The sequence below is a fragment of the Eurosta solidaginis genome, chromosome 5 (assembly GCF_040869045.1).
Source record: "Eurosta solidaginis isolate ZX-2024a chromosome 5, ASM4086904v1, whole genome shotgun sequence".
Taxonomy (NCBI): Eukaryota; Metazoa; Arthropoda; class Insecta; order Diptera; family Tephritidae; genus Eurosta; species Eurosta solidaginis.
In genome coordinates this window covers 15,312,702-15,384,790 of record NC_090323.1, presented here as the reverse complement: position 1 = coordinate 15,384,790, position 72,089 = coordinate 15,312,702, and the positions used below count along the sequence as shown (strand labels likewise).

Sequence of the window (72,089 nt, the reverse complement as noted above, 5' to 3'; positions counted from 1 at the left end):
TGTAGAATAAATTTCATGTGGCCAAAAATTGTGTACGCATTCGAAGTTGTTAGCACTACTTTCAAATATTTTTATTGGAATATAACACAAGATGTATTTAGTTTGATACCCTCTGCACCCCTATCTCTTTCTTTTTCTTTTTACATCTTACTCTTTCACTCGCACACTCACTTCCACTACCACCCTTGCTCTCTCGCCCAATTCGACGCCCGTTCCCACTCCCATTTTTGCGTCCAGTTCAAGTCTCACTCCCATGCTCACTCCCACTCCCACTCTCACTGCCACTTTCACTCCCACTCCAACTTTCACTCCCGTTAACTTTACTTCGTCGACACCATTAAACAACATATTAGATCACTGTTTCTTATAATTGACCATGACATATCGTAAAACAGCTAGGTATGTATTGATCGATTTTACCCGAACCTTGACTTTCTTACTTATTTTATGTAGTCTTATAAGTTTTTTTTTGCAAAGTGTCAGTTTCATTTGAAAAGTTGTCCAATTATTGTTGCAGTCGTTATGCCAAACTTCCCCATCTTCTCTCTTTACTTTTTATAAAAAAATTTTCAAGTATGTTCCACCAACATTCGTGCGCCCCTCTCTCGTTCTCAATATAGCGCACGCATACTCTCTAAACTTTCCAACACAACTGAGTATATTTTCTGCTGTTGTTCATTTTGCGTATACAATTTTTGAATTTCTTTTATTTTATCAATACTTTTCTTGTATACAAAACCGGTCACGTTCCCTCTATTTTGTCGCATGTGCGTCACCTGAGCTTTTTTTTTTGGCATATGTGGATCGTCAATGCAAACGGGAACAAATGTAGCAACGATATTAACTTCCGATGACATTCCGGTGCATAAAATTGAAGTGTGCAGATGGGAAGCGGAGCACAAGCATTTTAAAGGTACGACAGCAGCTAGAAAGGCGGGCTTTGCAGAGTTGGTAGAAAAAGAAACAAAAAAATTAGCATATTGTTTATAAACAGTCTAACGGTGTAACGAGCATTGAGTGAGTGTCACATTTGTGCAGTTCAAATTTACGTATTACGCATACATATACGCAAATATTTACACATACATTTATGTACACATATGTTCGTTTGCAATAGAATTAGGGTGGGTTCAAAATTAAGCTATTCCGAATGTTTTTTTTTCTGTTATGTACGTACTATCGTCAGTTGCTACAAAACTGTAAGAATAGGTAACCTTAAAAGGTATTGCATCAAAAAAAGTCAGTTCGTTGCTTAGGCCACAAGAAGTCTTATTGGTGTTATCTCGTGCTGACCAGCCACCAAGGCTGATATTTATTAAGTCAAGCGAAGCTAACAGCAGGATACCGAATAGCGGCTATGTAGGCGCTGCGTTTAGGAGAGTAATCCAGTTGAACTTCTAAACCTACAGTTGGACTGGTTCTGATGGGTGCGTTACCGTATGTACCGGCTGTTCTAAGTCAATTGATAGACTATCTGATCATTGTAGTGTCTTCGGCAAAAAAATCTTGCCTTTTAGCAAAAGCCAAACGGCAATCAAATCCTTTGATTCTTACTCATTTAACTCTGAACATACACTAAACTGTCAACGATCGCTTCAGTAGATGGCTGAACAAAACTGTGTACACCAGTTAATATCCCTGTATCCCGGTTCATATATTAGGAAATTGTATTGCAGGCGAATTTGCTAGGTAGGGCTTGACAAAACAGATTGTTCTTGACACAGAACACTCAGGTGTACCCTTTTCCAAGCAAATGGTAAAAGATTACATCCACTCCTAAGTCAACGATAGATGGCTATAAAGCACAGGGTATCGACATCTAAGCAAACCTGACCATACTTAATTCGTGTCAAGTTAACACCCTAATTAAATATATAATTTCCATATTTGTAGTGATACTAACTGTGAACTACCTCATTGGTAAACTAACAAAAAGGTTAGGACGGTATGTCCTATCGTCGATGCTGTAGGAGTTGTTAAGATGACGGAGAGGAGGAAACGGTGGTTCACCTCATTTGCAACTGATCGGCATTAAGTGGCGCCAGAGAGCCCCATGTAGGAGACGCCTTTCTGGACAATCGACGACATATCGCGGGGTGCTACATCATGGACATGGTAGCCTTTATCAGGTCGTCAAAATGATTCGAACAGGAGTGGAATAATGTCCTTTTGTGATACTGGCCAATGTGTGCATACGCGGCATCCACTTCAACCTAACCCAACTTATTAAGCTGTACACCTCTTTGGCGAAATATAGAAAAGCATAAGACGAAGCTGAAAAGTTAAGTAGGGCAATCAACTTTTACAAAGGTTATACTTGAAAGCATCAACACAAAAACGAGCACAAAATAACGTATTTTTTTTTTAGTCCAACCTAGTTCCTTGTACTTCTTCTGCTGTTTCCACATTTCTTTTTATACTCAGCTGAGCAGAGCTCACAGAGTATATTAACTTTGTTCGTATAACGGTAATACGTAACGGCATAAACTAATCGAGATAAATATAGACTTCTATATATCAAAATGATCTGGGTGAAAAAAGAAATTCAATTAGCCATGTCCGACCGTCCGTCCGTCCGTCCGTCTGTAAACACGATAACTTGAGTAAATTTTGAGGTATCTTGATGAAATTTGGTATGTGGGTTCCTGGGCGCTCGTCTCAGATCGCTATTTAAAATGAACGAAATTGGACTACAACCACGCCCATTTTTTTTGATATCGAAAATTTCGAAAAACTGATAAAGTGGGATAATTCATTACCAAAGAGGGATAAAGCGATGAAACTTGGTACGTGCGTTGACCATATGACGCAAAATAGAAAATTAGAAAATTTTTGGACAATGGGCGTGGCACCGCCCACTTTTAAAAGAAGGTAATTTAAAAGTTTTGCAGGCTGTAATTTGGCAGTCGTTTGAAGTTATCATGATAAAATGTGGCAGGAACGTTACTCCTATTACTATATGTGTGCTAAATAAAAATTAGCGAAATCGGATGACGAACACGCCCACTTTTAAAAAAAAATTTGCTTTAAAGTCAAATTTTAACAAAAAATTTAATATATTTACAGTATAAAAGTAAATTATGTCAACATTCGACTCCAGTAATGATATGGTGCAACAAAATACAAAGATAAAAGAAAATTTCAAAATGGGCGCCTTTTTCATTTAATTCGTCTAGAATACTTTTAATGCCATAAGTCGAACCAAAATTTACCAATCCTTGTGAAATTTAGAAGGTCATAGATTCTATGACGATAACTGTTTTCTGTGAAAATGGGCGAAATCGGTTGAATTCACGCCCAGTTTTTATACACAGTCTACCGTTTGTCCTTCCGCTCGGCCGTTAACACGATAACTTGAGCCAAAATCGATACATCTTTACTAAACTCAATTCACGTTCTTATCCGAACTCACTTTGAATTGGTATAAAAAATGGCCGAAATCCGACTATGACCACGCCCACTTTTTCGATATCGAAAATTACGAAAAATGAAAAAAATGCCATAATTCTGTACCAAGTATGAAAAAAGAGATGAAACATGGTAATTGGATTGGTTTATTGACGCAAAACATAACTTTAGAAAAAACTTTGTAAAATGGGTGTGACACCTACCATATTAAGTAGAAGAAAATGAAAAAGTTCTGCAGGGCGAAATCAAAAGCCCTTGGAATCTTGGCAGGAATACTGTTCGTGGTATGGCATATATAATAAATTAGCGGTACACGACAGAAGATGTTATGGGTCACCCTGGTCCATATTTTGGTCGATATTTTGAAAACGCCTTCACATATACAACTAAGGGCTACTCCCTTTTAAAAACTTCATTAATACTTTTAATTTGATACCCATATCGTACAAACACATTCTAGAGTCACCCCTGGTCCACCCTTATTGCGATATCTCGAAAAGGCGTCCACCTATAGAACTAAGGCCCACTAAGTTTTAAATAATCATTAACACCTTTCCCACATGTCATACAAACACATTCCAGGGTTACCCTAGGTTCATTTTGCTAAATGGTGATTTTCCCTTATTATGTCTCCAAAGCTCTCAGCTGAGTAAGTAATGTTCGGTTACACCCGAACTTAGCCTTCCTTACTTGTTTTTTTTTTTTTAAGTGCGTTCACATTTGTAGGTAGTGTTGTAGGTATGTTTTATTTTTGGAAAGTGCAAATTTATATTTGATATGACAGCTGGGTGATGTTTGCAAATATTTGCAAAAATAAAGCGCACATATTACCAAACAAAAATAAAGCTAATGCAGAAAGGAAGAAAGTTAAGAAAATAAAAAAAAAATATCCATATGGGAAGGCAACAAATTGTTTTGCGTCATTCGATTTTGACACTTCATACATATTAAAAATGTATCAAAAACCAATTTGTTGAAAATGGTGAACACCCCAACCAATGATTGTTATTTTTATAAAATAATAACGTGGAAATGTACAACGAAATACCAATTGTCAGCGTTTAAATGAAAACATACCTGTTTAAAATAAATGAAAAATATTTTGTGCAATTATGGTATGCGATGTACAGGCATTTACTTCAGTGATAAATGCTTTAATTCACGTGAAACCTTACTGATCTGAATAGTGACAATGAAACACGCGTGTGTTCGATTCTCTCAAATGATAGGTCATTCAAGCTCCTCCTCGAATGAGTAACAGGGGGTTGGCAATGCCCCGCCTTCTAAAAAACAGGATTTGCCACTTGTAGGTGAGGTTGACAAGTGTCTTGGATTTTCTATAAATTGCGCTGAGAACCCCTTGAATCCCCATAAAGTCGAGTGTTCCTATACGATAAAAACCATTTCTGTGAGCGTTCACTTGGGCAAGCACATTAATTTCTACGTAATTCCACCTTGTTGAAACTGCACGATTCTTAGGACTTTCGTTAGGACTTCATGACAAACCATGAATGGACTTTTCGATTGCGCACGTTAGAGTATTGCTATAAAAATGATAAGTATAGCATTAATGAACTATGGCCAGCTCGAAACAACAACTGGTACTGGTGTATGCATGCTATAAACGTGGAACATGTAATACATCTGTATACGGATGATTCCAAATTAATGGAAGTGGTTGGGTCTGCTGTTTACTGTGTCGACCCAGAAATAAGTAAATCCTACGGGCTGCCGGACTACTACTGCGTTTTTCAAGCGGAAATTATAGCAGTGAAGGAAGCAGCAAAAATTCTGGAGGAAGCGTGCTTAAGCTGCAATCGCTTCAGGCTGCGATTAAGGCAATAATATCACACAGTACTTCATCAAGAAGTATTATGGAATGCAAAGAAGCATTGGAAAAACTTCGCCCAGGTCGGACTATACATCTTTAGTGGGTTCTCGGTCATAAAGGGATAGAAGGTAAGGAAAAAACCCATGAGTTTGGCAAAGCATTAGACGTCCCAATCCGTTTGCGAGAAATCAAAAAGAGACAGGAGTTGCATATGATCAATCAAACAGGAAAGGCGTGGACAAAAGTGAGGGGCTGCAAAATTTCTAAGATCATGTGCAAAGCTTACGATATTAGACTCACAAAATTGCTCATATCTCTGAAGGGGGAAGACCTAAGGCTCACGATGGGCATACTGACTGGCGTCACATGCTTATAAGTTAGGCCTCGTCAGTAACAGCAAGTGTAGGAAGTGTGAGCTGCAGGAAGAAACGGTTGAGCACGTTCTGTATTCATGTCCTGCGCTCGCTAGGTCAAGGCTCCAGCTATTAGGGGCGGCAGAGTTGCCAGATCTTGAGGCAGCAATTAGGTTGGGTCCTAGAAAACTGCTAGTATTTGGCAAAAGGACGCAGTTATTCTATAACAAATGTCCTGGCACCTGATTGGGGTTCTGCCGTTTGGTCGTCAAACAAATTCTGGTAGCACTATGGACACATTCGGCCAGTTCAACATAACCTAACCTAACCTAACTGGCGTATGCGAGGCCAATTCGCGATGATACCAATTGTTATGATGACACAAAGGCGGCAGACAAAACATCCAACTAGAAGGGGAAAGTTTAGCATAAACTAATTTAAATTGGAACGATATTCCGTCATCCCTTGTCAAATTTGGTTGGGAGAGAAATCGGTTTCAGCGTTGTGCCATCATCAGTGTCGATTTTCGTTCTCGAACGCAACGCCGAAACCGATTTGCCTCCAAACCAAAATTCTTCCAATATACATTAATCATCAACCCTGTCGTAAAATCAACACAACACAAATAAAGCACAAACAGTTAGTTCGAGGAGCTCGGAGAAGGCTTCACGACCTAATACCTCATGTTCCTTTCAACTATACCAAGTAAGCAAAGCCTCTGAAAACAGCATCCTTGTTGAAACTACCAGGTTCCTTGGACTCCCATTAGAGGACTTTGATAACAATTTGTGAGTGCTGGCGCCTATGACTTGAACGAAGCACTTTTCACTGAATAACATTAACCTAGGTGAATAGCTGCAGGAACAATATAAACCTCCAGCATGTAACGGGCTACCTAGGCTCATCCAAGGCGGCCTTTTAGCTTAATTAAATCTCAGCTCTTCTCCAACACCTTTTCTAGCAACAACGCCCAACAGCAAGAATTATTATCACGTCTCAAATTTCATACACAGTCACATACCAAAAATCACTTTTGTGGTTGCCGCATTATATTAACTATTTTATTCTTATAGCAGTTGTTTTTGTGGCTTTTCACATTATAATTCTTTAAACATTTTTGGTTTTTTTTTTTTTCAAATTTCATTTTTTGTTGTATCTTATTTAATGTAAGCTTTTACTCTATGTGCACTACATTTTTGCGGTTGCATATGAACACGTTCACGTATCCCCCACCAATCACACAAGTCTGTCAAGCTCGAGTGAACTACATATATTTATATTTGCATATTATGTTAGTGAGGAGTGTTTGTATGTTTGTAACATTTTGTTGGTTGTTAGCACACCCGTTTTTTTTTACAATTTTAGTGTGTTAATTGACACCACAAAACGCGCATGAAAATTTCATTAAAACTTAATGCACGCAATTAAGCACAGAATTGTCACATTCACATTCATTCTCATTTTTAAGCACATTATTTTTTATAAAAGTAAAAACAAACACATACTTTTAGTAAAATACTTTGCAGTTGTCATGCTTCATAATTAAACTGTTTTTAATTTGCAAAAAAAAAAAAAAAAAAAAAAAACAATAAGCATCTGTTATTTACAGCAAAAATAACTATACAAATTAGTGACGGAAGGTTTGAAAAAACAAATTTTATCATAGTTTTAAGGTTTGAACAAAATACATTTAAAGAGGGCTCCAGAGGGCTAAATAGTTCTAGAGCATTATTGACTGGAAAGTTTAAAAAAGTCCCAGCTTACGCCAGCGCTAAAGCTCCATCGGCAAAAATATCTAAAACAGTATCAGGTGCACATATAAGTATACAACTTACCTTATAGACACAAGGAATAACAGCCTAACTTCTATAATTTTACATAGGACGTAAATAGTTAAGGGTCCATTACTGATACTTAGCATAGACTTGACTTGATTTGGCGTAAACTTGGCAACTTAGCCACGATTATACTCCACTTAGCGCATACAATCTGGTATCATAGTCAACTGTTTTCTAGCTGTCTTTTTATTGTGAAATATTTGCTACAAAAAGTGGAGAATTTAAACAAAGTTAATTTTGAGTACTAAAATTAATTTGTGAGTGTAAAAATGTTTAAAACAATCGGTAAATGTCAATTTGTATGACAAAATGTCAAAATGAAATGGAAACAAACAAATGGCATCTCAAAATGTAAACGTCACTTAGAACTTACATAGAAAATCAAAATTCAACAGAGTTTTAAGTCAAGTTAAGTGTTGCTAAGTTTTGAGTAATCAGTAACATGCAATGTTCATTTAACAGAACTGTAAGTGACAGTTCTCAAGCCTATGCTAAGTATGAGTAACGGGCGCTTTATTCCTTTGACCATATGATACTAAATGTTGCATACTTTTCGGCGGACTAGATACTATTTTAGTTATTTTTGGCAATGGAGTTTAAGCGTTATTGAAAGTTGGAATTCAGGGTCTCATATCCATAAAAAAAACAACGCAAATGGCGCTAAAAGTTGTTTTAAAAAGTTACTCCCTAAAATATGCAATAAAGATGTTCAACATAAAAAGAACATGAGAGGGATTCAAAATCACATAAAATAGCGCTGAACCGCTAACAGAGAGGTCGGGCGACATGTATATACAAATCCTTCTTCTATGCTTAAATAATAGAGATATACTGTACATCAAAATCCCCTGTATTGCCATCAGAGCCTCAATTGAATTCAAATTAACGATAAGCTTCATCGACTTTTATGCTTATTCCGCGTCGAAAAATATTGCTTCAAGCCACCTGTGGTAAGACTTTTAAATAATGTGCTTAAAGCCCTACAGAAAAAAGATGAGATGCGCCTTAAGATATGCAATACTTTTTTATGAATACTTTTATTGAAATTTCATAAGTGAAGCTTGAAGAGGATTGTTAACATAGGTAGAGAAGTATATATAAGAGTATTCAATTGCAGCACTGCGGAGGGGAAATCACATACAATTAAAGTAGCAGAAGTCGCTTAAAAAAATTGCTCCCGGAAATATGCAATACTTCTCCAATTCTTTTACTCTAAGGTGCTAAAATATATCAGAGTATGAGGATACAAAAAATTTTGTAAAGGTCTTTTGAGTCCAGATATTTATATAAGGAACATTAAAGACAACTGACAAAAATAATGAAAAATGCGCTTAGAGATATGCAAAAATATGTATGGTTTCTTATATTAGCGTTTTCTAATTGAATTTGTTAGCTATGCGAGAGTTAACTGTACTATGGGTTGTTGTAACGAAATTCACACTTCCCTAAAGTGATAGTCTTTTGCCGAACATAGATGCGGTACTTTTCGGTTACCAGCACTTTAAGGTACTAGACCGATCATCTCGAGATTGATTTGATATGACCACGTCACCTCACCCCAACTCTATATTTTTCTCTTCTAAATCTACTTATTTATATAAGGAACATATCAAAAATTGTTTTAAAGAATATACACGCCTTTAAGTATGCAACAGCTTTCCAAACTCATTTTATGTTAGCGTTTGCTGAAATAATGAAAGGGTTCTCTAAAATATTAAGAAAGAATTTCAGTGGTTTTTCATGCCTTTTCATTCGGCAAAATTCATGTTGCTCTTGCATTCCATCAGTGTGTTCCGAATGCTTGAATTTTATCTGGAGTATTTTATTATCACCTGCCCTGAGCTTTGAGTTTTATCTCAATACCATCTATACCACTCGGAAAGCAATTTCGATATCAGCTTCAGATAAGGATGCAATCAACTTCTCTTACCTCTGACAGACTATCAAAAGATCGTAGCCCCAGAAATGTTTGCCCGCAGTCCTGGAATGATTGCTTTCCCGGAGAAACGAATCACACTGTCAAAAAGGTAGCACAGTGTTGAGTTAAAACACTCGTTAATCTATGTAGTCAGTCCTTAGCGGAATACGAGGTCCGGTACGTTCCAATAGAAGCATTTTCTGATACTAGCACAACTTGAGCGGGTACACTTTTTTCTTCCCTTTATTTCAGAATTCCGAATTTCATTTATACTTTCGGGAAAATATTTTAACTTTGTTGAACAAATTTGTGTCTCAGCATCTCTGAATTATGTTTGAGTTTTCTTAAAAAATATATTGAAATTTTCGAGCTTTTTATGTTTACTAAAAACGTTGCATATTTCAAGGTGCAAATTTCCTTTTTTTTTGTTCCCGCCCTTGAAAGTTCTGCTACCAGTTTCTGAATTTAATTTCAGATTTTCTACAATAGAGCTTTTTATGAAAAAGCTTTAGAACTTCCTTGGTATATTCGAGAATACTTTTTTCACTTGTTGGACAAATTTTGACTTTTCTAAATGTCATTTCTCTGAAGTGTGCTTTAGCTATCTGGAATTTATTCGAATATTTTTGAACAATATTTTGAAGTTTTTGAATTTTATTTAATTATCTAAAATGCAGGAAGCTTTATCTGAATTTTTTTCGCAATTTTCTAGAACACATGACTGTTTGAAATATATGTTTGAGTACGTTTCATATTTTTTGAATATATTTGAAGTATGCTTTTATGCTATTACTTAGATTTCATACATAAATTTTTATTTTGTTTTGAATAATTTAATATTGTTTGACACACATCAAGCTTTTGAAACATATAAGAGCTTTTGACAAAAAATGCTTCCGAGTTTCTAAATTTATTGTTTTTTCTAAACGTCACTTCATTTCACCTAAAAAAAAGTTAAGCTTTCGGAAATCCATGCGAGCTTTCTGAAATTAGAGCTTTTGACAAAAAAAGCTTCTGAATTTATAAATGTATTGTTTTTTCGAGACGTCACTTTATTTCATCTAAAAAAAGATTTGAGCTTTCGGAAATTCATGCCAGCTTTGGTCTATTTTTTAAATACATATTTCTTAGTTTATCTGAAATACAAATCATTTTGAACTTAACAATCATAATTGTAATTTTTTAATAAAGTATCCAAAAGAAAATCGAGATCCCAACTTTAATTATTCAAAATCCCGACACATAGCATTTATATATGAACAAACATAACCTCACAAAATAAGCACTCTCTTAAAATCTAATAATTTTCGAATTAATGTCATTTAAATGTAAAGTGTGGAATGTGCGCTGCAATTGAAATGTGATTGAATCCATTAATTGTTGTTATCAAATGAGTAAGCAAAAAAATTTTTGTAAAGGTTTGCGGTTAGTTTATTTAAATCAAATTTTTATTACATTTTCTTTTGAAGAGGCGACGGAATGACCTGATTAAGCTTACACACTAAGGTTGTTGTTATACCGGCGAAAATACTAACCAAAGTTGTGGAGAGCGCCACTGGAGATTCTCTCTTGTTGTGGTACAAACGTGTGACTGGTTTTCACTCATAAATTGCAACTCCCAGCAGGATTATAAAATGGGTAAGCTATGGTATTTCCCTCGAGAAGTAAGAGGCTGTGAGTTTGGAAGCTTAAGGTAAACTCCATTCCAAAGAATACTTCGTGCCAAAGAGAGAGGAGTTAAAATAATTTTTTTAAGCTACATCTCCTTGCCATACAACGCAGAAATCTCGGATTTCATTAAACGTCGATCAGGTTTAAAGATTTGTCATAAATGTCCAATGTTTATCAGCGAACAGTTTGAAGTCAGAAGCAATTGTCACGTGTCCAAATTAGGCGTTTTAGGTGATATGAACTGGTAGCTATAATGCAATAGCTAGCTGCTGTCTGCCCCTCGATGATCTTTCAAAGGTTCAGAGACTAGCTAGAGCTACTTTAACATGATCGGCATGACCAAGCCGCATACTTGGTATTGGTAGTGGCTTTTCACGTCAGTTTCATTGAAAGGGGAACCACGCAAACTGATACCTGACGGAAGTTAGTCAACGCGAGAGCTGTCGATTAAGAAGCTCCGCCCACTATCTTAAGAAGGACATAGGAACTAGAGATGGCATATCGACTTTGTGACTGCGCGCGTCATAGCGAAACTGCGTCGATTAATGGCAACCAAATTAATTTATAAGAAAATGAATCGCTCGACCACTGATCTTATACCTATAAATACTGCAGACATCTGCGTGGCTGAAAAAAAGGTTCCAAAAATACAGTACCTCCACTAGCTTAGTCCGATGCCAACAGGTACGCAGTAATTAGATTCAACATGAGCAACAGCTATGAACCAGCAGTGCCACAAAAATATAGACCAGGGATTTAATTCGAAATCTCGAGCTGTGTACGATTATGATATGGCCACCAGGGACATCGACTTCGACTTGACCCAACTCGTAACTGACCACGTTTACTGCAGTAAATATCTCCATTGAATGTGCAAAGCTAAAATCCTCTGGTGCTGAGACAGAGACAAAGTTAGCCACATATATATTTTCCCAAAGCGGTCGCGTCACTGACACTGCGATTTTTACGGGCGAGAACTTATTTTTCACAAAAGGGGTAAACAGCTCCCTGGCTTTTTTATTTGAAAGTAGCCATAGCCACGTAGCGCATCCGTACCTGAACTAATGCTACACGCTCTCTAAGTTGCAGAAAAACTACGCTGGCTGTGGGTGGCTCTGAAAAAGAGACAAGCAACCTACTCTAGAAGTATCTCGGCATAGGACCGCTCACAGACGCTTAACAACTCAGTTGTTCACAGGGCATTTCCTACGAAACCAAAAAAGTAAATAAAAAAGCCTAATTCATGAGCATTTTTGTTGCTGATGTCTTTATTATTGCAACGGCAAACACCATTTCCCAAAGCTAATGGCAGGGTTTGAATATGAGCAGTCCTTTGTCGGATACCCACTGCTAACAACTTTTGATACAAGCCCGACTTCCGCTAGACCAAAATTTTTATTGACAAGTGGAGCCTTCCGATCTTTGAATTTTATTCGCATTCTCGACAGTCAAGCCTTGCCGTTGGAATATTCACGGCCTTTTAACCTTCTGGCTCCCGGAAAGCTTTGTAATAGCTTCTCTGATAAAACCAGGGTAGATGGACGCTGTGGTCTTCAAACAAACTCAACTTCCCATGAGACAAAGTCATCGGAAAGATCTTTCTATCACTTGCGGTTCAGTTAAACTCTTGTTAAGTTTTTGCCAGCAGTCTGTTGGATATGGGGTTCCTCGTTAATTGCTGAAAAATTGGACTTTGGTTTTCTTTGAGCACCTTGTCTTCGGGGAGATTTCCGACAAGTCCCAAAAGCACCCAAATATTTTATCCAATTCTAATAAATATAGCTTTCTTCGCAGTAGGGCTCCGGTAGAGCATCAGATGGCAGCATCGAAACCGATTTCTCCAAAAGTGGAAGCTTCTTTTCTTAAGATCTCAAAAAACAATTTTGCTCGAAATATCTCTATTTTTGTCATAAACTGTAGGGGTTTGAGAACTACTGACACGTCCCTGTCACTCTTAAAAAAAAAAATTTCAGTAGGTTTTTTTAGCGATGCTATACTTACTTCGCTGAACTTTTGCCACACTTGCGCCCATTAGAAGCTTTTAGCCCTTTTAATAAGAACAAAATCTTGCTTCGGTCTCAACAGCAACAACAAACAAATAATAAGCACTGCTATGAGATGGGATAACCGTCCAGCAATGCAAATTTTCTTGTTTATTTAGTACGAAATTTTGTTGTGCTCAAAAAATACCTGCCAACGCATTCAATCGGCTTTTATTTATCCTTCAGCTTACTTGACGCTATGCAACTTTTCTTTATGCGGTAGATCCAGTCAGTCTTAGCATCGACGGTGTGTGTTAGCCTCTGAGCACAGTCAGCAGTGGGAAGCTCAACTCCGTAACAGGAATTAATTTTCAATTTTTGCGCGAAATACCGTTGCTACTTCCGCAGCAGTCACGCGGGAAATAAAAGTCAAGCTCTTCGGCCTCGCCCTTTCGACGCTTCCTTAAATTGTTGTTGATGTTGGTGGTTTTTATTATTTCAGCTTTAGTCAGTTGGAGCAACGACGGGGATGATGTTGGAATGACGCACACTGTTTACAACGCTTGTAAATGTCTGTAGAGCAAATTGGCATCTCAGACCATGGAGTTTGGTCGCTAAATGGAATGACGATGCTGATGAGGACGATGATGATGCGGATGATGCTGGTGGTAGTTTGCTGTCGGTTGTTGTTTTTTGTTGTTGTTGTTGTTGTCAGCCTATTGGCTGAGGTGCTTGCTTGCTGTTTGTATGGAAGAGCTCTTGAAATTGATTGCAATTTCGCGAGTACTGTTTGAAGTATTTGGTGAGGTGTGCGGGCATGTGTGCGCATTTGATTGTGTGAATATTCGTAAAATTGAGGTTAAGTGCTCCATGATGCCACATAACACTGTGCTGCCGTGCATCACTGAATGGCGCGTAATGATGTTGTTTTCTATGTTACTGCACATACGCACAAGCACCACACTGCAAATTATGCAGGTTTTTCCTCAACGTTATACAAACATTCCATCCAATGACCCTTGGATGAGCGCAAGTCAACAGATATTAAAAGTAAAGTTAACTTGCCGAACGGATATGGGATGTTGCGTATGGAGGGTCCATACCAGCAGTTTTTGTGGAGAGGAATAGGAAACTTAAAGCGACCAAGTTACAAGTCAACTTTTATGAGATGGTAGTATTGGTCTGGTGAAACGCACTGAATACGGCGAGGCATACCGAAATGTTAGTGTCAGAACAACGGACCGCGCTTTTCGCAATGCACCAACTTTGGGCAAGGCGGCTGCAGCCCGAGAGCTGATCAGGCTTCGTGACATGGGCTAGTGTCTTTCTTTTCTCGGGCATTCTAATATTCTTGCCAGCTTTAAGTTCATCCTAGACAACACAATTTCGCCTCAGTCTTTCCCTCTAGAGAGGAACAGGGACTTATCTGGAACCATGGACTTCTTAACTGGTTCAATGTAGACAACAAGTTTTAATTCTCCGATCACTGAAGCTCCTTTCCAGTGGAAGTTTCTGCGATTAAGAATCCGATGGATGCCGGATAATATCCAATGCTACGGTTGTAGCTTTCAACATCTACTTGGATATGCAGGCGGCTAATTAAGCCTTAAGATCAACTGTGATCCGATCGATGATGGGCTGGGAGTTTCTGAACTGTTATTGTTATTGTTGTAACCGCAAAATACATTCCACGAATGTTTTGGTTTATTCACGAAGGGCTGGTGCCTGACCTCGCTTGCTATTGCCTCAGGTCATAACGGTATCCAATTACAACTAAACTGTACACTGCAGTCTTCTTCTGTATAGATGAGCGTCGAGTCAATAATCAAACGCCACGCGTACTCTACCTTTTGCGAGACTTTTCTGACCGGAAGTGGATAGCAGGAGGTCTGTCGAAACAATTGGGTTCACCAAGGATTATTTATCGATTATGCTTGGGGTTTGAATCGTCGCTCTCCAATGGGGGCTCATGGCGTGAGTCTGATCATAGTGGAACCCCCTTCCTGCAGGAGCTTCATGAACTCATTGAGCTACTACATGCTTGACTTTTCCAGCTTTTGGCAGGGTCGAAATTGGTGGTGAACACATCCTGACTTCATATTGTGCAGAGGACTCAGATATTAATAGGGGTGTAAAAGAAAGAAGAAAGCCCAAAAGGGCTCTAAAAACTCTTTCTGTTAACTGTCGAAAGCAGGGGAGAGAAATGTCACTTAAGGCAGTCAACGCTGTAAGTAACTAACGATAAGATAGACTCATATAGCTACTGGTAGGAGACAAGGTTATGGAAGTGAAAGTCAAAGCTGATAACGAGTTTAAAGTGGGCGTTGTGATTATTGTTCCTGTCGCTTAAATTTATTATTCAGCGTGACGGGTGCTTAAGCACGAGAAATTCATTCCTGGTATCATCCCCGAGAGAAGCAATCCACGGTGGTGCAAAGAACTTGTTGCCTTCTGTTCCCACCTCAATCTAATTGGCGAAGGAAAATTTTGCGTAATAGAGCTGCATGGCTACCGTCTACAAACATACAAAGCTCAGAGCGGAGACTTTAGTTCTGTTATAAGGAGCATAAGAGCAATATACTGCATACTTACCGTACGGTAGGGACATCCCCCCTCCGTTGCTGGTCCGACGACTGTGACATTTGTGTAGATATATGGAATAGATTTGCTTATTGGCTGCGTACTCACAGTCTGTTCATTTCTGGACAGTTAAGCTGGTCAGTTTAAGAAATGCACGTTGGAAACTGCTCCGATGCAAAGATTCTTCTAACTGGCGAGAGAATAAAGATTTCCCAGATTCAGGCCAATGCTTGCACATATGTAGCTAAAGGGTGCATTGACGGGTTCTTATCAGTCTGATCACTTGCATTCCTTGCTAGGTCGCCGGAAACTCGATTCTCATTGTGAAACGCAATCCAGCAGTCACTCTTACCTACAATGACAATAACAATTTCGCCGCAGTATAAAAAATCGCTTCGTATTCACAAATCACGGTATTCCATAAAAGTTGCGATGTTTGGCAACCCAACGCAGTTCGCCTAAAGTTGATTTTAGTCGAAATACGAAACTACATCCCACCGTAATCCAATCCATATTTATTAGCATTAAATTAAATTTGAATACTCCCCAACTAAAATAATAAATTGCTCTTAGTCAGGCAATGTAAAATTCTAACAATTCCAACAACTTGAAAACTTTCATGCAAACTTCAAAAGCTCTCCAAGAATAATCGAAATTCATAAATTAAAAAGCAGCCAAATCGTTTGAGTATGAGTTTGAGTATGAGTAGAAAATCAACAAGTCGATTTGTGCAGTAGTGTCGTGAAATGCAATGCAATAGTTACAACAACAACAACAAATCTAGACGTTGGTAATTGCCAAATTTGAAAGAAACAATAGAAATCTGGCGGGATGTATGAATGTATGTATATTATTATGATTTAATATAAAGGCCATAAAAAGCCAACAACAAAGTATTACATTGAGATAGGCGCGAGTTTGGTGGCTTAAGACCGATCGCACTTTCCCCTACTTTCAACCGCTGGGATCCAATTGTGTTAAGTTATGATGGGCGCGTCATAGCAGTGTAGTAAAGGAGGAGCTATGTACGGCTCTCACGGATCTTGAGCAAAGTTTGACTGGATACTGGTTGCCACCGGTGTCGGCGCTCAGCTTTAACTGTTAGCTCACTTAAGAAGAGTCGATTCTCCACAACACTGAACACTGCCAGCCGTGACTTCAGCATTAGTTGTCTTAAGTGGTGTCGTGGGTGGGTCTGGAGTAAATATTGTCTCCCATTTGTGTCGCTCTCTACGTAAAGTTTTGAGATATGATCTGCAGATCACTAGCACAACCCATTATAATAACGGCCGACTGAGTGAAATATCACCCAATCTCGGCTGCCATTCGTTTATGCCCTCTCTCAGAATTTGTTTCAAATACTTACGTACTATGTTGTTATGTTCAAATCGCGAAGACACTCCACGAAGGCTTAGAGAGTGTTATGAATATGGGTAGTCCCTTGCCAAATTAAATCCGGCACGCTCCGGTACTGGTGCCTTCTGCTACTAGTTCAACTGCCTCGAACCATTGGACTGAGAACCCCTTCTTGGACGTCGACAACACTCGACGGGGTTTCGGGAAAAGATAAACAAAGTAAAATGGATAAAGCAAGATATCTCATTTGCACTTGGAGCCAAAATCTTAAATTCCTTCATCAATTAAGCGGGTCGACATAGAGTTTTTCAGATCTTGTCTGCAAGGGTTTCGCAACATAGATGGAAACGGGATGACTCAGGAGTACGTACTGCAGGAATAACTATTGATCCCTCAGGAACAAAGGAGGTATTTGCACTTCTAGAACTCTCCAAAGGAAGCTTCTCCCAACAATTATTAGAAGACTGTACTGACGAAGTATAATGAAGTTCCTCGGTATCCTCTTTTTCGATAGCCTCCTAAAGTTCAAATAGGCCTAGAGAGCTTGTCAAATTTTTAAACGTGACTCCCACCGGGACTTTTAAGCATTCGTTCATCTTCTAACCATTTCTTTCATAGGTTGACTTACAAGCATTGGTATCCAAACGGCGCATTAGCGCTTATTAGAGTCACATCAACCAAGCTACCATCCATTCGGAAGCTTTGCATATTATCAAGGGTATATGGTGTCCATCCAGCAACTTTTAAAGGCCTTACTGACATCGGCTATCGGAAATAGTTCAACATTCAACATTGCATGCCTTGGATATCGATATCTCGTGCACATCTCTATCGTAGAATAAAAATGACAATATTTTGTTGCAGAATTTCAGGCTCACTAATTTCATACACCAATAACAACAATTAATTTCGTTTGCCACGAACGTCTCCAGCGACTATAACACCAACAAACGAGGGGATTGCAAGAGTGAGACGTTGGAAGCCCAAAGAAGGAACCCATTAAGTCTGCAATTCAATGACGCGGAAGCTGTTTGCTTAAGCAATTCATAAATTCCATTAAAACTATTTATGCACAGCTCGAAATGCGCTTCAGTTCATGTAATGGTAGCTTAAAATCTGCTGCCTCTGCCGCATCCTTTGTTGAAACGGAAATACGTACGTTGATTATATATAAAGTTTATCATACAAGGTGAGAAGATATGAGGTGCAGGGCTACGCCGTACATGTCGCATATATATATGAAATTATAATTTTCCGCCCCCGCTGACAGCTCTCCATGCGTTTCCATTTCAACGTCCGCTTCCATGTGTAATCTGCCTACTTCCTTTATCCACTTCTTTGCGTAACGCGCTTAAGACAAACTTATTGCGGTAACCAAATAATTTTTCGACAAAAAGTTCCAACGTCATCTTACTACATACCACAGCTTTCCTTAACACACCACAAGTCCGCCCACATGATATTTTCCCCGAAAACCATTTACTATGATCGAGTCATTTGTGACTGCAGTTGACGGCAAATTGTAGCATCACAGCTACAGACACAACTTGAAGGGTGTGGCTCAACAGCAGCTTGACTGGAGCACGGAAATGGCGGCGACACCGTGGTCATAAAGCCACTAATAAATTTCCACTTGCCACAAACATTTAATTGGATTTCGGCGAATTGCATGCGGATTCTGTTAAAACAAAATGAAATACAGCAAGCAAGACAATGTACGAGCGAATGGGGATGAGTATTTTATACCCAGTAGTGAGTTTTATGAGTGGATTATAAAGCAAAGAAGCCTCCTTTCTACAGATCTCAAAGTTTTGGTCGACATATGTCCAAATGGATTGCTCGATCAGCAAGCGCTACAGACGTGGATTGCTCTGACACATCATTCGTCTCCTCTGGGGCAGGCGTAGTCTTAAAGTCACCTTTCTTTGGCCACCCCAGAAAGCCGGAATCTTCTTCCGGAGTCTGGCTTGTTAGCCATTTCCACATCCATGCTATTAATTGTTGGCATATTGCGACTCATTCCTATCTTTTTTTGACCGGCAGATTTCGTGGTAGTTGCTTCTTCGCTAATGCGCCTCTTCTGTCGCTTAAAATCAGGCTTATCGTTTTCAGCCAAGCGCTGCCTCTTCATTACGCCTGAAGCCTCTTCCTCCTCAGTTGTGACAGTTTTTTTTTTTGCGGCATAGTTCCTGTAAGCTACTTCTACGGCATCGCGGTCCCAAGTCAAGCGTTCAGTTTTCCATTCGAACTAGTCCCTGCTGCTCCCAAGCGCTGGACAACTCTTAATGTTGTCTGGTGCTGTGAAAGGCTTATTTTACTCTCTCGCTTCGTCCCTCCTTCACTCCTCATCTCTGTTCTGACTTGTGTGCCGCTGCCTCATGGAGCTCATTTACTTTCGGCTTTTAATGCTCGTTAAGATAAGTTTACGATAGTTTAATAACCCCTTGCTACTGGCTATAAAAGCAAAAACAATACCAGATAATATAAAGTAAAATCATTCGGCCAACACACAAATTGGATTTACTAGAGTTACAACCCGAAATGAGCGTTGAAGTTTGCTGAATTGAGGTAAATTGCTGTTGTAGGCGTTATTGTTGTTACTGCAATTGGAATTTGAGTTAAAGTTTTAAGTTATTTGCGGGCTTTGTAGGACGCGCTGCCATCCTCCTACCGCAACTCCATTTACTCTTCCAGGTGCAGTTTCAACCTGCGTTGGTTAGTCCGTCAGACGATAGTAATTTGAGTTTCAGTTGCAGTTGAATTCACAAACTGTGCGACCTCATTGTATTTCCGGCCTTCATGTCCGCTCCTCCTGTGGCCGTTGTCTTACACCCGCACATCCTCTTAAAAAATACACATAGTAATGCAACTCTGCAAATTAAGCTACTTAAACGTCTGTCTATGGAGTGCAAATTGGTACTCTTATATGCTGCAGCTCAAACTTCTACCGCGTAAACGTATTCGAGCCCAGAAATAAATAAACGCCCTCCATTCGTTTGAAGTTGGCGCTTTTGTGTGGTGTCAACTCAGACACCTCTCTTCACTTTATACATTTTCATTTAATTTTTGGTTTGTTTTCCCTTCCTCTTCTGTCGGAAAGAGCCTAATGAATTCTCGATTTGGTTGTTTCGGTATGTTCGCAGGTGACGAACTCATTTAACTGATGTGAAGGGAATTAGTTTGTTATGAGATGCGTTAGAGCTTGGAAGTTGGTGATCCTAAGCGCAAAATCTTCTTTTTTATCAGTGGAGGCTCTTTAAATTAGACCCTATAACTAAAATATCCGGTCTGTCCTCAGAACTGCAAAAGCATTATAAATTGGGCATTATATCCGAATTAAAGGCAGCATAAAAATCCTTGTTATTTAGATAGTATATCTCAACTATCGTGAGATCGCTGTATGCTAAAGAAGTCTCTGGGCTTGTCTGAGACCAACTTACAAAGCAAAAGTGACTGGGTGCATAAACTTGCCACCCTAATACCGAGACGAGATGGATAGGAAAACCAATAGAGGCCGCTATCTAGGTACCAGGTTAAACTCAGACCATTCAGTGTTTAAATTCTTTGCGCTAAGTGCCTTTCCTGGAATCGATGGAGCTTTCCGTAATATAGGGTATAATAATTTCGAAAAGGTTCCAATAGCCTGCACTAATTACCAAACCGCGCAACAGCAGACTGTCACCGCGGAGGGGTGATGTGGGCCAGAGATATATATTTGTCTAGGTCGGGCAGTGTCCCTATGCTAACGACCCAACAAACCTTATCTGGTAGTAAATCAAGTGGAATTACTTCTTTTCACAAGAGGGTAGAAGATGTTTTTTTCATATACATAACATGTGAAATCTATCAGGAGAACGTACCTTGGGATTATGCTTGACATAAGTGGAAGATTTTCATGGCAGACGCAACTATAAGGATCTTGCACTTAGAAACCGCTGGAGGCTCTCTGCAAGCCCTGCCTGTAAAATGTGATGATCAAGCCAACTCCCTCGTCGATCTGCTTCTTCCCCGAAGGCTTTGGGGAGTTTTATCGATGCTAATGTCCATTGTCGGATATTGATCCGGTACGTTGCGGAGTAAGAAATCAAAAAAAAAAAAAAACAACTATTTGTTATGACCACATTGCACCTCCTTACATGAGGAATTTGGAGTTTCCAATAAACAGGACTCTTGCTAAATAAACAGGCCTCTCCACGGATTTGTAAGGTTGACAAATGAACTGGAGAAGCTATGAATTTCGCCGGAAATCTCTTAAAAGGGCTGCGCTGCACAACCCCTTGAATCCCTCTGGTGGATATCAATAAACAGTCTACTATGAAAAACAATGGAAAAAACCTACTCTGTCAACAGGACTGAAGTTAACCGAAAATTTATGCTACTTGAACACTGCAGGCAACAGCTCAGCGGCAAGTAATGCACTAAACTCAACGGCAGTACTTTCGAGGGCAGTTAGCGACTTTGGGTCTGACCGCTTTCAATCTGCCCCTAGCCAAGTGAACCCTGTGAAAGCTGATCAGTTCCAGATCTGAGATTTCCTCAGCCATGCTTTTAAAATTTACCAAAGCATATGTTCTTGTTGCGACAAAGACACTCCCCAAAGGTCAACAGCCCTAAATTCAGCCGGAATTTTATGCTGCCTGATCTCAAAACTCAACAGCACTGCTTTCGAAGATAGTCGGTGACTTTGAGGCTGGCCGCTTTCAGTCTGCTTCTAGCCAAGTTGAGTTTGCGATAGCTGTTCAATCCCCTGGGCTGAGAACACCTCTGCCAAGCTTTTAAGGCTTACTAAGATATATTTTTCTAAAGCAGTCATGGCCGAAGCAACAAAGTCATACTTTATTATTGTGCAGGCTGCTAACATCGCGCAGTTCTTTCTCTACCTCTCTCTCTCTATTCTTTCCTTTCTGTTTAGAAAGTAGGCCTAATAACAACTAAGCTGACCGCAAAAGCGTAGCTTAGTTAGAAGAGAATTTGATAACGCGGATTACTAACACGGCTCTGTCCGAAGAAAGTCAAATCGGTGCTGTCGGTCTATTAATATCCTCAAGTCAATTCATGCTCAGCTGTCCGTCTAGTGCAGGTATTGTGAATAGCTCAGTCTTGTTGAAATCATTGGGTCAGGTTTCCAAGTTAAGGCTGGTTTGTTTGTTTTTGCTACATAAACGTAAGACCCTCTTTCTCGAGTCTGAGCAACTGCTCGCGTTTAAGTTATGAAGCCCATTGTATCAATAGCTTACACTTCGTACTTTTTATCAAGTGAGCCAGCTTTTCGCAACTTTTGTAGCATCTATAACTGGAAGATTATAGGCTTATTTCTTTTAGGTGCCATACTACCGATTCTTATCTTTGATTCCGTAGTGATACTTCGCTACCTGCGAAAAACATTTTCCGCATAATCCTCTAGAAGATTTAAGGGCATGAGTCTTAAATACCCAATTTGAGTCATTCCATCCCCAAAAAAGAACTGTTGTATCGCGAAATCACAAGCAAATTAACCTTTTGATAAAATTTCCATTTAAAAGACCCTATGGGAGGTGAATCTCCCAGTTGCATATGCACACACATAGTAACATGAGTAAATTCCACCAATTCGAAGCCGCATATACTGCCTTGTCGTCAACAGCCATGCAAAAAGTTTATACACTGTTTATATGTTTGTATGTGTATATCCTTAGTAATGGGTGTTGGAGATGTAAAAATATGAACGAAGCAAACAATTTTCACTTTTCACAATTGCTATACGAGTATTATGATGAATTTTGAATTACGATTGTTGCGGTTGACTGGATGTCATAATAGTGTGAATTGTGTTGACACGAACGCACACTAACACATACTTTCTTAGATATGTGAGAATAGGTATGTGTATTTGTAAAATACTGCAACGATAGATACAACAATGCAAGTACATCTAAAACGCATATACTAAACTATATAGATTTATGCTTGTATGTATACACAAAAAAAGACCATGGGCCTAGTTGGAGTTCGACTACGAGTGGAGTCTCAGTTTAGGTAGGTAGACGTAGTTCCCTCCAACAAACGAAACACTACGTCCACTCGTAATCGGAAATCGATAACAGAAAAACTGTTCTGTCGTTTCTACCTTCAAAACTCCTTTTTCTTCGATAAGTAGATTTTCCGAAAGTTCTGGGGATTTTTATCGATGTCGATAGTCTCGGTTTATCCTGTAAATTCCTGAAAATAACACCAATACGGTACTCTCCTTTCATGAGAAACGTGGAGTCGCTAGAGCCTCCGTGCTATATAAACCGGATCTGCTACTGGTACGTTGACAATTGGGTTGGAGAAGCCATAAATCGCACTGGCAACCACACAAAGGGATATAAATTGATTTCCAGTAGTGCGGCACCAAGAATGTATGGAAATGGCGGTGTACCTAGAGAGGCATTTATCTGTTGTTTATGCTATAGACCGAGAAAGCGTTTTTGGCGGCTGAGCTCAATCTCGCATATTTCAACCAAAATAACAAATAGAAGAAAAATCAAGTTTCTGTAAGAATGATATATTTGTGATACAAAGTAGGTACGAAATCAACTGAGCGTCTAAGTGACATTTGATTCGAGAACGAGCACCACCAACCAACAAGGTTTGATGGAATTTTATTAATCAGCATTTCATTAATCAAAGATTTTGCCTCAGCGCCAATATAATAAAGTTCCCCATGGCCTAGCATGGTGGTCCGTTAGTTTGATGGTGTTGTGCCAGCGATAAAGACACTCTCCTAAGTTCTCAGATAGTACTATCGATATCGGAAGTCCTTTTGCAAAGATAGATCCGGTAATAACACGACTGCTTCTGTTAAGAACTCTGGGTCATCGCAGCCTACTTAATACTTATGTAAAACTATACTTTTTTTAAGCGTGAGAGGATTCACCTCGCTTTGATGAAGCTGGCGGCTTAGTTAAGGAGACAGAGTTACCAGAAACCTATATACTAAGGTCAAACTCCCTCTTCATCCGGCTCGGCATGGCAATCGGGGTTCTTTGAAGTTTCCGCACACTAGACCAGGGAAAAGCAGCATTAAAATAGTTTAGAGGAACATTTGTTGAGCCGAACTACCCCTCGGCAGCCATTTCACAAATACTCCTATTGTATTTCTGCCATGAAAAGCTTCGTCGCGAAAATTTATCGGCCTTGCAGATTGCAGATCAGAGGCGGCATAAAACATGTAGATCCGTTTCCACTTCTATTTAAAACATTACTTAGCCGGTGCTCTTATTCTCTTCATTATATTCATCTCTGCGTGAAGCTCTTATAGCTCAACATTTAATTTCCTTCAATCGACGCCGTTATCATAACGGGAAGCACTTTAAACCTTACGGAGAAGATTTCTCTCGAGCAGTTCAAGGGACATCCCATATTCTTTCGAAACCGTCCATAATTTCGAACCAATTGTTACTTACTTACTTACTTCCAGTAAGCCAATTCTTAGGATGAGCTTAATAAGAGACTTATAGAGCATGTTTTTGTTCCTCGCGAGAGGAAACTACTTTTCAATTATTTGCGCATTTTTAGTAATAAATTGTTGGTGAGATGATTTCCAGGCTGACATTGTTTTCGCTATTTCCCAAATAGACAAACTTTTTCACAGTTTTAAATGTATATCTTTCAAATGTGACGTAGCGGCGAAGGTTATAGGGTTAGAACTGGACGGTTCTTAACTTGAATACAACGAGTACTTTATACAAGAGGTTTATAGTATGTACCATCTCTTCGAAAAAATTACCTAATAGAAAATCTTCTTGTCTGAGACCTCGTTTTTTAAATATTCCCTCCAAATCCTGACGGAGATGCTGATCTGTGCCGGAAAAAGCACCGCTGGAAAAAGCAACGACTTGGGCAGATATTCTGCTCCCCGCTAAGCACAATTATTGAGACAAGGCATGCAGGAATGGAGTTTAACTTTCTGTGACTTTTAAGAAGAGTTCGCACTCAGCTGATATGAAGTTGACGGTGCGATAATCTACTCTGATAAAATGGTCGAGTCCAGAGTTGTTAAACACTCCGCAATCATCCTGTGCTTACGGTGGAGATGTCTTGACAAAAGAGATCGCTCAACGCACCTTACCCCCTATGTATGCGCCCATGATAAAAGGTATTGTATATATGCACATATATACATATGTATATGTATATTTGTTCAAATCGACGCCTCGAGATATTTCCATTTTTCAAACGCATACAATTGTTGCATTCATTGGGAAAACTGTATGCCTTCAATGTGTTTGTGTTTTCATATATGAGCAAATGCTGTTGCATATTGGTTGTCAATAAATTGTTGTTGTTATTTCGTTATTGTTGCTGTTTCATATTGCACATTCATATAAATTGCAATAGCAATTTACCTCTCAACAATGAATGGTATCAAAATATTTGGTGCGTTTCTCTTTGCCTGCCTTTGACAAGCAGCAACGCTCACTCACTCACTTCGATTTTTTTAGTTTCGGGCTAAAACTGATGTATGTACATATGTATGCATATGTATGTGCGTCTTTGAAGTTTGAACATTTTTGGAAAAAGGTATGTACATAGGTATGCAATTTAAATTACATTGAAATAAAATCCCTTGCTAAATGACTTAATATAGCTTTGTTGCATTGTAAATTCATTTACAGCCGGAGGTTATAATTTACTTGATTACTATCAATATTGTGTAATAAATTATAGAAAATTCTAAATTGAAAAATAGCTTTAGACTTGTAATATATGATTGCATCTAACAAAGAGCAATTGCTAAATTAATAACCGAAGAAGTTTAATGAAAATCGTATTGATGTGTTGTAGCAGTCAGCGGTACAAATTCTTAAATTTTATATATGGGGTATTCCATCCCATTTCGACCAATTTTGAACCCGACCCCTTTAGAATTGGCTGAAGGTTTTTCTTCTTTTTCTAGCTTACGAAAGACGTTTTTCAGAAGTTTTTCAAATTTTTCCATCCAACTCAAAAAAAGTTATGAATTTAAAAAAAAACACCGTTTTTGTTTTCAAAATGCTATAACTTTTTCAAAAATTTACCGTTTGGGATCTTCTTTTTTTTTAAATTTGTTTTTAACATGCTTTTATTAGCTTGGCCTGTATGTAACGGAATCTTTGAGCTTAATTTTCACCAGTTTCTAGAAGTCTGATTAATTTGAAACTTTGCATACGAATCAGGGACCGATGACAATGCATTAATGTGGTGGCGTGGTGACATAAGGTCAACGGCCATTAAGTCAATTGGCCTTATTACCACTTTGAATGGCCATAAGTTTGATTGAAACTTTGGACACGTATCAAGGCTCAATGACAATGCATTAATGTGATGGTGCGGTGACATAAGGTCAACGGCCATAAAGTCAATTGGCCTTATTACAACTTTGAATGGCCATAAGTTTGATTGAGACTTTGCGCACGTATCAAGGCTCGTGACAATGCATTAATGTGATGGTGTGGTGACATAAGGTCAACGGCCATAAGGTCAATGGCGTTATTATCACTTTGATTGAAACTTTGCACACGTATCAAGGCTCGATGACAATGCATTAATGTGATGGTTCGATGACATAAGGTCAACGGCCATAAGGTCAATTGGCCTTATTACCACTTTGAAAGGCCATAAGTTTGATTGAAACTTTGTGCACGTATCAAGGCTCGATGGCAATGCATTAATGCGATGGTGTGGTGACATAATGTCAACGGCCATAAAGTCAATTTGCCTTATTACCACTTCGAATGGCCATTAGTTTGATTGAAACTTTGCACACCTTGATACGTTCCATGACAATGCAATAATGTGATGGTGGGGTGACATAAGGTTAACGGACATAAGGTCAATTGAACTAATGACCACCCAAATGGCCATAGATTTGAAACCTTGCACATAATGGGAAAACGCATTCCTTTATTAATGATAGAAGTGGATACATGGCACATCTACGAAAGAGCATACTGGAGCCCTTTTTAACACGCTTTTATTAGCTTGGCCTGTATCTATCTATGTATCTATGTATCCCTGTATGTATGTAACGAAATCTGGAGTGGAGACGAGAGCCCCGGTAATGCAGAGCTACGAACTCCGTTGCATCTTTTGAAGCATTTTAAGATAGGTACTTTTAGCTAGTGCAGGCCACCAGACAAAGGCACCATAAAGAAGAATCGGGCGCACAATGGCTGTGTAAATCCAATAGGTCACCTTAGGGGAGAATCCCCAGGAGGTGCCAATTGGCCTCTTGCAGGTGAACAGCTCTGCTGCTGCCTTCTTGGATCGCTCCTCTATATGGTCACTCCATAATAGCTTCCTATCCAGAATGACTCCCAAGTACTTGACTTGATCGCTAAACGCTAAGAACGTACCCCCAATTCTTGGCGGTGTAAGATTTGGTACTTTGTACCTCCTAGTGAAGAGGACAAGCTCGTTTTTATCCGGGTTGACTTCCAAACCTGTGGCGGGTTGTACTCCTGGAGCAGCTCCGGGATGTCAGCTGGGTCCGTTGGCGTCACTGGAACCCAGGCTCTAGCCCTTGGTCGTGAGGGGATATCACGCGCCTCCACTACCTTGAGGCGTGCGCTCGGATATACCCCCCTATCAGCGTGACGGCGGCCCTATAGAGGTTTACCGACCTGGCGTCGTCACAGGCAATTAGCTTGACATTGCCCTGGAACCGCCCTGCATCGGTGTAAGATGGCGGTGGACCAGGGTTGTCTTTCTTAACCTTAACGGCCACCGTAGCGAGCGCGGCCTCGATCCACTTCCACTGTTGTTTAGGGATCCTGCCATCTTCGCTGCGACCGCGTCCAGCCTCCCTACGTCGTGGCCCTTTTCGGTGCCGTGGGGTTAGATTCATCCATGGACCGCTGGCATTTCGAGGTTTTATCACTATCGACTAAAACTTTCAAAATTACTTGAACTAAAAAATTAAAAATAATTTTCAATTAAAAAGAGTTTATATAACAGTAGTAGAAGGTCAAACAATCATTTATAGTTAATCACCTCAAAATAAATTTATAGTAAAATTTAAGTTATTAAAAGAATAATTTAATTCACAGTAAAAAGCGTGGGGTGCTTGATATTGAATGTTACAATTGGTAACTATCTGAGAGGAAAGATATGAAATGTAGTTAAATGCGCCCCACGTTTTTACTGTGAATTAAATTATTCTGCTAATAACTTAAATTTTACTATAATTTTATTTTGAGGTGATTAACTATAAATGATTATTTGACCTTCTACTACTGTTATATAAACTCTTTTTAATTGAAAATTATTTTCTATTTTTTAGTTCGGTTAGCTATAAAAGCGTGTTTTTTAGTTTTTTTTAACTATTATTTATTAAATGTACTTTTCGGAAAAAAATCAAAAAAATTTTTAAAGTTTTTTTTTTGTAATTTTTCAGTTTTTCGAGATTTTTCGTTTTCGCCCTTTTTTTCTCATAAAAAACTTCAATCAATTCTGTATCTAATCATCCCCACTAATCCCGGAGTGGGCCGATAATTTTTATTTTTTTTTATTTTATTTTTTCCGAAAAGTACATTTAAAAACATATTTTAAAAAAAAATGATCCCAAACGGTCAGTTTTTGAAAATTTTATAGCATTTTGGAAAAACACCGTTTTTTTCAAAATATTTAAAACTTATTTTGAGTTGGAAAACGGTGTTTTTTCAAAATGCTATAACTTTTTCAAAAATTTACCGTTTGGGATCATTTTTTTTTTTTTTTTTTAATATGTTTTTAAATGCACTTTTCGGAAAAAATTTTTAAGTTTTTTTTTTTCAATTAAATAAAAAAAAAAAAAAAATCTCGGCCCACTCCGGGATTAGTGGGGATGATTGCAGAATTGATTGAAGTTTTTTATGAGAAAAAAAAGGGCGAAAACGAAAAATCTCGAAAAACTGAAAAATTACAAAAAAAACGTGACATCAGGACGGATAATGCGACAGCTGTTTCGATTATACCTTGTAAATCTCTTCAAAGCCTTTTCTCCCGGGAGTGGGAGTCGAACCCGCACTCCTACGATAGTTGAAATGGTTATAAACGCATTCAGCTACGCCATGCCTTAGTTGTTGTAAAGTTTTTCCCAATTGCCTTCTTTTTGCATATTTTAATCTTTTACACATTGCATACTTCGTATGCAATTATGTGTTAAAGCTGTGCTTGGTACGGCGGTTTTCAAAGAAACTTTGGTTTTGTTGCTGTTTTTGTTCTATTTATAGAACTACAACGAATTAACCAATTTTGTCTGTTTGTATGATTTAATAATCGGGGATTGCCCATATTGCTTTTTTTTAAATGTATGAAAACATTTATTTGAAGCAATTTTTTAATTTTATAATTTATTTAATAATTTGGGAAAAATTTAAACAACGTGACATCAGGACGGACAAGGCGACAGCTGTTTCGATTATACCTTGTAAATCTCTTCAAAGCCTTTTCTCCCGGGAGTTATAAAATTAAAAAATTGCTTCAAATAAATGTTTTCATACATTTAAAAAAAACTCAATACGGGCAATCCCCGATTATTAAATCATACAATACAAAAAAAAACTTTAAAAATTTTTTTGAATTTTTTCAGAAAAGTACATTTAAAAACAAATTTAAAAAAAAAAAGATCCCAAACGGTCAATTTTTGAAAAAGTTATAGCATTTTGAAAACAAAAACGGTGTTTTTTTTTAAATTCATAACTTTTTTTGAGTGGGATGAACAAATTTGAAAAACTTCTTTCGTAAGCTAGAAAAAGAAGAAAAACTTTCAGCCAATTCTAAAGGGGTCGGGTTCAAAATTGGTCGAAATGGAATGGAATACCCCATATATATCAACTCCTTGTACAGTGCAATAACGCCCGCGGTCTTTACTTCCTAATATTGGATGGGCGAAGCACTGCTACAACAACAACAACAACCACCAGGAGCTTTATTTCCCGCAGATACTTTTTCAGAAATTCGAACTTTGTTGAGGAAATAAAATCAATTAAAATAAAGCAAATCAAAATAAAATAAAGTTAATTAATAAAAAACAAGTAAGGAAGGCTAAGTTCGGGTGTAACCGAACATTACATACTCAGCTGAGAGCTTTGGGAGACTAAATCCATTAAAAAAAAAAAAAAACAAAAAAGAAAATGAGAAAAAATCACCATGTAGGAAAATGAACCTAGGGTAACCATGGAAAGTGTTTGTATGACATGGGTTTCAAATGGAAGGTATTAAAGAGTATTTTAGAGGGGAGTGGGCCATAGTTCTATATGTGGACGCCTTTTCGAGATATCGCCATAAAGGTGGACCAGGGGTGACTCTATAATGTGTTTGTACGATATGGGTGTCAAATGAAAGGTATTAATGAGGGTTTTAAAAGGGAGTGGCCCTTAGTTGTATATGTGAAGGCGTTTTCGAGATATCGACCAAAATGTGGACCAGGGTGACCCAAAACATCATCTGTCGGGTACCACTAATTTATTTATATATGTAATACCACGAACAGTATTCCTGCCATGCTTCCAAGGGCTTTTGATTTCACCCTGCAAAACTTTTTCATTTTCTTCTACTTAATATGGTAGGTGTCACAACCATTTTACAAAGTTTTTTCCAAAGTTATATTTTGCCTCAAAAAACCAATCCAATCGCCATGTTTCATCCCTTTTTTTCGTATTTGGTATAGAATTATGGCATTTTTTTCATTTTCCGAAATTTGTTGAAGTTTTCGATATCGAAAAAGTGGGTATGGTCATCGTCGTATTTCGCCCATTTTCAATACCAAGGTAAAGTGAATTCGGATAAGTACGTGAACTGAGTTTAGTAAAGATACATCGATTTTTGCTCAAGTTATCATGTTAACGGCCAAGAGGAAGGACAGACGGTCGACTGTGTATAAAAACTGGGCGTGGCTTCAACCCATTTCGCCCATTTTCACAGAAAACTGTTACCGGCATAGAAGCTATGCCCTTACCAAATTTCACAAGGATTGGTAAATTTTTGTTCGACTTATGGCATTAAAAGTATCCTAGACAAATTAAATGAAAAAGGGCGGAGCCACGCCCATTTTGAAATTTTCTTTAATTTTTGTCTTTTGTTGCAACATATCGTTACTGGAGTGGAATGTTGACATAATTTACTTATATACTGCAAAGATATTCATTTTTTTGTTAAAAGTTGACTTTTAAAATTTTTTTTAAGTGAGCGTGTTCGTTATCCGATTTTGCTAATTTTTATTGAGCACACATATAGTAATAGGAGTAACGTTCCTGCCAAATTTCATCATGATATCTTCAACGACTGCCAAATTGCTAAACTTTTAAATTACCTTATTTTAAAAGTCGGCGGTGCCACACCCATTGTCCAAAATTTTACTAATTTAATATTCTGCGTCATAAGGTCAACCCACCTACCAAGTTTCATCGCTTTGTCCATCTTTGGTAATGAATTATCGCACTTTTTCGGTTTTTCGAAATTTTCGATATCGAAAAAATGGGCGTGGTTATAGTCCGATTTCGTTCATTTTAAATAGCGATCTGAGATGAGTGCCCAGGAACATACATACCAAATTTCATTAAGATACCTCAAGATTTACTCGAGTTATCGTGTTTACGGACGGACGGACATGGCTAAATGAATTTTTTTTTTCGTCCAGATCATTTTGATATATAGAATTCTATATCTATCTCGATTAGTTTATGCCGTTACGGATTATCGTTATGCGAACAAAATTAATACACTCCGTGAGCGCTGCTCAGCTGAATATAGTAAATTCATTTTTCTTCATACCGTTAATTTGTTTTACATAACATTGATTTTCTTTAACTGTATTTTATCTTGCTTAATTAAGTTTTTTTTCTATTTTTTTTTTTTTGTTTTGTTTTTTTTTTTTTTATTTTCTTTACATATTGGAATTTATTATTTTATTTCGTTTATTTTATTTTGTTTTATATAATTTTTTTTTTATTTCATATTTTTTTTTTTTTTTATTTTATCCTATCTAATATAAATTTGTTTTATTTTATTTTATTTCATTTTATTTTATTTTTAGGCCGATAAAAACAAAAACAATTGTTAATAAACCATGAGCGCTTGGGAATGTCAAACAAAGTAATTGACAATAAACAAAAATCCAGCATTATCAGTGATTTGCACCAGATGGCGCAACACTGAATAAATATAGTTGGTAAAAGGAATAGAAGTAGCAAATTTTCCAGTCAAACAAACCACCGCTGTATAGCTAAATGGTTAGCGCAGCGTGCCTAAAGTGTACTGATGTTGAAAGCTTAGCACCCTTTGAAATGGATCTATCTGCGCAGCTATGGCAAGTTGTCTGAAGAATTGTCTACTTACTATTCCAAAAACAAAATACAATTTTTCAAATTTAGAAAAATTAAAAAATAACAATAATTATCATTGGAAAAAAATTATTGTTCTGGCCTTGAGCTCGAATCGAACCTTGAATCATTTATCAATAGGCCGATAAAAACAAAAACAATTCTTATGCTATGTTATTTTATTTTATTATATTTTGTTATATTTTTATTTTATATAATTATTTTTTTTATTTTATCCTATCTACTCTAAATTTACTTAATTTAGTTTTGTTTTATTTTATTTTGTTTTATTTTATTTTTTATTTTTTTCTATTTTATCCTATCTAATCTAAATTTATTTTATTTAGTTTTATTTTATTATATTTTGTTTCATGTCATTTTATTTTATTCTATTTTATGTAATATTATTTAATTCAATGTTATTATTTTTTATTAATTTATTTTATTTTATTTCATTTTGCTTAATTTGATTTTAATTTAATATATTCTATTTTCATTTATTAATTTTTTTTATCATTTTATTGGATCTTTTGTTTTTACACTTTTCATCATTTTACTTAATTTTAATATATTGAAATTCGTTTGTTTTATTATGTTTATGTTAGTTTCGTTTTATTTGTTTTTTTATTTGTTAATTTTATTTTATTTCTTTTTTCCACGAGCGTTGTTCCTCATCTCAACTTTAATACTTTAGAGAAACTTGGACTTGTGCGGGTGCAGTAACCGCCATTTCCAATATTCTCTAAAATATTAAGGTTTGGCTCTAAATTTAATAATGCTAGACTGCTGTTACCACACGGCTTGCATTAAAGCTACCACGAGTCCTTGTAGTTGTTGGTGTTGCATTGCAACATTTTTCTGGTTGTTTACAGTACCGTGAAAGTTTCTTCGCTTGCTCCTACATAAGAATTTTCTACGAAAGTTCGCTGTCAGTATGATTCCTAGATATTTAGCAGCATGTTTCTCTTGTAAATTTACCCCTCCTACCTTGGGCTTAACCCCCTTCGGCATGTAATGATTTCTAGAGAACACGAGCAGAGCTATATTTTCCACGGCAGCGGTTAACCTGACGCCAGATGCCCAAGTACGTATATCCCGAAGCACCTGATCCATCAAAGAACTATGCACTTACCGCTTATGATGACCGAAACGTCATCTGACTACGCCGTGAGTTTTACTAGTCCATTATTTAACCGCCTAAGTAGCTGGTTAAGCCTTGGTAGCAGTTGTGATAAAACGCCAACCATTGCTGTAAACCAAAGCAAAATATAGAAGGCAGCCAAGGCGTACTCCTTCTTCATCTTCTTGTATTGATAAAGAGACTCCCCGAAAGTTTTGGGAAGCTTTATCGATGTGGATGGCCTTTTGCCCGATATTAATCCGGTACGTCAGGTACATAGCAACTTTAAGGTACAATATCACGTTGAAACTTCTAGGTCGTCCAAACCCCCTCCTTATGTGAACAGGTTAGGGTCGCTAATTTAACAAGATTCTCTGCGGGTAGTTGAGGTTGACAATGGTTTAAAGATCTTCAACAGCTCCCTTCACTCGTCTCAGCATACACCATGCAAAAATCTTTCATACCTGCGCTCTAAAATACTCAGCTCCTTACTGCACCATTTTGGCTTTGCTTTGTGCCTGGCACCCTACCTTAAAATGTCCCATGGCAAAAACCGTATTTGCAAACTGAGTGTTTCCTTTCAACAAGAACAATGGCTCCTGAATCAGTGCTAAAGGAAGTCTCCTCAAGGCTTAAGAGAAGTTTACTCGCTTAGAACCTTCCAACTACTCTAGAGTTCAGTCCCCGACCTTCTCTTTCACTTTGATTTAAGGCTCGGGATTACCGTCTGTTAAGCCTACTTTTAGCGTGCTTTAATTATTATTCTTGGAACTTCTCTTCTTGAGACGCAGAAAGATACTGCATGTGCCCCATTTCCCTAAGCTCCGTATACAGCATTTCCCTGGCGCTTAAAGATTAGGAGGAACTCTGTCTAGCCACCTCAAGGTCGAGATGTTATTGCACGCCATCTACTTGCGATACCCCGCACATTGCGGTACCCCGCCGAACCGGACTGTTCGTCCCGAACTCCCTTGATCGTGAAACAGCTCCGCTTTTCATAAGCACCACTGTCGGGGACTACTTCGCCTAGTCATGCATCATATCATAAACATCCGGAGTCACATGTATACCTGCTTTAGACATATCGGTGAAAGCCGTGCTCTCTTTTATTGGCATTTCGTCATTATTTTGGCTTTCGACCCTATTCTACTTCTCTTTTCCTTTTTATATTCAGTACATGGTTCTGGGTGATTCATCTTGGGAGTACGGCAACGACAAGGTGGGTTCAGCAGTCTAATATTGAATATGGCGTAAAAACACTTCCTAGCTGCGAGGAGACTCGGTATCGGGAAGGCTCCTTTTAACTACAACTGCTTATGCCCTTTGTACGCAGAACACCCTTTATTAGTTGGATTGGAAGTTTTTGGGCCAATCCTAGCGTAGAAAATACGGGTAAAATATAAACTATTGGCACAAAGCAATTACACGCTACAAAGGAGATTCTAAGTCCCACCACAGCCTCAGGCATGTATATCTCCGACCATCCATTTCTGTGTAGTTTGAACTATAAGCTTTGAACGAATTTACATAAAAAAAAACTTTTTTATTTTTTTCTTCATGCGGAATGCTTCCATAATTTGCCAAAGGATTAACGAATGTATGTATGAATGCACCTTTATTCTCAACGCCTTTATGCATGCTTCAGTGATTCACAAGCCGAGTGAATTCATCTCGTTGACTCACTGTATGACTCTGCAACAGGCATGTGGTTCTTTGGGTGTGTTGGTGTGCGTGTGACGATTGCATTGCTTGTTTAGCATTTATGAGTTTCTAGTATTTTGAGTATTTGACTTTTCAAAACATTTTTCAATTTCACACAACAATGCTAATACAATAAAAAGAGAAAAAAGTGCAAGTTTTGTGCGCTTACCAAAAGGCAAGCAATTTAGGAGCTGCGTTGGTGGGATATAGATATTTTTTGTCCAAATCGAATGCAATTGTATATCCGATACTCAATGTTGGTGCTACATAAGAATTCCTTTGACATTTTTCAATTTCACTGTCAATCGACTCGGCATCATCATCAAGTCATAAAAAGATCACATCATCCCAATAATCCATGGTGCAGCATGCAAGCACCTACACACCTATAGGTACAGAATGCGTATGTTTGGGAATGTGTTGGCACTATCCCCTCTACAGTATCCTCATTCGTGTGCTGGAGACCACCCGAGCAGCCCTTGTCTGAAATGCGCTAACCAAACCCCGATGCAACGGACGAAACTTCTGTATGGCAACCCCGATATATTCCGCTAAAAACTCATTGTCTTCTGGTCACTACGAGATGTGGCTATAAGTGGGTCCTTTCTTTTAGCAATTTGCTCTTTATAAATTTATCAACCACGTTCATCGCGACGTACGTGGACTTGAAACTCGACGCCTGAAAATGATTTCCAATAAAAACACGTAAAACCTTTAATGACAATAAATGCAAACGGACAAGAGGCTATGAGTAATGGTCAAGGACCTGTAATGTGGGTTTCCTTAGGATACAAATTTCCTGCTTGTGTTCCGCAACCGCCCAACTGGATGACTGATTTACCATTAAGACTTCTTTGAGGTTAGCTGGCACTGTTGATTGTAAACATCTATATATATAAAAAGAAGTGTACATTTTGATTGTCACTTCATAACTCGAAAACGGATAGAAAGATTGCCATGAAATTTTTAGGAAAGATACAGGAAGGAGAGATGATGGTTAATTGATTTTGAAATCCCAAATCGGTTTAGTCATTCTTGAGTTATGATTTTTTTTAGAAAAAATTCAAAATTTAAAAAAAAAAAGTTTACATTTCGGTCCGACCTAACGAAAAAAATCGATCCAACCTATTACAAGTTAATTTCATTGACAGCATACAAATGTTAAACAGATGAACCTGTCCAAATGCAAATGTTTATCAATCAATTTCTTCTGATGGTAACTGTTGTTCACGCCTGCCTTTTCAACATATCTTCATTAAGTTAATAATTTGCATTCATACAAACTCCCACTCATCGCACGGATTCATGCTTTTGTTGTACAACGTAACGTCACCGTCTTCGCTTTTGTTTTTCGCTTTTTTTTTATCATTTTGCTATTATCGCATATTCCTCAATGCACTGCACTCCCACTCCCACTGCAGCAACATAATGCACACTCACCTGCACTAATAATACTTTGCCTATATACTCTTCGCACTCATCGCTTATTTTGTCAACATTAAATAGTAGGACTTTTCCATGGAAAATTCCTAAACATAAATTCCGCTGCCTAAATTGAATTTTTTCTTAGCATGTAAGATCATTGAATTTGAAGTCGTCAAAGAGTTACGACAAAATAAAGCCATATAAAAACCAAATTTCGTTTGTCTATTGATTTGGCATATACACAGATGATTTTAAGTGTGTTCAGTGCAAGAAAACATAGTTAATAAAGATTTTTTCCATTATTTCATCATATGCATCAAAATGCCACCAACAAGACGATCAACTATAGGTCGACGTACGCGTAATTCTACCTATAGATTTAATCAAAGGAGAGCGCAAAGTGTAGAGGAACGCTCACAACAAAACCAAGTACAACAATTATGAAACGCACGTCGTCATAGATCGACAGATCCAAATCCATTAAATCCAGCATCGAGACGAACGACACGACTTTCACATCGTGCTGTGCAAGAGATGGAATACGCTGCTTTCGCTTACAATAGCGAAAATGATTATAGTGAACATGCCAATATTGGTGGAATGACAGTGAGATGTCCACATTGTGATGCAGCCAAATTTCAGGATGAAACGCCTGGCATGTGTTGTGCTAATGGAAAAGTGAGACTACCAGCATTTGAATCTCCCCCCGATCCACTTCATTCATTCATTTTTGGAACGTCGCAAACGTCTAAGCATTTTTTGTCGCACATTCAAGAATACAATGCGGCATTTCAAATGACTTCTTTTGGTGCGACCAAAATTGTAAGAGACAATTTCATGCCGACATTTAAGATAATTACTTCATGCGGAATATCATATGAAAATTGCGATCTGAGCAGCAATTTTTTTGATGTGTTCAAGAATTCGTATACAGTATCTAATTACATTTCAAAAAAATATTACAGATTCAAGGTCAGATTTATCATCGAGCTGGATCCTTATTGCCGTATCCTGATGCTGATCATCAATTTTTGCAAATCTATTTTATCGGAGATGCAAATTGTGAATTGGATCGGTGTTGTACAATTGCTGCGCATGCGAGGCGACAAATTGTTTCTGAACATCAAACCTTCTTACATCAGTACAATGATGATCACAGAATCGTTATAAGGGCTGACAAAACGCCCTTTGGAGAGCATGCGAGACGATTTAATGCACCAACAATTGATGAAGTGGCAATTGGGATTGTTGGAGACCAGTTTCATTCTCGCGATATTGTGCTACATCGAAGAAATGAAGAATTACGGCGTGTTTCAGAACTTCACCGCAGCTATGATGCATTACAATCCATTATTGCACTGGAAAGGTGACGGCGGCTATCATATCAATATACGAATGATAGATCCACGAACCGGTGAAATTAAATGAATTCAATTTAATATGTATTGTATTTATTTCATAACAAGAAGACATGACTTTAATTTCCTGATAATGTATTCATCATAGGTCGTGACGTACAAAAAACAGTTAGTGCGATGAATTATTATTCGTATAGATTCATGATTCGCCCACAAGAAGACAACTTTATTATGCGATGTGGCAAACTTTTCCACCAATACGTTGTTGACATGTATGCGAAAATTGAAGCAGAACGCCTTAATTATCTTCGATTCAATCAAGCCAAATTACGATCGGAAGAATACATACACTTGCGAGATGCAATAGTGAATGATGGCAATGTTAATGATATCGGACGTTTAACAATTTTACCATCGACATATGTTGGCAATCCGCGCCACATGCACGAATATACGCAAGATGCAATGTCATACGTTCGCAAATATGGTCGTCCCGACCTATTCATAACATTCACATGCAACAGCACGTGTATTTCGACAAAAAGTAAGAGCACTGATGGATTTGATTATCAAATTGCGAACTTTTGGGGAGGTGAGTTGCTGGATGTATTCGATTAAATGGCAAAAGAGAGGGCTGCCACACGCGCATATCTTGATATGGCTGGTTCGTAAAATAACACCCGATCAAATTGATATCATTATATCAGCTAAAATTCCAGATGAAATCAGTGAGTGATCCAGAATTATTTGACGTTGTCACGAAAAATATGATCCATGGCCCTTGCGGCCAGATAAATATGAATTCGCCATGCATGATCGATGGAAAATGTTCAAAACGGTATCCAAGAGCATTAACTTCGGATACTATTACAGGTGCCGACGGATACCCATTGCACCGACGTCGGTCACTGGAGGATAATGGCCATACAACAACAATTAAAATACGCAATCAAGACGTTGAAGTTGATAATTGTTGGAGTGTGCCTTATTCTCCACTATTGTCAAAAGTATTTCAGGCTCACATAAATGTTGAGTACTGTAATTCTGTGAAATCGATTAAATACATTTGCAAATATGTGAATAAAGGCAGTGATATGGCTGTTTTTGGAGTACCTGGTGACAATAGCATTGATGAAATCGCACAATAAGCTGGAGACATTGGTGCTTTATCGGTAACCTTATAACAGCTGATTCGACCAACCTTATGAGAATCAATGCAATCGATTATTGGTGCCGCTAAGGTCGTAACCATATCGTAGCCAACCAATTGGGGTTTGGTTTACGATAAACAGCTGATTACGTTAGGGATACGGATACAGCGATACGACATACGGCACCAATGACTCTGGCTATATCAAATGGGGCGCTACATTAGCACTAATGAAGCTCTTTGGAGAACTTATTCATTTCCAATTCATGAGCGATATCCTGCTGTGGTTCATTTGGCTGTTCATCTTGAAAATGGACATCGTGTGTCTTTTACCGATGCAAATGTACAGCAGAGAGCAACACAACCACCACCAACAACATTAACTGCATTCTTTCAATTGTGCGAAAGCGATAACTTTGCCAGAACGTTGCTGTATTCAGATGTAACGCATTATTTCACTTGGACTGCAAAGAACGGGCAACGACGTAAACAAGAAACACCTCTTGATGGCCATCCGGGTGTTTTTTTTTTTTTGCAGATACCATGGGAAGATTGTACAAAGTTCATCCAAACAATGCATAATGTTATTATTTGCGATTGTTGTTAGTAAATGTTGTTGGGCCACGTTCATTTTAACATTTGCGAAGAGTAGAGTTCGGCCGTTTCGTTCTGAACTTGTTCAATTGACCGGGTCTCTCAACTGAACAAGTGAACTAGATCTTCGACTTCGGTTCTATTTGTTCTTTTAGATCGTTTTATGTGATATTATTCTTTGCTCTTCGGTCGCGGACATTGTAAATCCATAACGTAGAAATTCACAGTGAGCACGAATGTCGATGATACATACACAAAGCATTGCTGCATACACACACCCACCCATCTATACTTGTTGACTTTTTTCGTGGGTGTGAGCAGTAGTGAACAAATTTGCTTGAAAAAAAGGAACAGATGAACAAAAGAACAACTTGTTCGTTCATCAGAAAAAGAACGAAAGAACCGAATCTCTGATATGAACGAAAAAGTACAACTCTAGCGAAGAGGGAATGGTCATTTATGTATGACGTATCGTGAAGCATGCGAGCAATTAGGTTTGCTTGAAAATGATGCGCATTGGGATTTAACGCTTCACGATGCATCGATTGCTCCTTCTCCACATCAAATACGTATCTTATATGCCATAATCGCGTCAACATGTTTTCTATCAAATCCTCTTGAATTGTGGAATAAATACGAAGATTTTATGGCAGAAGACTATTTGATTCGAATGCGTCATCACACAATCATCAATGTATAATGAGTCATTGATAGCGATTGAAGATATGTGCCTTACGATTGCAAATAAAGGATTAGGGCAATTAGGTTTGTCACCACCCAATCGTCCAATGCATAATTTATTTGATCGATAATTGCAACGTGAACAGCAGTATGATCCCAATGAATTGCAAACATTTGTGAATTTGAATGTTCCTAAATTAAATGACCATCAAAAACATGTCTATGATACCATCATCCAAGCGGTACAAAATGAAGTCGGTGGATTATATTTTTTGGATGCGCCTGGTGGTACGGGAAAAACATTTGTGATATCACTCATTTTGGCAGCCAATTCGATCGCTGCTACTCTATTGGATGGTGGACGAACACTATGTATTAAAATTGCCGTTGAATGTGCAGGTATGATTATATTTATTGATTGATCACTTTGAAATTGAATCGATATTAATTAAAATGTAATTATTTTCAAATTAACAGGTGATTGAACATCCCACGTGCAATATTTCGAGAAATTCTGCGATGGCAAAAGTTTTGCAACAAGCAGCAATTATTCTATTGGATGAATGTACAATGATGCATAAAAAATCGCTGGAAGCATTACACCGTACAATGCAAGATCTACGTCAGAATCAAGAAATTTTTGGTGGTGCATTAATATTATTGTCAGGGGATTTTCGACAACATTTCGATTTGGTTCCACGATCAACACCGGCGGATGAGATCAACGCATGTTTAAAGTCTTCTCTTCTGTGGGGACATGTGCAAAAATTGACATTGAACATAAATATGCGCGTTCAATTCCACAACGACCAATCTGCAGATCGGTTCTCGAAGCAATTGTTAGATATTGGCAATGGAAAAGTTCGAGTCGATAATACAAATGGATTGATTACATTGCCGAACAATTTCTGTACCATTCTCCAATCAACAGAAGAGTTGATTGAAAGTGTGTTTCCAAATATTGTTCAAAATTACAGGAATCACAATTGGTCGAGATAACGCGCAATACTGGCACCAAAAAACTTACACGTCAATGCAATTAATTATCAGATTCAAGAAAAATTGCCAGGTGCAGTGACATCATATAAATCTGTTGATAGCGCAATGAATGCAGATGATGCAGTGAATTATCCAATTGAATTTTTGAATTCATTGGAACCACCTGGTATGCCACCGCATTATTTGAATTTAAAGGTTGGCTCATCAATTATTTTACTGCGGAATTTAAATGCACCAAAACTGTGCAACGGCACAAGATTAGTAGTAAAAAAAATTGATGCCGAATTTAACTGAAGCGACAATATTGGCCGGAACAGCGAAAAATGAAATTGTACTCATACCACGTATTCCACTGATTCCAACAGACATGCCATTTGAATTTAAGCGTTTGCAATTCCCAGTGCGTCTATCATTTGTCATGTCCATCAATAAGGCACAGGGACAAACGCTTCAAATATGCGGATTAAATTTGGAGGAGCCGTGCTTTTCACATGGTCAGGTATACGTGGCCTGCTCAAGAGTTGGAACTCCAAATTGTTTGTTTGTGCTCGCTTCCAATGGGCAAACTAAAAATATTGTATATCCAAATGTTTTGGATTGACATTAATAATTTTGAAATACAATGCATTCATTTCATAAAAAAAAAAATTATAATCTTTCATTTCTTTTTTTTTGTTGGTTGCTACGAAGTGCAACGGGGTCCACTAGTATTTTTATAAAAAATCTTAGCAAAGTGAGACGACCCATAAGGTTGAGCACATCGAATTAGAGTGCTTAGAATACATAATCGGGCACGGATGCCTGTTACAAGTGTGGAATGAACTCGAACGACCACAAGCATACTCAGTGCCATGGCTTAACAACTGATCATGGTGTGCTTTCCCTACACTATAGACTTCATAAGCAATTAAGGTTAGACGACCTGGAAGGTCGCAATACTATTGGGGCGAGTACCTGATACCGGGTACATATGCGATAACACATTGTCACTTCGTCATCAATACGAAAAAAATCGTCTGACTATATTTATCGAATGTCTGGCTCCATGAATAAATAAGTAAAAGTTTACTATTTTCTTGTGGACAAAAAACGCGATCAAGTTTTAGAAACTGAGCAATTTGCAAAAGCTTTGAAGTGTGACCTTTGACTTTGATTAAACAATTGGCCGCCTGCCTATATATTTATGTACAAACCTTGATAGTACACAATAACGCTACTCTATACCATACATTTTACTGATCAGAAGTTCAAGTAACGTCTAGCGGAGCTAGGATCTAATGCCGTAAGTCTGAGTTGAGAGGATCAACTTTAAGTCCGCGTATTACCTTATTTTATTTAGACTTCAACTTTGACCGAAATGCAGGAAAATGCAATGAAGAAAACGCAAAAAAATTACAAACATATTCCACAAAAAATAAGTCTCTTAGTCATAACGTATCCAAAACAAGAATAAAATCTACAAAAAGTCATTAAATTCACCAACTCAAATATTTTTAGGTTACGGATATAGCGAAAAACCAAAAACCAATTGATTGGCTATGTTATGGTTATGACTTTGGCGTTATGGTATGGCACCATTAATCGATTAGATTGATTTCTATAATGTAGGTTCGATCAGCAATTTTATCTGGTTATGGTTTTGTGGTTATAAGTCACCATTAATTGGCCCATTAGGGCCTTAGGAACCTATCTTTTACACGTCAATTACGCGGCTCACCCTACAAGAATACTGACTATCATATGACTATCATCTGATTGTCAGCAATGTCAACCTAACGATCAGCGCCTCATACAAACTTTCTATCACAAACTTAAGGGGACTTGCGCAAATGTGATGTAAACAACTGTGTACGTGTGAGTTTTTGTCTCCTTCTTATACACCAACATGGCCTACTGATTAAGTATATAGCCGTACTGCTCACTCTCATTCCTTTTCCTGGATCAGTGCTGACACTCTATCAAAGAGTGTCATAAATGACAGTTTACTGTAGATATCAGGTTTGACTGTTATACTATCATAAATGACCATTGTTATATTCCGCAAAAAATGAAACAATGCTTTTTGCTTTTTATTTACTTTATTTCATTACGTTTTTAATTTTGTACGCGATAAAAGCATACGTGTTTCTTATTTGTTTAAAATAAATAGTTTTATAAGAATTCGAGTTCAGACTGTTCAATTTAAATTCAGAAAATAACAAAACAGAAGAGCGCTTTCCTCATGCGGAAACACATTTAAAAATGAATCACCACGATCCACTATTATTTTTCGCGTATCAATTTTTTAAGTGCGCCCCATACATTCCGACAGCTTTTGGTAGTTTTTAATATTATTTTCAATTTTTTTTCTTTTAGCATGGAGCTTTGAAATGCTCTCTTTTTCATTTTTTAAACTTATTTTTTATATGGTTTTCGTCGGTTGAAAATGGCGGAATTTAAAAAATAACAAAACAACCGTGATAATCATTTGTTTGTCATATGACAGTCAGTAGTGACAACATGATTAAATCGGATAAACTGTTCTCGCATACATAAAATTCCGTTGAGAATTATGTATCTGTCTCACATGCATAATGGTATCTGCTGTATGTTCTTTTGTTCTGTACTAGGTGTCCGAAGCTTTCCCAGTTTGAGTCTTTTTTCATGATTATAGGCTGTCGTTGGGTACATGCGGACATGCGTGAGCGAACAAAGGTACATACATAAATTTGAGTATCACTGTTTACGTCATCGCAGGATCAGCATTGTCAATTACAAGTGTGAGTGTATTAGTAAAACTATCAGCGTTTCTTGTAAGGCAAGTATCCTTGTGCCAATTATCAATTTGCACAAGGATTAGTCCGATGTGTGCACTGGTTGCGCTATTTGCGCAGAGAACTGCGCTAAAATCAAAACGATTTTGATATTTACGCATGGCTGCAAATATTGCACATGCTTTTTCTTTGTGTGTGGTGAATCTTACACAGTTTACCTGCGATTCCTGATAATATAACATCAGTAATTATTGCTTAAAAATGTTAATATCGAAGGCGTAAGGACCATCTCTAGCTTGTAACAGGAATTGACACAAATTCAATAATACATAATAATTTTTTATACAATATAGAACACATGTTTCATTTGTTGCGCTAGTTGAAAAATGAATATTGCGCAGTGCTGCAATTAGTTGAGCTGGTCTTGCAATTAAAATATATATTTTATAAATACAATGGAAAATAAACGTGCGAGTTTTTCGACTTATACCGTGAATTACCAGCACTGTGGAAAATAAATAGTGATATTTTATACAATTAGAGCCTTTTTTATACAATTAAAACACATGTTTCATTTGTTGCGCTACTTTAAAAAATAATATTGCGCAGTGTTTTTGAGCCGTGTATGTCAAAATTTTCATTTGCACACATTTCGTCGTTTTATATATCCGCATGGTTTTTGTGTCATGTATGGGCCGTCTTATTAGGCACGAGGCTACGCGTCATAGACGCTGCAGGTGAAATTTGTACGCTTTGATGCCGAACACATGTATTTGAATGGAGAGCTGCATACGAGGCGTCAAAGCGACAAAGCATGCAATTTTCGTGTAGCTAAGCGTACAGCAATGTTGGTCGCTGAGCGTACGTACGCTTGAAAAAAAAAAAGAACAAGATGTTTGTTTACATTTTTTGTATGCAAATTTGTGTAATTAGTTAAAAAATGTTACTTTAGTTAATAAAAGTGCGTGAAAGGTATATTACCAAAGCGAAAAAGAGTATTAAACACCACAACAGCTTGGTTAGACATTGTTGAAGCGTTTAAAAGGCTAAAAAGTGCTGGAAACTAGAAATCACCCTTTTCTCTAGTCCGCGTTGGTTTAAAATTGCCTTTGATAATTTACAAAGGCACGGGGATGTAAACAACGTTTAATACCTATTTTCCTTTGGTTTCGGGGACGGATATAGCTGAAGAAATTTAATTTTTTATTTTTTTCAATAATTGTTTGCTTTTGTAGCGACGCTCGAGAGTGGCTTCGTGTGCAGATTTTGAGGTGTAGAGAAATTGTAGCTATATGAATTATCTTTTACGCGTCTATGACACGTAGCCTCGTGTGCACCTTGCCTTACGGAAATCAATCTAATCGATTAATGTTGCCATACCATAACGATAACGCCATAACCATATCATAGCCAACCAATTGGTTTTTGGTTTCTCGCCATATCCATAACCTAAAAATATTTTGAGTTGGTGACTTTAAAAACTTTTTGTAGATTTTATTCATTGTTTTGGATACGTTATGACTAATACTGTTTTCACACAGAAACTTAATGATCTCATTTCACCTTCTAATGAAATCGTAAATTTTTTGCTTTCACACAGAAGTAACTGCTCGATTAGTATGAAGGATGAAATGTCAAGCGAATAAAATGGCAATGCTATATGACAGACAATCATGGCGGAACGATACAAGGTGGCAGCATGGTGACATACCTACAAACAAAATAAATTCCATATACTTGTAAATTCGATGGACAAATATCAAAATCGTACTGCGCCGGTAGTTGATGTATCAAATCAAATAAAAAAGGTTATAATCAGCTGTTCGATGCGGCCACCTTGTATCGTTCCGCCATGCAGACAATGACATTTACTTTGACAAATGACCTTTTTAAGCACTGAACACACCAAAAACTAAGAAGCGGAACGCGGCCAACAGAGTTCCATTGTGCTTATGACTTCATTAGGCATTCGATTAGCTACTATCTTGTAGGGAAGATTGAGCTCAATAAGCGTCTTAATGTAGAAAAATGCCTTTATTATTCAATAAGCCGTCTGTGTGAAAATAGTATAAAGAGGCTTATTTTTTGTGGAATATGTTTGTAATTTTTTGCGTTTTCTTCATTTTTATGAAATTTTCACGATTTTTAGGTTAAGGCACCATGAATCGATCACTTTGGAGATGGTTATGGTTATGGAATTGGCCCTTTTAATCGATTACATTTGCCGTCTTTCAGTGAGTTTTACAGCTGCTATTTTGACACCGGATGACGGCAAGTATGTATACATAAAACCAGTGCGTGGTTGCATTTTATCAGAGTTGCCATATTGAAATTTTATTATCAGTTATTTGTATGCAATATTTTACTTTTGGTAACTCTGTTCGATCGTCATCGTGTGGTGATCGCGTCGTTAAAAAACCAGCAATGATCGGCTGATGGTGATCTGCAAACGCATATTAAAATTTCATCGAATTCAAAAATCATGTCATGCGCGGACCGGGTGTCTTTAAATGGAATCAGCCTATAGAAATTTTGCCGCGTTGGCGTTTAACAATACCTTAAATTAAGATAAACGCCTTCATCGCTTGAGAGCGAAGAAAATGGCAAGGCATTTCTTTAGTAACGTTCCAATCACGCAACAACGATGTGATCCTAAAGCTGCCGGGCAACGCACAAATTTACTTGATGATTACCATAGCAACGGGTAGTTGTATGCGTATCGGGTGATCAGAGGCGGCGTAAGGCGTGGGCGGTGTGGGCCACCGCCCACGGCCTCGCGGTGATAAGGGCCTCGCGGCCCACAACGAACATATAATTGAAAAAGTATGAAAAATACCTAAGAACACGGCACAAGGCTGTTCTTATAATAAGCTAGCTGACCCCTCAGGCGTTTTTCTGCGTAATTGTACCTTTAAAACTTTTAACTAAAAAAAGGACCTCTGGTAATTTTTTAAAGAGACCGATCTTAATTTTGCTTAGTCCGAAGATAATTTTATGGCAATTATCGAAAAGAAACTTGAGATGTGTGGACTTTTTCTGCTTTTCACTTTATAGAATGTCAAATCTCCCACCATCTTTGTATAAAACTTTAGAATTTAAATTAATGTCATTAGTTGAGAATTGTTAATATTGTGTCCGTTGTTGCACTGAACGCCTCACTTAAAATAAATTTTTAACTTAAAGATATTCCAATCTTCGGCGCCACAAATTTATGTTTATGTAATAATCAATATTTCTGTTAAAATCAATTATTTCGAAATCTCATCTCTTCCGTTTCTGACAATTTGTTTATATTTAGTCTTGCAACATTAGTTGGCGTTAAGCTGCTGTAGCGGGGAGTCCCCTTTAAGAGAAAGAGCATTGCTCGGGACTTTCCCTTATTAAAAAGCATTGTGTATCAAAACAAATGCATATGATATGTTACCTGTCAAATTTGACGCATAGCCATTTCCAATGAAAGTACAAATCGCGTTCAGACGGAGTCTTGTTCGTTCCTTTAAATAAATAATAGCGTCACATATTTTTAAAACTATAACAAGTGTTTAAAAAGTTGAGATAGGTAAGAAACCGTTATGTGATTGAAAATTGAGGTTATTATTTGTTTTATATCTTTTATTTGTTGCGCTAGAGTCCGCCTAATTTTACGGGTACAATATTGGCACTTTCTTCATAATTTATCAATCATGTCACTCTTAAGTACTAAGAGAGATAGAGATAAAGGGAGAAAATGGGAATCTGGTTCAGCAAAAAGAAAAAAAATCTGAAAGAGCTGTATCAAACCATGTTTTAAGTTCAGGTATGATGAAGTTTCTCAGTCGAGCTGAATCTAGTAGTACTGAATCAATTGAATCGCTTGCTTCCACTTCTCAACAACATGTGTCTGTATCCGACAATTCGGAAATTACTCCAGATGCACCAAATATTGATACCGAACGACGAGATTCGGAAAAAGAAATCAAGAGAGCATGATTGAAATAAGTTCGCCATCTGCTAGTAGAGCCAGTGATGTAGTGGAGCAAACATTTGCCAGTTTTGACGTGGGATTGTGGACGTTTCCCATGGCGGCTGCTAAGCGTCATGAAGTTAAGTCATCTTGATGAACATTATCCTCAAGATGATGATCATAGACACTTTTCCAATTATCATTTCTCAAGAAATTAAGATTAATTGATATCATAAACTTCTTAGCCTCTCATAGTTTGCATTTAGAGGTCACATAGAATCTCTCAAAACTGACGAAAACACTAAGAATTCTGGTAACTTTGTAGACTTATTTAAATTGATAGCTATTTATGATCCTACGTTACAAGAACACTTAAACCGCATTAATAATAAACAACTTACACACCACTATCTAAGCCATGATACTCAAAATGAATTGATTACATTAATGTCAAATACACCTGTGCACCAATAATACCTGTGAAGTGATTGGTAGGATAAAAGAGGCAAAATATTATTCTATTTTACTCGACTGCACTAGAGACTCTAGTAGAGTTGAACAAATGCCGGTTATTTTAAGATATTGTAATACATTAACTGGAACCATAGAAGAAAACTTTATCGGATTTCTTGCTGTTACTGAAACGACTGGACAATATTTGGCTAATGCAATACTGAAAAAAATGGCTTAGATATTCAAAACTGTCATGGCCAAGGATACGACAATGCTGCTAATATGGTAGGCATATATAATGGAGTTAAAACTCGAATTCTAAATATAAATCCCAGGGTACTTTTCACACCTTGAGGTTGTCATAGCTGGAATCTCTTGTTGTTCGACGCAGCCAATTCTTCGGTGGCAGCAAAAACATTTTTTGGTTTTCTTCAGAAGATTCCTTTGCTTTTTTCAAGTTCCAGCAAACGCTGGAAAATAATCAAAGATAAATTAAAGCTGGCGGCCACCGTGGTGTGATGGTAGCGTGCTCCGCCTATCACACCGTATGCCCTGGGTTCAACTCCCGGGCAAAGCAACATCAAAAAAAAAAAAAATTTTAGAAATAAGAATTTTCAATTAGAAGAAAATTTTTCTAAGCGGGGTCGCCCCTCGGCAGTGTCTGGCAAGCGCTCCGATTGTATTTCTGCCATGAAAAGCTCTCAGTGAAAACTCATCTGCCTTGCAGATGCCGTTCGGAGTGGGCATAAAACATGTAGGTCCCGTCCGGCCAATTTGTAGGGAAAAATCAAGAGAAGCACGACGCAAATTGGAAGAGAAGCTCGGCCTTAGATCTCTTCGGAGGTTATCGCGCCTTACATTTATTTATTTTTTAAATTAAAGCTTACGATGAAGCCTTTATCAGACACAAGGTGGGAAAGCAGAATCCAGGTGGTGAAGGCTGTATTATTGCAATTTGATGATGTTGTTGAATGTATAGAATACTTAAAATGCCAAAAGGAAAAATCGGACACACTCACTGATTGCGATTCCATTTTGAACGAAATGTTCAGTTTGGAATTTATCGTATCATTACATATCTGGTATGAGCTATTAACTCGTGTCAATACCATTAGCAAATTGTGGCAATCTGTACAAGTCCATTTAAGCGTTACTCTTGAACATTTGCGTACATCTTGTGAATGGATAAAAGAATATCGACAAACTGGATTCGAAAAATGCTTGTCTGACGCTCGTCAGTTTATTGAGAAAAGCAGTTACGATTTGCCCAAAGATTTTAAAAATAAAAGAGTAGCCAAAAAGAAAAGGATGTTTGATTATGAAGGCAGCGATCAACCTATAAAGTCTGCAGAAAGCCGGTATGAAACCAATTTTTTTAATACCATGATTGATTCTGTGATCAGTAGCATGGAATCGAGATTTATGTCTTTAAGACAACATTTTGAAGATTTTAGTTTTATATATGACTTAAACCAGTTAAAACGAATTCCAAAGGAGCAACTACTGAAAAACTGTCAGGATTTACACAGTGTTCTGCAAGTAGGTGAGAGCAGTGACTTCCAGCCTTATGAGTTGTATGAGGAGTTACTAAATATGATTCCAAATTTACCCAACTCTATTAAAGACGTGAAACATTTGCTACAATATATTATAGAGAACAATTTACCCAAATGTTTACATTGTCATTAGGATATTGTTAACAATACCTGTAAGTACTGATTCCGCTGAAAGGAGCTTTCCAAAATTGAAACTAATTAAAATTATTTAAGAAATACTATGGATCAAGAAAGACTCTCGGCTTTGGCAGTTTTATCTATTGAAGTAGATATAGCATCTAAGTTACAAACCAATCAGTGAGGAGTTCAGTAAGACCAAAAGTAGAAAATGTTTGTTTCTTTAATTTTTTCACCATACTAATTTTAAAAAAAAATTTTTTTAATTTTTTATTGTTTCAAAAAGTTATATGTATGTAAAAATGTATGTTTGTTTCTGAACGAATAAAAACCGTCTCATTTCAAGTGATTTTTTATTTTGAATTCCCTTTTTGTTGCACCATGATAGGGCCTCGCAAAATGTACCTCGCCCACATAAATTTTTTGTCTTGCGCCGACACTGCGGGTGATTGTCGCTTGCCCGGCCACCACACAAGCAGAAAGCATCAAGCGCCATTTGTATTGAAAATTCGTAGCGTGCAGACGTAAACATATCATCGGATGACGATTTTTTATTGCTTGTAAATTTTGCGAATTTTCATAAAAATGTTTCAACTTTCTTCTAAGAATTTTTTCGAGTATGCAGTTTTGTAGCTTATTCAATTTTAATATAATAAGATGCTAATCTTAAGCCACTAAGAAAATTACCTGATTTTTGGCAATTTTTTTTCCATACGACCTTTGCATTCGTAGGTTTCAATAAACCGCAACGTAAAATCTTTTTCTACCGCGAAGATGCTCACCCTACAAGAATACTGACTATCATATGACTATCATCTGATTGTCAGCAATGTCAACCTAACGATCAGCGCCTCATACAAACTTTCTACCACAAACTTAAGGGGACTTGCGCAAATGTGATGTAAACAATTGCGTAGGTGTGAGTTTTTGTCTCATTCTTATACACCAACATGGCCTACTGATTAAGTATATCGGGGTACTGCTGCCTCTCATTCCTTTTCCTGGATCAGTGCTGGGACTCTAACTATCAAAAAGTGTCATAAATGATAGTTTACTGTAGATATCAGGTTTGACTGTTATACTATCATAAATGACCATTGTTATATTCCGCCAAAAATGAAACAATGTTTTTTGCTTTTTATTTACTTTATTTCATTACGTTTTTAATTTTGTACGTGATAAAAGCATACGTGTTTCTTATTTGTTTAAAATAAATAGTTTTATAAGAATTCGAGTTCAGAATGTCCAATTTAAATTCAGAAAATAACAAAACAACAGAAGAGCGCTTTCCTCATGCGGAAACACATTTAAAAATGAATCACCACTAACCACTATTATTTTTCGCGTATCAATTTTTTGAGTGCGCCCCACACATTCCGACAGCTTTTGGTAGTTTTTAATATTATTTTCGATTTTTTTCTTTTAGCATGGAGCTTTGAAATGCTCTCTTTTTCATTTTTTAAACTTATTTTTTTTTTTATATGGTTTTCGTCGGTTGAAAATGGCGGAATGTAAAAAAATAACAAAACAACCGTGATAATCATTTGATTGCCATATGACAGTCAGTAGTGACAACATGATTAAATCGGATAAACTGTTCTCGTATACATAAAATTCCGTTGAGAATTATGTATCTGTCTCACATGCATAATGGTATCTGCTGTATGTTCTTTTGTTCTGTACCAGGTGTCCGAAGCTTTCCCAGTTTGAGTCCTTTTTCATAATTATAGGCTGTCGTTGGGTACATGCGGACATGCGTGAGCGAACAAAGGAACATACATAAATTTGATTATCAATGTTTACGTCATCGCAGGATCACCATTGTCAATTACAAGTGTGAGTGTATTAGTAAAACTATCAGCGTTTCTTGTAGGGCATTGCACGTTCTCACAGAACTAAAGGCCCCATTACTGATACTTAAGGCGGTGCCACAATGACATTTTTCATATAGATGCATTTAACACAAGCTTATGCATTCCAATAACATCGCCACAATCAACCAAGATGTTGCGTTTGTAAATATGAAGGAACTTCAGACGTGGCAATTGAAGTTTATTACGCCTTGCCCATTCACATACAAAATTTCGCGAAGCACTGGTATAAGCATTATCCCCTTACAACAAAGATACTTGCTAACATATTTTGTGTCGTATTCATTTGTTATATTACAGTTTTTACCTGCGAAAAATGTCAGAAAATTTACCAACCGGTGGGAAAAATAATTTCACTTGCAAAGTGTGTCAACACCCTTAACCAAAACAAATGTCACATTCTTCTTCTTATGCTTTGCTTGTAACAAAATTTGGGAGATGGGCTACTTTTCAATATCAGATGGCGCCAGTGTCGCTCATTCTACCGTTCTCCATAAAAATGCGTGCAATCTACTCATAATGCATAAGCTTGTGTTAAACTCATCTATATGAAAAAGTACTTATGTGTCGGGGCTTTTAGCATAGACTTGACTTTACTTGAGAACTGTCACTTACAGTTCTGTTAAATGAACATTGCATGTTACTGATTACTCAAAACATAGCAACACTTAACTTGACTTAGAAGTCTGTTGAATTTTGAATTTCTGTGGAAGTCATATATGTAACACTTCTATATCACTACTACTGAACTGTGCAGCCTGTCAAACATTACAGTACAGATATACAGCGAGCGAAGGAGACAAAATCTCAAGGCTGTCGTTAATTTTTTTTAAAAAGGGGGGTTTAAATATATGTATATTTCAACAAGCCGTCTTGTTTCTATCAATATTGTTCATTAGGCTATTTCGTTCTCCAAATGAAAAAGTAAGCTTTTGTTTTCCATTAGTAATATAAAATTTTTGATTGTTTTAAGAACTCCGCAGATTAGCATTACCGATTTGTGCTGTGTGCGCAGATATACGCATGTAAATGAGCCCTTAGTGACCAAAAAGCGACAAAAAAAGCAAATAAATCCAACTGACAACTACGAATTTCTCATGCACAGAATTAACAGTTACAAAGTATGCGTAGGCGCAACAAATGGCATAAATTGAAAACAAATCTATTTAGCGGTCGTAAGGTTTTCAGCTGGTAAGTAAAATTTACAAAATTGATATTATTTCAACACCAACAGCAGCCAGCCCAGTACTCATATTTTGTTCACTTCATCAAAAATTTATTTCATTGAAAAACTCAAAATAAGTAAATTTTTTAAAACTTTTATATATCGTATGTTCCAGCAAATTCATTTTAAATTATTTTTAAAACGTTTAAAGAAATGCTTGTTGTGATGTACATATGTATATGTGTATTTTCATACAGGTATATTTGAATTTTTTTCATTTCAAAAATATGAATTCTTCGCCTTGTTTTGTTTTTTTTTTTTTTTTTGTACTATTTATGTAAATAATGTACTTTGTATAGCTGCAGCTCATGCTTAAATAATAAAGACATCAAGCCTTGTATTGTATTTGTTGGCGTTTTCATTGTTTAATCGACTAAACTGAGATTTTATAACAATTAGTATTCAAAAGTTGGGTAAAGGGGATAGTGACCCATTGGTACCCCTTTAATACTTTTTTTACATACGCTACTACAATTCACTAACACTAACAAATCCCGCGCATGCGCAGAACATACATTTGCACAGTTTCAGCAAATAATGATTGACAGAAAATTTGCACATTAGGAAGATAGGAACCCTGCAAAAATTGTTGGATTACGTGTTCCATTTTCTTCATGTTGGAGTACTCTAACAATACTCCTTTGCAATGCGTTTGCGGACCACCATCAGCCGATCATTGCTCGTTTTTTAACGACAGTGATCACGACACGATGACGATCGAACAGAGTTGCCAAAAGTAAAATATTGCATGCAAATAACTGATAATAAAATTTTACTATGGCAACTCTGATAAAATGCAACCGCGCACTGGTTTTATGTATACATTCTATAGTATGTATAGAGAAATATTAGTTTCTTTATTCACGCAAATGCTAAATAACATAAGAATATTCGTAGTATAAAATATAAAAATTGTATTGCCCCTCTTCATTTACTTTCATTTTAAATTAAATTCACTTCAATAATTCTTTCCGACACAATTCCTCTTTAGTACTTTGGCATATGATCCTCTGTGGGTGCTCCATGGAGTACTACAGTGAAAGTACTTTGGAAAGTACTCTCACGTATGTACTCTATGGAATACTCACAAACAAAGCGAGAGTGGGATCACCTACTCCTCTCCTAGGACATCGCAATGTTAATTGGAGCACATTTTTTGTATGAATACAGATTAGATTTGGAGCAGTCCTATACTCCCAAAGGAGTATTCCTTACATTATTTATAGAGTACTCGCGTTTTTTGAAGGGATGCCAGACAGTGGCGGATCTAGGATTGGTACTGGCGGGGCTTGAAATTTTTTCATTTTCAAATTTTGTTTTTTTTCCATGATGTGGTAAATAAATGTATACAGAATATAAAATGACATAACAAAACGAGGATTTCCAAAATTTAAAAAATTAAATAACTTACTAATAAAGTACAAGCAATATTTTCTGAAATGAAGTTCTTCTTTTATTCAGCACACTCGAGATAATGATATAACAACCATATAAAAATAGTCATAAAAACTTTTCTTTCAAACGCACTTATTGGTGGCTCAATCTTCTATCGACCAATCCAAAGATTCGAGTCGGCGGGGCTTCGATTTACAGAAAAGATCGGTTATTTCTTCAAAGTCCGTTTCTATTTCTTTGTGGACGTTCCCTAGTGCCAGACCAGTCAGTCGATTTTCAGACATATTGACTCTCAAATAAGTCTTCAAGCGCTTTAGAACAGAAAAAGAACGCTCTGCGGTCGCTGATGTCACGGGGATAGTCGCAAATATTTGCAACAGTGTCGTCACGTTTGGAAAAAATGAAGAAAAGTGTGCTGATTTAATGATTTTCAGGGCATCAGTAGCTGTTTGAGCACTCTTGAATGGATCACTTTTGCAATGGTTATGCCACAATAAAATCTCATTTTTCAGCACTGTCTCATTGTGACTGGTAAGATCTTCTTTATAAACTTTAGCAGCAAGTACAATTTCTTCAATCGGTACTCCTGCAGAGTATGCTGGAATCAGTCCCTCCAGAGGCAGTATTTTCAAAAATTCACCTTTGAACCTTGACGTCAATGAAGAAATCATGTAGTCCAGGAAAGGGTAGTAAATTGTAGCTCTGTAATTCGGGTTTAGCCCCTAGCCCTTTTTTGACCCTCTTTAAAATGTTTGCCCCTTTTTGGCTCCAAATCTATTTGGGCAACTCGGATTTTGAAATTTGTAATGTGTGTATTAGAGGTTTACGCCGATCACTTTATCGGCGGCGGCGTAGGCTCTATTATATACGCCGGTTTTCTTACTTTAAAAGCTTGATTTTTCTATTTAAAAAATAATATTTAGGAAAGGTTTTGTTTATATATATTTAAGGAAATCCACGTGTTGGCCATTTCGGAGAGATCCGGGGTTTTTGCATCAAAATCTCGCAGACCGTTCAAAAATTTTCATGGGTGAAAATCCGTATAATCCTCGGCGCATCTACATAATTAAAATTTTACAAGGACCCTGGATAAAATTTTTAAAATGTAGACCAAAGATTGCAGACGTTTGTGTTCACAACATTGATTTCAATAGTCTTCGTTAAATCAAATTTAGAATGAAAGTCGACGGATTTTAAATTGAAAGTTGTTCACTACTGTTTTCCGGCTATACGATATAGGAGCTCATTATGGATGACCGCGTAGCTTCAGTTTTCAGACAAGTTCGACTGTCCACTACGTTAGGGTAGTATCACACACGGTCATTAGTTCCACTGGCTTGGGAAAGCTTTTGCTTCACCACTTTGAGTGTTCTTGCGAAGGACAAAGCCTCGCCTGGTAGATATATGTGCCTACGTATTCACAATTGTAAAAGGAGCCGTAACGTGTAGGTAATATTTAAACTTGGTTGATAGGCTATAATCAATGTGATTCACACCAAGGGATTAGTTTTGGATAGGTCCGCCAACTTTAGGAAATGTCCAACCGGGAGACTTGGGTGTTGAAGGATGAAGGGTGAAAATCAAAATTAACATTTCATACGCTATTGTATAGCTTCGCAAATAAACAGCAGATGTTTGAATGCAAGACTTAGTGATTTTTCAAACCCTTCTCATAAGTACATATATCCTCAACTTAAGTATGAGGTAAGAATAATTTCAAAGGAGTGTTTATGCCCCTAGAACCTACTAAGGGATTTTGCATCACTGATTTCGCTTATTCTTGAGGACAATTTAAAAACATTTTCGCCTTGGGTCATTTTATTTGAATTATGCAAAGTGAGCATATAAATTTATTATATAACATTTCTTTTAGTATTTTGTTTTAATAACTTGTTGAATTGGGTGATGGAAAGTTCGTGTTGAGTTGACATCGAAAGCGCCTGTTATTTTAAATAACTTTTGAATAGTTATAAAGAGTTAAATTTCGCTTTTAGTTTCTTTTAACTGGCAGTGATGCGCATACGTTGATACCACTTTCGACCATATCCGACAAATTTTAGACATGAACAATAAATGGCCTAAACAGTCTTAAACGAGTAGAAAATATAGTAACGCGCCGGACGCCGCGCCGCCACGCCGATATTTTTGACATTCGGCGGCGGCGTGCGAAAAACGACCAAAATCGGCGGCGGCGGCGGCGTTTATCGGCGGCGTATATCTCTAGTGTGTATCAAATGACATCTAAATTTTATTTTATTTTTTTCGTTATGATGATGTGGCAGATACACAACGTAGAAATGAAAAGTTAAGGAAATATTTTGCATAAAACGCCACTAAAGAATTTTTTTTTATCAGATATTTAATAAAAAAGCAAGTGCCAGCAACAGCAGAAAACTTCGAAAATGAAGAAAGCGATGAAAGTGATGAAAGTCGTTTCGATGACAAGACGAGCCATTTGTGCCAGCGTTAAGTTTTTTCTTATATTTGGCGGAACAAAGTAATTACTGCTTACTTAACGTATTTTTATTAATAAAAAATATAAATAGAATTATAACAAGTAAAGACGGGGCTGACAATATGCTGTTAAGTTTTTAACGAGTAGAGCCCTCTATGCCATTTATATCAACTTTCAGAGCTTCCTAACCATAAGAAAGTGAGTTTAATTCAATTTCTGTAAAAAATGTGAGATGCATTCGGTAAAAATATTCACAGCAGACAATTTTTGGCATAAAAAATTTAAAACCATACCGGGTGTCCTCAGTATGCCGTTAGGTGCAAAATGCACGTAACTCGCACGTATGATACCTCAACCATGCACGTAATGACTTAGTTCGAACGGAGGGGGACGGGTTTTAGCCCCTAGATCCGCCACTGATGCCAGATTGTATGCGCTAAGTGGAGTATAATCGTGGCTAAGTTGCCAAGTTTACGTCAAGTCAAGTCAAGTCTATGCTAAGTATCAGTAATGGCGCCTTAACACATTAATGCTTGTCAACCACGTCGGCCACGATCAAATAGACCAGCTGTCAAGCGAAAAAATTTTGATTTTCTTCAACGCGAAGCCAACAAATACGTGTGAGCACGATATCGCCCGATACGCACTCAACTACCCGTTGCTATGGTAATCATCAAAGCAAATTTGTGCGTTGCACGGCAGCTTAATATGTATCTAGTTCATAGTGTACAAGTACAAGTGTGTTGACTTATCTGTCAAGAATTCTGACAGGCACTCGCTGGATTCGGAATGACATCGAATTCAAAATGGATACCATTACCGAATGCTCCGAATGATTGAAAAATTGAAAAAGTCCATACGATTGGTAGTCAAAAATGTTGTCGTTGAGACTAAAAATGCGACTCTAGACCTGAGATTTCCATCAGGTGAGCGAGGCTGTTTGTAGTTTTGACGTTTATCGCTTAGTGAACACACTTGGTATAGGTACACTATGATCTAGTTCAATTGCTGATATGTATAGCATTTCTGTTCGTTTTGTATTCTGTAGTCGATTTTTTGACAGCTGACCACTTTTGAGTTGGCAGCACTGAAACAAATAATGTAAATCCGCCAATATCGCATTCCAAAAACTTTTTTATGTAGCAAAATATAGATGCAGCCCTACATTGAAAACACCTGTCAGACGAAGCAACACATTAAAGAGTTGTAAAGATAAAAGCTATGGTCGCTTCAGAGCGTAAAGCGGCGAGGCCTTTCAGAGTTTCTGTCTTGCGATGTCAAAGCAAAGCAACGCGACAAAGCGTTCAATGTACGACCGTCTTAATGGTGGTGGTTTAAGCCGTGGTTACTCACGAACGTACGTAGAAAAAACGTGTCAGCTGACACGACCTATCTTATGAGTGTGCAATGTAAACGAAAACTCACCGACGTGCAACGCCCGTACGTACGTAGCCCGGAACGTAGAAATCAAAACAATTTTGATTTTTTCCGTAAGAACGTGTCAGCTGATCGCTCTCTCACTAGACAGGGTTGCCCAGTAAACTTTTGTGCGCTAATTTTTGACCGTTTGCAGTCTTATACAAAAACACCTAATTAAAGTTTGAAAAATTGTGAAAATAATTCGAAATAATTATGTAAAAGTGCAGATTAGAAATATGTAATCTATTTATATTTAATTAATATTAATTCCAGCCTTTTACAACATCAAAAATTAAATTGGAAAAAGTTGATGTTTCCATAAACATGCATGCAAAATGGTCAATGGCAACAGTGCTTATCTGTAAACAATGCACACACAAATATGTTATGTACATGTACACAGACCCATACATTGATTCCTACGGGCTTGAAAGTTCGGTCAAACGTGCTTCGTACGACAAACGGCCGTACGTACGGCACACGTCGGTGGTTAATTGCCGCATTAGTTATAAAATAGGTCTGCCACATTTTTTCTTTTAGACAATATAATGGCAGCTCTGTTCACTCTACGCCTATTCATTTATCAGCTGCACATCCATATATATCCCTATGTGTATGTATGCGTGTAAGGCAACAATTTTTTTGCAGCTTAAGACATATTTGCATATCAAAATAATTAACGTATATGCTTTCTTTGCCGACACTAGACAGCTCTAACAACTTGAAATAGGATTTTAATGTTGAACATAAGCAAACTTTGTACTTAAATATGTATATGTAGCGACGATTGTAAAAAAATACTGGGTTGAATATGTGTGCATTCATTTGCACACGATGTTTTTTCTGACAACGCACAAGCAGTGTTGCCAGGTGATGCAAAAAAAGAAGCTAGATTTGCAAGAAAAAAAGGTTAGAAAGGCTAAATTTAGTAAAAAAAGAAGCTAAAAAAAGGCCAGAAATTTTTTGGTTAATTCATAAAATTTTTTTTTTTATTTTAGTTTACACATTTGTAAATAAAAACTTATAAACATAACTTAAGCATAACTTCCTATTTCAAAACATATCAGGCACATTTTCCTTGACTAGCACATGGAATTACTTTAAATGATTGCATATGTGTATATACATAAAAAAATATTAAAAACTAATTATTTATATAAAATATTCCCAGTCTGAAGAATCAGAAGAGCTTAAGTCTGGGTATAAAGTTTGGCTATTTACCATAGATATGAGATCATCAGTAATTTCAAAGTCATTACAACATTTAGATAAGCGTTTTAACGAGCATCTAATATTAAGCAGCGCATTAAGCATTTTAATTTTTAGTTTGTTCCTTAATTTAGTTTTCAGAATTTTCATGCCACTAAAAATTCTTTCAACTTCCGCGTTACTGAGTGGTAATACTAAAAAACTAAATATTAATTCGACAAGTTCTAAAAAAGGAGGTTCGTTTAATTTTATGTTCTCGGACTTCCGACCAAAATTCCATGGTGGAGTGTACATTTTTCCATTGTATAGTTATAAGTTTTCCCCACTGCAGCTCTATTAATGCTATTTGACTTGAAGAATAACTATACTTCTCTTTTTCAAAGTAAGAAAATACATCTGGCTTTGAAATTTCCAAAGAATTTTCAGCAGAAAAAGAATTAATCTTTTGTAGAGAACTTATATGATTAGGTATTAGGTGTTCACAGGAACTATTGAAATTATTTTATTTTAGAAATTTTTAAAAATACATTCGGAGTAAAAAAGGCTAGAAAAAAGTCACGAAGCTAAACCCAAAATTTCGAAGCTAAAGGCAAAAAAAAAGGCTAAATCTAGCCTCGAAAAGGCTAACCTGTCAACACTGCGCACAAGTAATGAACAAAAGAGTATGGCTCTCTCGCACAATGGGCTAACCCGAAGAGTGCTCGTCATAAATATATGCATGAAAGTTTTATGATTACCTAAAGCAAAGAAGCTAAATGCATACTTTTCATCCTTCTGCTTTAGCTTTCTTCATATATCTATGCAACAAGCAAAGCCAGTGAAATACAATTTAGGCCGAAACTAAGATCTTTCAGAATGATGTATCTCCATTTATTGAGAAATCACAAATTCTACTTTTTTTTATTTTCATAATGAAATGCTTAAATTATAAGAAATATGGTCTTCTTTGAACCTCTTAATGGCGTTTTACAAGTTTCAAATGATTACTTGCAAGTGAAAATGTACGTTCCGACAAAATATTCGCGACATTTTTCCCTAGTCAACTTGGTCGTGTCGTGTCGTACGACTGTCGCTAAATGTGCATGGCTCCATAAGAATACACGCAATGAATAGTTTGTTGCTACATGTCGCGTCGTATAGTATGCATGACCTTTATTCGCAAACTAGCCGTATCGAAAGCTATTGCACGGACTCTGACTGGACCTACTAGAAAAGATTTATTTTCGTTTCAAATTTTTTCACGTAAATAGACTTAGATGCGCATTAATGACGATAAAGTTTGTATTCCTGAGGCTTTCATACGACTTATATGATGAAAAAGTGAGCATTTCAAAATTCACAGTTACTGAATACAGTCCCTGTACACAAACATGTATATACATCCGCAGGTAGCCAGCCAGCAAGTCTCTAACAGCTGAATTCAGTAAGCCGTCTCTGGTAACTATTAGAAACTATTTGGGGTGAAAATCACTTTTGAGACAATTTGCCATTCTGTAAGCTGTCTCGTGTCTCCAGCCTCACAAAAGCAATCACTAATTTGTGAGCTGGGCCGGGGCAGATCACAAACGTGAAAATTTTAGAAAAAGTATGAAAACTGTTTGCGAAAAACGCTTTAAATATATTATTTTATTCCTCAAATTAAAAAACCCATAGAAAAAATTAAAAAAAAAACAAAAAATACTTAAAAAAGAAACATCGAACTCTACGTGGCGCCGCTGAGATTCGAACCTACACACTTTGGGATTTTCTATACAAAATTGTAAGCGGCGTCTCCGCAAGCTCAGCTAAAATACCACCCAAAATTATGTTGACAAAATGCAGTGCTATATTATTTGTTAAATGTATGAGTAAATTGTATTTTTGGTGAATTTCGTTGGTATGGTGAATTGTTTTTGTGACTTTCGTTTACTGAATACCGAAATCATCTCAAATCACAAAAATTGTCTCTAAAGGAAAATCTCAAATTTAGAGACTTGAGATGAGACTGAATTACAGAATTCAGCCATAAGATTAAACTACGTAAGATACTTACGGCTGAATTCTCTAATTGAGTCACATCTCAAGTGTCTAAACTTGAGATTGTCCTTTAGAGACAATTTTTGTGACTTGAGATGATTTCGGTATTCAGTAAACGAAAGTCACAAAAAAAAAAAAACTCAGCACATCAACAATATTCGCCAAATTACAATTTATTCATACATTGAAGAAATAATATAACATTACATTTTGGCAACACAACGTTGTGTGGTGTTATGGCTGAGCTTGCTAAGGCGCCGCTGCAACTTCTGTATATAATATCCCAAAGTGCGTAGGTTCTCACATTGACTTCGGTTTTTATTAAATATCTTTTTTTTAATTTTTTTCTGTGATTATTTTAAACTTGAAAAATTAAACTTTAACGTCTCTTTTTCTGAAATTTTCGTGTCTGTGATCTGCCATAGCCTAGCTCACAAATTAGTGGTCGCTTTTGTGAGACTGGAGACGCGAGATAGCTTACAAAATAGCAAATTGTATCAACACTGATTTTCACCCCAAATAGTATCTGCTAGTGACTAGAGACGGCTCACTGAATTCAGCTGTCATCAGCGTAATTATTTCACGATTACCTATTTGAGAGCGGCAGTAGAGAGCAACATTGACGATAGAGAATATAACTAGAGAATTATATTAGAATACGGATAGACAGCTATTATACTATGATTGAAGAACTATGTCCATTTGGTTTGAGACCACTACGATTCTCTTATTTTTCCGCACTATTTCGCTTAAAGGTCGAAGAATAGGGCTAGTTGTCTAATCGACCTAACCTAACCTAAGCGATGTCTAACTTATGACTTTGTTTAACAAGTACACTTACCTTCATACCACAGTAGTCTCAACATGGTCCTAATGATTAAGAATAAGAAATGTTCGAAAAATAAGAAAAAAAATTATTTTCTAAAACTGTGTTTTTTCTTTTAAGGAGTAATCTTTAAATACAAATAATACACTTTATTTCCATTCATAAAAAAATGTGGTCGAAACTATATTGGCAGGATCACCCACACCATCTCGAAGTATGATTTCCAAAAAAAGACAATTAAAGAAGTATTCACGAACAAAGCGAGAGGTCGAATAACTAACAGAGGCCGATAAAATTTGGCGAAATTCCAAACCCAGAAATAAGCCAATACTTTCCCCAAAAACCTCCGGTTCGCGATATCTGAATATCGAGTCATATTTTCCCGTTGGGTTTGCAGTAAGGTTTTCTGAAAGAAGCCTTCCAAAAATGAAGACAACATTTTTAAGAGAACTAGTTGGTTTTTAAAACGTGATATATTGTTTTGAAATAAAAGGCAGTTTACGTGACGAAAAATCGTAGTAAAAGTAGCATAAAAGTGTTTTAAGCACTTTCAGGTACAAATATCTTTAAAACTAGAACCAATTTAAAAATTCTGATACCGGAAACCGATTTAGGAAGAAATGAGTCACATGAACCAATCAATTTTGCTTTAGGGAACAAGGAAAAAATGAAATGCAGCTATCAACGTCTCTTTGCCGAGTATGTTTTATGCCGACTCCGAACGATCTGGTCCCATTGTACACCCTTTCTTTTGCGTGCTGACGAGTTTAGGGAGAGATTGTGTGTTTATCGGGTTTTGTTTTAGATTGATGACACACTTATGGGCAATAAAATAGGGACAACAAAGAATTCCATCAGTACTCAACATTCAACTGGTAGAAGACCTTAATATAAGGTTTACCAATTTTTTGACTTTAAGGCGGGGTATCCTGGTTATAAGAAAACGTCTAGAAATTTTTTTATTTTCCCATTGTAAGCCAAACTTGATTTGGTTTTCATTTAATATTTTTATTTTCTTCTCTTATTCATTTTTATACTTTGTTTGCATAACGGTAATCCGTAACGGCATAAACTAATCGAGATAGATATAGACTTATATATATCAAAATGATCTGGGCGAAAAAAGAAATTCATTTAGCCATGTCCGCCCGTCCGTCCGTCCGTAAACACGATAACTCTAGTAAATTTTGAGGTATCTTAATGAAGTTTAGTATGTAAGTTCCTGGGCACTCATCTCAGATCGCTATTTAAAATGGACGAAATCGGACGATAACCACGCCCACTTTTTCGGTATTGAAAGACGGATAAAGCGACGAAACTTGGTAGATGGGTTGACCTTAGACGCAGAATAGAAAATTAGTAAAATTTTGGACAATAGGCACCGCCCACTTTTAAAAGAAGGTAAATTAAAAGTTTTGCAAGCTGTAATTTGGCAGTGGTTGAAGATATCATGATGAAATTTCGCAGGAACGTTATTCCTATTACTGTATGTGTGCTAAATAAAAATTTGCAAAATCGGATGACGAACACGTCCACTTTAAAAAACAAATTTTTTAAAACTAAAATTTTAACAAAAGATTTAATGTCTTTACAGTATATAAGTAAATTATGTCAACATTCAACTCGAGTAATGATATGGTGCAACAAAATACAAAAATAAAAGAAAATTTCAAAATGGGCGTGGCTCCGCCCTTTATCATTTAATTTGTGTATAATACTTTTAATACCACAAGTCGAACAAAAATTTACCAATCCTAGCTTCTATGCCGGTAGCTGTTTTCTGTGAAAATGGGCGAAATCGGTTGAAGCCACTTCCAGTTTTTATACACAGTCGTCCGTCTGTCCTTCCGCATGGCCCTTAACACGATAACTTGAGCAAAAATCGATATATCTTTACTAAACTTAGTTCACGTATTTATCTGAACTCACTTTATCTTGTTATTAAAAATGGGCGAAATCCGACTATGATCACGCCCACTTTTTCGAAAAATGAAAAAAATGCCATAATTCTATACCAAATACGAAAAAAAGGATGAAACATGACGAGTGGATTGGTTGTTTGACGCAAAATATAACTTTGGAAAACACTTTGTAAAATGGGTGTGACACCTACCATATTAAGTAAAAGAAAATGAAAAAGTTCTGCAGGGCGAAATCCAAAGCCTTTGGAATCATGACAGGAATACTGTTCGTGGTATTACATATATAAATAAATTAGTGGTACCCGACAGATGATGTTTTGGGTCACCCTGGGCCACACTTTGGTCAATATCTCGAAAACGCCTTCAGATATACAACTAAGGGCAACTCCCTTTTAAAACCCTCATTAATACCTTTAATTTGATACCCATGTCGTACAAACACATTATAGAGTCACCCCTGGTCCACCTTAATGGCGATATCTCGAATAGGCGTGCACCATAGAACTATGGCCCACTCCCTTCTAAAATACTCTATAATACCTTCCATTTGATGCCCATGTCATACAAACACATTCCAGGGTTAGCCTAGGTCCATTATCCTACATGGTGATTTTCCCTTATTTTGTCTCCAAAGCTTTCAGCTGAGTATGTAGTTCGGTTACACCCCAATTTAGCCTTCCTTACTTGTCTTTATGCAATTTCTTGTGAGATCAGGGCTGCAAACATAAATTTAATTAATTTATAAACAAAATTATAGATCGAAAACATTAAAAGGTAATAGTCTAATTGAGGGGTTGACTGCTAATACGCTATAGCGTAGCCCAGGGTTATTTTTTATAACGCAGAAAGGTGTTCTGCGCAAAAATACGATGGATCCGTCCCCCCGGTTTCGGAGGTACCCGCGGGTATTTTTTCGGTTTTTCGTTAATATCTTTTGAACGCGTTAAAATTTTTATTTTCCGCCTTCCAATTATTAATACTGATGCCAAGACGCGTCGTTTGAAACCTCTCTCGATATTTTTGGTAGCGTATTAGCAGTAGACCCCTTCAACTAGATTATTACCCAATAAAAAAACGAGTAGTGTTAAAGTGCCTTAAGTTGAGTTCATGAAAATATGCGATAAATATTATCCTCTATATACCCATCTATAAAATTTAAGGGTAAAAGTTCCAGAATACCGTCCATTTATTTTTGAATATTTCTTGCTTGGCATAACATCGTTATTGCCCAGCTTTCATTAATTTGTCCCTATTTTGTTGCCCATGAGTGTATATGTGATGACGGAAGCATGCCTGTATGTTGCTGCATGAATTTAAGTATACACAATTTTGTACTCGCGAGCGTGCGTTTGTCCCACTATTAGAGAAAATTTTCTACCACCACTTTTGTAAAAATGTTCGATTCATTTTCACTCTGCCGTTCATTTTGTATATAACTATTTGTGCAGGTATATATTTATATACGCATTTGCTTGTACTCTTTCATTATACAAAAGTCTTCTAAGGAAATAGGGTTGTAGTCGTAAGCGAATCATTGGCGTGTGTAGAACGTGTTTTTTGCAAAGAAAGAAATTTTGTGATGAGTTCAAGAGTTTACGTTGGTGGTTTGCCGCAAGGCGTCCGGGAAAGAGATATTGAAAGATTTTTTAAAGGTTATGGACGTACACGTGAAGTTTTGTTAAAAAATGGTTATTGTTTTGTTGAATTTGAAGATGATAGAGATGCAGATGATGCCGTCTACGAACTAAATGGTAAAGAAATATTGGGGCGCAGGGTTGCCGTTGAATTGGCACGCAGCACACCACGTACTGGTGGCGGTGGTGGTGGTAGAGATCGATATGATAACGGCGGTGGTAACAGACGTGGCGGTGGACGTTATAATGATAGAAATTCTGGAGGAGGTGGTGGTGGTGGCAGATCACGGTTCGGACCACCACAACGCACTGAATATCGTATAATTGTGGAAAATCTATCGAGCAGTGTTAGTTGGCAAGACCTTAAAGATTATATGCGTCAAGCTGGTGAAGTTTCTTTCTGCGATGCACACAGACAGCGACGCAATGAAGGTATTGTGGAATTTGCTTCATCATCCGATATGAGGCGTGCAATTGAAAAGATGGATGATACAGAATTGAATGGCAGGCGTATACGTTTGGTTGAAGATCGTTCTGGTGGTGGTGGTGGACGTCGTGGAGGCGGTGGTTATGGTAGGTCACGATCCCGTTCACGTAGGCGCTCACGATCACGTTCCAAATCACGACGCTCATCGCGTTCACGTAGCCGCTCAAAGTCACGCGGCCGTTCTAAGTCTAAATCTTTAGCTGGTTCACGATCACGTTCTCGCTCTCGTAAGCGCACCAAGTCAAGGTCCAAATCTAGGGCTGCTTCGACACCACGTAAACTACGTTCTATATCTAAATCACCTTCACGCTCTAGATCGCGTCATTCGTCGGGATCACCAGCAAAACCACGTAAAGATTCACGTGATCGCTCACGGTCACGCAGTCGGCGTTCACATTCCGGGTCTCGTCGAGATTCACGTGATCGCTCAAACTCGCCATATGATAAATCGCGATCACCATCAGCTCACTAAGTTAAATCAAGAAAACTTGATGTGGACGTATGTATTAGCAGTGACATGAAATTTATATGGATTCGGTAAGCATGATAAATGTACTCTTAACAATAATGTTCTTAAAACTTGTTTCCCCCTTCTTTTTAAAATAATAAATAAAACTAACACTCCAAGTTATCATAAGGAAAGATAAGGTATTCAATTGCCTGCAATAAAACTGAATTAGTTCTAAAATTGCTATCACATTAATGATGTGATTATTAGCTAATCGCACGTTTCTCAATGCGGCTATGAAATATTTTAAAGCATGGTAACCCTAATTTACCAGACATGCATTGTACATGGCTGCTCGCCATATCGATTTTTCTTCAAATGGCGATAAAAGCAACAATTCCATGTTAACTATTTTCTTCTACCAAAAAGGTAATGGAATACTTTTAATGTTTTACTTGCGCGCCACATCGGTTTTCATTGCGGGTAATGGCCTTCATTTTGTTAAGAAAGTATTTAATTTACTATTTGCAACTTTTCATTTTAGTAAAATGGTACAGTTTAACATTTATGTATGTACGTCTATATATTGCTATATTCAGCTGTCATCCCCTGAAATTCAGGCACAATATGTATGTACATATTCCCAGAGTTCACATAGCGTGTCATGTACAGAAGCGACAATAACAATGGATACATACCAAGCAAAAAGAACTTTAACCTACGCAGTTTTTTTTGCTAAAGAATTAAATGTTTTCGATATATACCAAGGCCAATCCATACAAGGTGGGGGCAAAGCGAATTCAACTAATTCGCCATGCACAAGGTGAATCCATACCAGGTGGTGCCAAAGCGAATTCAGCCAATTCGCCATGCAGAAGAATGTCAAGTCAAAAGAAAATTTTCATTGATTTCGATTAACTGACATATTGCTTTGGCTTTGTATGGAAAATTATCAAGAAGAAGCAATCAGCTGTTGGGATAACACCACCTTACTGAATTCGCCTTGGCCATGCAGAAGAACGTCAAGTCAAAACAAGGCGAATTCATTACCAGGTGTTATCCCAACAGCTGATTGCTTCTTGTTGATTATTTTCCATACAACGCCTTGTACAACAATGTCAGTTAATCGAAATCAATAAGGGGACTCATTTAGCCTTATAAATGCCTTAAAAAGTGTGTAAACGTATAAATTTACCTAGTGCGTAAACGAACTGTCAACTTTTTTAGGAAAAATCCTTTACACAATTTATATAAATTTACGCGCACATTTCATGGTGTAAACGCGGTAAACTCAAAGGAATGCAACCTTGCAAACATAACAGCCGTCATTTTCATAAGAAATCTCCAACATCAGCAAGTCATTTACAAGAATATCTTAGTAAAGACGTTTCAGTTTTGATTTTTCACTTAATCTTGGCATTTTTTAATTTGAATAATAATCACAACTTTTTTGGCAATAATACAGCGTAATACTAGGTGCGCTCTTATAACAGCGTGTGTAAATGGATATACACCTTATAAATTTATATGCTTTAATGAGTCCCCCTAATTGAAATTTCCTTTTCACCTGAAATTCTTCTGCACGGCAAATTAGATTCGCCTTGAGTCAATAGTACAAGGCGCTGTATGTAAAATAATCAAGAAGAAGCAATCAGCTGTTGTAATAACACCTGGTACTGAATTCGCCTTGGATGTATACATTCTCGGCAATATTTGATTTACTGTGATTTTTCATTTGATACATTTTTGGGGGTTTGAGCACTAAAATTTGGCATGTTACCAGGGGTTTCTCTGCGCCTGCGGCGCACGTTTAATTTTAACCATGCGCCATTATTTACATGAATTAGAGTAATGCCAACATTGTTTTATTACTGAAATATTTTTTATATTTGCATGGGTCTATTATTTTTTCCATCAGTGTATATCTATACAAAAGTTACGTGTATGTGTGCATTCATGTGTACTGGGAGAAAATACTGGTTTTCGGCTTTTGCTGTTCATTTGTGGCGGGAGAGAGCGAATGAATATTATGTAGTGAATTGAATACTCTACAAAAATGGTGGACAAAGCAAATGCAAAAGTTGTATGTATTTATAGGGCGTCTTTAATATACTGCCGGTTTTATGAACCCAGCAGTAAATAGCTGTAGATAGCCGGCTATTGCGACAGTCATGTAATTTTAATATGGAGCAATATTAGGGTGCCACGTGTAAAAGGAGGAAATACTTTTCTTTATTGATAATATTTGCGTAACCATACAGGCGACGGCGGCAAATCAGCTGATTGGCCCTTTTTTAATGTGATTTGCCGGTAAAAGACTCGAACAGCGGTCGTCTGCTGTTACGCGTCCAAAAATATCGGGAGAGGTGCAAAATACGCGTTTTGTCTTTTGTTACCGTATGCTGGGAGCACTGGAGGATTGGAAACGCGTCCAACCTCCCTTAAAAGATTGGCGCCCAGATTCATCCGTTCGTGACGCTGGTAAATATGCTGATCGGAATAACTTGAAATTCCAACAGCATATTCGTTAGAACTAAGTAATTGGAATAATAAATTGTATTAAGTAGTTTAAGTTTTAGGCCTAAATGCTGTCGCGCCTCTGCTTTGTTTGCGAACCAAACTTTGTATTAAAGAAATAAATTTTATAGGGGCTGCTCATTTTCACGAATGGAATCCAATCTTTTTCCCCTCCTGCCATTTGGCTAATGCTACTTTGAAGTGGTTACTTAAATTTTTTTTGACAGATATTTCCTTTTGAAATTGTGTTAAAAACTTTAAAATTTAAATACCTAGGTACTTAATTCTATTTCGAAAAAGCCCCCATTAATTTTTATACTCAGGCTTTAAGCGTGAGTCATTAGTGCCGTATGTCGTATCGCTGTAGTCATATCCCTAACGCAATCAGCTGTTTATCGTTACGACGGTAAACCAAAAACCAATTGGTTGGCTACGATACGGTTACGACCTTAGCGGCACCAATAATCGATTGCATTGATTCTCATAAGGTTGGTCGAATCAGCTGTTAAAAGGTTACCGATACGGTTACCGATAAAGCACCAATGTCTCCAGCTTTACACAGAGTATATTAACTTTGATTGGGTAACGGTTGGTTGTACATGTATAAATGAATCGAGATAGATATAGACTTCCATATATCAAAATCATCAGTATCGAAAAAAATAAATTGATTGAGCCATGTCCGTCCGTCCGTCTGTCCGTCCATCCGTCTGTCGGTTAAGATGATAACTTGAGATATCTTCACCAAATTTGGTACACGAGCTTATCTGGACCCAGAATAGATTGGTATTGAAAATGAGCGAAATTGGATGATAACCACGCCCGTTTTTATATATATAACATTTTGGAAAACTCAAAAAACCTGATTATTTAGGAAATAATACACCTAGAATGTTGAAATTTGACGTGTGTACTGATATTGAGACTTGATAGAAATTTGAAGGAAAAGTTTAAGATGGGCGTGGCACCGCCCACTTGTGATAAAATCAATTTTACAAATATTAATCATAAATCAAAAATCGTTAATCGTAACAAAATTCGGCAGAGAGGTTGCCTTTAGATATTATAAGGAATGCTTTGAAGAAAAATTAACGAAATCGGTTAAGGACCACGCCCACTTTTATATATAGGATGTTGAAAAGGGTCGTAGACGAATAAAATAAGCTACATCTTTGCAAAAAAAGAGCTTTATATATCATAGGTAATTTCCCAAGTGGACTTATAACAATAAATAGGAAAAACTTCAAATTAATAAAAATGGGCGTGACACCGCCTCTTTTATGACTGAACAATTTTCTATGTTTCGAGAACCATAACTCGAAGAAAAATTATTTCAGAATAGAACCATATGTAAATGTATTATTGAGCAGCCTTGTAACACTATTAAGCACACAAAACAAACAACAGCATTTCAAGTGTACAGCTGGGTATGTAATGTTCGGTCTCACCCGAACTTAGACTTCCTTAGATACTTGTTTTAATTCACGTTTTTATAGAACGGGAAGCGATTCTTACAAAAATGTATTAAGGCCATCTTGCAGGAGGGCAAGTTATATATATTTGTTACTCGGGAGTTGGGTTCTCTTGAGGGGTCAAACTAATAAATTTTTGAAAATTTTTTAATTAGCTCTGAGGAGAAATGTTGTTGTTGTAGCAGTGCTTCGCCACATCCAATAGGTGCGACCGATCACATATGGTCATCAATATCCTCTAACGTGAGTTCAAGGAAACTTGCTGTTTCAACAGGGGTGGACCATAATGAGAGGGGTGTTAGAGACGTTGGTTCCACATTACAATTAAAGAGATGGTTGGGTCATGGGGGACACTTTGCAAGCGGGGCATACATTTTGTATGTCGGGATTGATTCTGGCCTTGAGCTCGTTTCGAACCTTGAATCCTTTATCAATAGGCCGATAAAACACAAACATTTTGCGATCATTATTTCATAAATTTTACGTATAATATATGATTCTAATTGTTTTCTATTTTTTTTTTTCTACAGGTTCTATGAAGGAAGACCGTTACATCAAATGCTTACAGAAAAATATTAAAGCAACTGATTACTTGTATTGATATGACATTTATAAATAAATTACTCAACTACATTACAAACAAAAAGAGAGTTGGTACGTTCACTTCACTTGCCGTGTTTGGATTCTCCAAAATGCATTTCTTAATTATCTGCATCGAATACGATATTTGGTATGGTTTCACATGAGCGCGAGCGATCACTCACCCAATTGCAAGATAATAGGTTTTAAACTATCGGCGCCCACTTTGGGTTTTGATGGCGAACTTAGCACAACCGTTACAATTAATTGAAGAGTTACTAAGAGCTACGTTGAATTCAATGTGCGAGCACATTTTCATTATGGCCGACTGGTAGGAAGTGGCGTAACGGTATATGTAGAATCAAAACGAATGATGAATGATATGAAGCATGTGAGCGCAGGCACTGGTATTCATTGGTTCATGTCTTAAGATCCTAAGACAGGGTATACAAGGTTTCAATTCTGACTGGCCGCAAAGTAGCGCAGTGATTGATGGTCACTTTGGGTCACGATGGCGAATTT

At 37.2% G+C, this 72,089-nt stretch overlaps 1 protein-coding gene and 1 pseudogene across 1 annotated transcript; both read left to right on the top strand.

Annotated features, from left to right (window-relative positions):
* Positions 1-38,643: 38,643 nt before the first annotated feature.
* On the top strand, positions 38,644-47,992 carry LOC137254120 (uncharacterized; annotated as a pseudogene).
* A 17,935-nt stretch (positions 47,993-65,927) lies between these two features.
* Positions 65,928-71,634, top strand: LOC137253961 (serine-arginine protein 55-like). Its single transcript, XM_067791564.1, has 2 exons — positions 65,928-67,088; positions 71,519-71,634. The coding sequence occupies exon 1, from the start codon at positions 66,010-66,012 to the stop codon at positions 67,021-67,023; it is 1,014 nt and encodes a 337-aa protein (XP_067647665.1). The 5' UTR covers positions 65,928-66,009; the 3' UTR covers positions 67,024-67,088; positions 71,519-71,634.
* Positions 71,635-72,089: the final 455 nt, after the last annotated feature.

Excerpts from the sequence above, each read along its gene's own strand:
- LOC137253961 (XM_067791564.1), top strand. The coding sequence starts at position 66,010 with ATGAGTTCAAGAGTTTACGTTGGTGGTTTGCCGCAAGGCGTCCGGGAA.